Source organism: Danio aesculapii, chromosome 1, assembly GCF_903798145.1.
Source record: "Danio aesculapii chromosome 1, fDanAes4.1, whole genome shotgun sequence".
In the NCBI taxonomy this organism is placed as follows: domain Eukaryota; kingdom Metazoa; phylum Chordata; class Actinopteri; order Cypriniformes; family Danionidae; genus Danio; species Danio aesculapii.
Window position 1 is genome coordinate 6,507,537 of NC_079435.1, and position 72,089 is coordinate 6,579,625.

General features: G+C 35.4%; 3 protein-coding genes across 3 annotated transcripts in view; 1 reads left to right on the plus strand and 2 right to left on the minus strand.

The window, feature by feature from the left end:
- LOC130223988 (NK-tumor recognition protein-like) overlaps positions 1-7,271 on the minus strand; it is a 7,791-nt gene extending 520 nt beyond the window's left edge. Inside the window, exons 1-3 of the mRNA XM_056456442.1 lie at positions 7,130-7,271; positions 2,923-4,264; positions 959-1,124 (exon numbers count right to left, since the gene is read on the minus strand). Of these exons, the coding sequence (XP_056312417.1) occupies positions 959-1,124; positions 2,923-4,264; positions 7,130-7,271 (1,650 nt within the window). The remainder of the gene's footprint in view (positions 1-958; positions 1,125-2,922; positions 4,265-7,129) is intronic.
- An 8,992-nt stretch (positions 7,272-16,263) lies between these two features.
- On the minus strand, positions 16,264-27,388 carry dla (deltaA). Its single transcript, XM_056456437.1, has 11 exons — positions 26,817-27,388; positions 26,432-26,731; positions 26,284-26,344; positions 25,944-26,201; positions 22,645-22,705; positions 22,423-22,553; positions 21,527-21,696; positions 20,571-20,787; positions 19,495-20,329; positions 18,119-18,341; positions 16,264-17,474 (listed from the first exon to the last, which is right to left on the minus strand). Exons 1-11 carry the CDS (start codon positions 26,871-26,873, stop codon positions 17,469-17,471), a joined length of 2,319 nt encoding a protein of 772 aa, XP_056312412.1. The 5' UTR covers positions 26,874-27,388; the 3' UTR covers positions 16,264-17,468.
- Positions 27,389-55,689: 28,301 nt separating this feature from the next.
- Positions 55,690-60,551, plus strand: si:ch211-133l11.10 (rho-related GTP-binding protein RhoU). Its single transcript, XM_056462271.1, has 3 exons — positions 55,690-55,912; positions 57,267-57,325; positions 59,880-60,551. The coding sequence occupies exons 1-3, from the start codon at positions 55,690-55,692 to the stop codon at positions 60,354-60,356; spliced, it is 759 nt and encodes a 252-aa protein (XP_056318246.1). The 3' UTR covers positions 60,357-60,551.
- Positions 60,552-72,089: the final 11,538 nt, after the last annotated feature.

The following is a 72,089-nucleotide window of genomic DNA, read 5'->3' on the forward strand; positions in this document are numbered from 1 at the left end:
TATTTAGAAATATATAATAAGTTAAAACAATTTAAACTGAATAACAATACAGTAGTCAACATTTTTAAGTGGACCATCACCTTTCGTCAAAGTATTGATCTACATCCATATTTGTTTTAGGACAGTTTGGTGAGAGTTTTTCGATTCACTTCAAACGTTTACTTCTGTATATCTATATATAAGTGGTATGTGTACAATGGTTAGATGTTGCTTTCTGGTTTTTGCGGGTTGTTAAGTGGTTACATGGGAAGAATTTTTAAATAATCAGATAATATTGCACTAGGACGTTTTAAGTTTTTCGTTTTAGGCTACTGTAGGAAAGGTTTAGTAACCATGTTAACCACAGTTTAATTACAAATACCATGGTTTTGCAAAACACATGGTTTAGCCTTGTCGTAAAACTGGTTATTCCAATTTTCATCCAGCTTGCTAGATCATTAAAATGTGTTTTAGCATCTAGCTAGCATGGGACATGATTTTAGTGTGTTTCAGAATTTTGTTAGTGAGCTTTAAAACATTGTTGTTGTCATAAAGTTTGGCTCATTTTATCATTTGTCTCCATATATAGCTGTTTTCGCCTTTTATTTTGACAGGTTTTAGGTCTAACACAGCATATTCAACAGATTGAAGACCTCTATTGAGCTTATTCATCACATATGAATGTGTGTAGCCATTGGAATCTTTTTTTATCTTAAGACCTCCAATCTCATTCACTTCTGTTGATGTTTAGATGTTAAAAACAGCTCGTTTAATGCAAACTGATATTTTCTTATTATATTATTCTACTTTAACTGTATAGTCATGAACACACTTGTTTGTAGAGCAAGTAGTTTAATCGTTTATTATTCCTAGTCATTTCTCCCATAGGAAACTGTATCGGAAGTTCTGAAGCAATCACAAAAACAAGCACGCTTCCTCATTGCAGAATAAGGTCAATATAATGTATAAACTCTGGCACCTGTGAATGGCCTGACGTGGTGCTGTTGGCTTTTGATGACCCTCCCATCTCTTTGTCTAGACGTCTCCGCTCTTTTTCTCTGCGATCTCTTCCTCGCTCTCTTTCTCTTCCTCTGCCACGCTCTTCAGAAACCTCATGCTCATAGCCGTATCTCCCATCCTCATAACTTTAACCATAGAAAGGAGAAGCATGACTGAATGGCAGAAGTTGTGCTCTCTGTCTCTTTCTCTCACGCATTATCACGTTTACCAATGAAATAGTATTGGTGCTTCGATGGGAACATGTGAACCTCTGTCTGTATTTGGCTTGAGAGTAAAAAAGTATGTCATGCAGGGATTTTTTTACTTAAACAGATTTTTTAAACCATATATGAATTTTTTTTAAGCATGAAAACACTAAAGGTGCAATGGGGGATCGTCTTCAGAAACAATTTTTGTTATGCTGGTTGTTGAAAGTCTCTTCGCATCCTGATAGCAAACATTAATTGAAGTGGTCTAAATCTATTTATGTATTCTGCGGAAGGTGTAGGACCAACAAAAGTTTGTCCAATCAAAATATTAGGTCCGAATGCTACAATAGGTCGCCCTAACTGCCTGTCAAAAAATGTAGGTTGAATTCAGGTCAATCGGCACGCTTTGTGAAGTTTATTTATAAACTAATTTTGAGAGGATCATGTGCTTATGATCGCTTGCGGCTGGTCCCGCATTATCCAATTTATGATTCACCAATCAGACGATTCCTACGCCATTTTAAATACCCTAAGTTCCATATCACAGCCATCTTCCACACTCCTCCTCCTTTCCTAGATGGTGGCCCAGTGGTTAGCACTGTTGCCTCACAGCAAGAACATCACTGGTTCTAGTCCTTACCAAGCCAGTCAACGTTTCTGTGCGAAGTTTACACGTTCTCTTAGTCTAATTGACTAATCCAAATTGGCACCATAGACGTGCTCCTAGTAAGTAGTTATCTCTTAAGAGCAATCACTATCTGTTCAGTAGCTAGTACAGTAGGGGAGCTCTCGAGATCTACCTGAGCTCAAACTCCCCTCTCGCCCTGCAAACGGGAGGGAGCCCCGGGCTCGAGGATCTTATGAGCTCAGGGCTCTCTCCAGAGACAGCATGCCAAACAAGCTTTATAATCAATCATCAGCTATGTGTAAACTCTTGAATTATTAATTGAGATGACCAAATGACCTGAGTCCACAATAATTGCATACCCGTGCACACCTTGTTTGCATTTTAGACAGACAATTGCTGGCAAACATCAAGATGAATTATGATCATATTGTAATTAATAACCAGGCTTTTAGTTAGCTATAGCTTCTCTCTGGTGAATGTAAGATAATGTAATGTAGTGATGCTGTCTAGTGTGTGTTCTAGAGGCATGACTTAGGATAGAGATTTGCAGGGTGGGATGTAGGCTTTCAGTGCTATCTGGCTAAGGTTAGCATTTCCAAAATCCCCTATTACACCTTTCGCCAACTTGATTTCACCAAGAAGGACATGTGGCTGGATTAACATCTATGTTGATCCTGGAACAACATTCCAATCAGCTAATCATAATTAAGGCATACGTCTACCTATGTTTAGGCTAATGGTTGGGTTTATGCACTTCTACATGATTGTCATCCAACTATTATTCCGCTCCGATTTTGGGAATAATTTATAGTTATGATTGGGTTTAGGGGTAGGGGTAGGTATGGTTACATTTTCAAGCAAAAATGATGTTCCTGGATCAACATCGATGTTAGATTGCATCTTTCTTGGCAAAACTGTGACGTGCTACACCTTTAACTGCGTTTTATTTTGAGAAAGGGATCTATCAATAGTAAATCATCACTTTTTTTCCAAGTGAAAATGCTAGAAGTCATACAAAGCATTTACTCCTACATCAGCACCAGAACTATGTCGGCGGAAAAATGCTATTACAACATTTCGCTAATTGTTTTATATCTAGTCTCTGACCTGTGCTGGTTGTCTCTGCGTGGGCTCCGGCTCTGTGGCCTCCTCCTCACTATTATTGCTTCTTCTTCTTCAGGGTACAGCTTTGATCTGGGAATATCTGCTATGATCACATAGTCCTCGATGGTCATTTCTGGCACTGCTGGTTGGCTGGAAGACCTGGGGTTTTCTGAAAGGATTAGCGCCTCTAAGCCACGCCTGATGTTGCTTCTGCTCCGATCAACGACTGGCTTGTCCATCTCTGGAGTTAAGGTTTGTGATTTTGTCAAATCAGGCGTCCGTGCCTGATTTCGACTTTGCCTTGATTGAGCGATGCTTGGTGTTGATGCTGGAGAGGTGGGGCTTAGATGGGAGTGGGTGGGGCTTAGCGATTGACGTGAATCAGATTTGGATTGTTTGTCCGAGATATCCGAGTAAACGTCATTCCTGCGACTCTTATTTTTTGATGTGCTTTTCTTTAGAGTATCACGTTCATCATAATTTCGATGAGGTGTCGAGGCACCACTAGTTCTGCTGTTGCGACCTGTATTTCGACTTCTAATTGTGTCACAATTGCTTCCGGGTGGTGAGAAATCTCGGCTGTTGTAGCCAGATCTGTGGCTACCACTTTTGCGGCTACTGCGGCCGCTATGGCTGCGTTCGTTATAACCACCGTCATCAGACTGTATTCTTTTCGACCAGCCGTTCCTTCCATCAGATCCGTCTGATTCTGCCGAACTTGCAATTGATTTGAGATTCTTATACAGCTTTTCTGAATCCAAGCTGTGCCCGTAGGAGCTCTGGGAGGGGCTTCTTTTGTGGGCGGGGCTATAGGAATCTGCATATTTATTTGTACCTGAGCTTCGTGAAGGTGATGAGGTGCGCGTGGCTATCGAATCCCGTCTTCGTGATGGCGTGCATTTACCTGAAGCCTGCTGAGAGGACGTACGATGACCGTGTGTAGAAGAGCCTCTCCGATAGGACGAACTTCGCGATTCTCCTCGCCTCTGTGGAGAGACGTTTGTAGATCTCGGGCTGCCAGAGCGAGGGCTTGCGCGTGATTGGCTGTCTCCGCGTCTGAAATTTGAATAACTCATGTGTCGCTGCGGGGAGAGGCCACTCATTGCTTGCTCACTGAGATTGTCATAGCGTCTCCTATAGGATGGGAGGCCCAGATCGGGGTTTCGGAAGGGAATGGCGGCTTTGCGCTCAGGACTGTGGTTGGCTGGAAGTGCGTGCCCTCTTTCATAATAGCGCACTGGAGAGGAGGAACTGCCGTCGTCCTGTTCACGGTCTTGTGAGAGGAAGCGATTGGCTCGCTTAAAAATGCCACGACTGTTGCTTTGTTCTGTTTCTCTTCTTGTCTCTGTTTTAAGGAAGACACAGTATGGACACATATAATGTAAAGTATAATTGAATTTGAATGATTATTTATTCAATTCAAGTTTATTTGTATCGCACTTTTCACAATATTTTTATTATATTTATTTGTTTCAAAGCAGCATTATTGCATCACAATCAAATTCGGAAAAGCTAAGGTTATTAGTTACCATAACTATTAGTTACTAATAACTTTAACTAATTATTTAGTAATTAAACGCTTTCAACAGTTAAAGTTATTAAATCTAAACATAGTTAAACTGTAGTCATATAAAATGTAGGTGATGCCTATGTGTATGTGTTCAATGTAGTGTATTTATGTATCAAGTTTGGATGTCCCGATCAAGTTTTTTTTCCCGCGGTTCCGAGTCATCTGATTTTGAGTATCTACCGTGAACGAAACCTGACCTGATACTTCTATAATACCTAAAAAAAGAATAAAGAAGAGCAAAGAAACAGATCCAGGATGTTCATTTTTTATTTAATTCACCTTATTTTAACATTCAATTAAAAATGTTACCAAACAGAGCACTCCTGTGAGGTAGTGTGAACAATCAAGCTATAAATAACATATAAATTCTTCAATTTAGGACTTTAGTGCAACAGTAAATATAACGAAAATCTAATATAAAAATAAATAACACCTCAACTTAAAATACCCAGCAGGCAGTCTCAAGTTTGAATATCTCACAGTTTGCTATGGCAATGTTGTCGTCATCAACTTTATAATACCTCCAGACCGCAGACATACTCATGCTTTCCGCTTCAAGCTGCTCGCGTGTTCTACTTTGTCGGCATTTAACCAATAACATCTCAACAAAATGATGTTATGCCACACACGTTGCTGTTTCTGTGTGAAGTCAAGAAAGAGGTCTAACTCTGTGCCACAGCATTAAGTATATATATAATTATAGTATATATATTCTGCACAAGCTATGATGACTTTCAGCTTGATGTTTTAGCGTGGATGTATACCTGATCTTCTGAATCAAATCAGTAGGATGCAATTCTGGATCTTTCACTTACTTTGAAGACACTATTGATTACGCTTACATGGACATCTGTAATCTAGTTATTTGCCTTAATAGACAATAATAGAATTAAGGTGTTTACATGAAGTGCTTTTATTTCCTGTAATTTTGGATGACTTTAACTGCAGTTTGGCAGTTTCACATTCACTCATTAACATTTCATTCATGCCCCCGTGATGAGACCCTGGTCTAATGCGCCACCTGGCTTGAGAAACCCGCTCTCAAAGACTTACTTTTAGTCATTATTTGGGTAGCACACATATTCTGAATGTCTTCGGCAGAATTCTAATGAGCCATTTTAATCTAGATTAATTCCAAGATTACAGTGAGATTGAGCTAGATTAAAAAAATAATCTATGCCCACCTATAATATATATATATATATATATATATATATATATATATATATATATATATATATATATATATATATATATATATATATATAGTTATAGGTGTCCTGATCGGGAGGTAACATCCAATCCCGATCAAGTCTGAAACCGCATGATCGGGCCTGATTTCCAATCATGTGATCAGATCTGGACATCCTTAGTATTAAGTTTATATTTGGCATTTAGAATTGCATAAACACAACAAAACGCTATAGTCTTAGAGCCATTCACATCAAGAATGATGCATTTTGCTGACTTACGTACTTTCGTAATCCCAAAGGTTTCAAAGAAATTTCAAAGTCTGAAAAATAAACAATTGTAACTAGTGTGATGGAGATTGTGCTGTGTGTTCATGCTAATAATGTCACACACACCCTCAATTTGGTTTTCTAGAAAGCAGGGAAACAGCAAAAACGCGTTAATAAGTTTTGTGTTTAATTAGACTGTAAAGAGCAGCATTATAACAGAACCAAAAAATGTATTTAGTATAATAAAACGGCCCTGCTTCTTCTCCACATCATCATGCGTTGAAGAACTGGATGCTAATGAGCAGCTGCTTTTCTACCCCTCACGGAGGCTCGATCAAATCTCGAGCTTCTGCTAACATTTGTCTGTACATGACTGAAGGAGTGAAGGATTATTTGAAGCTGTTTCCACATTATAATGACAACATGTGCATATAATCATTGCATGTAATTTATAATTGCTTGACATTGCAGCCCGCCATTATCAATGTAATAATGTATTCAAACAAACATCTATACATACAGTGGTAAATAATTATTGAATATGCCATGATTTTTTCTGCGAATGATATTTCTAAAGGAGCTGTTGACATGCAACTGTTCTGTGGGTCTCATCTATCAAATCTGATGTTTGTTTTGTATTTTCTATTGGATTGCAGTTAGCTGAGTGGCTTAGCCATTCCACAGCTTTATTTTCTTTCTCTGAAAGCATTTGAGAGTCTTATTGGCTGTGTTTTGGATCATTGTCTTGCTGAAATATCCACCCTGGTTTCATCTTCATCATCTGCTAATGTAGATGTTTAACTGAAGAAGCTGATATTCAGTAAAACTGAGGAAGGGCAAAGGGTTGCTGAAGAACCACTGAGAGATTTCAGCTGCTGTCTGGGCTTTCACTGCCTTTCGACACCTCCCTTTCTTCATGTGTTCAATACTTTTTCCCTGTGTCATTTCATTTTATTACACACAGCTTATTTTGTAAACTAATTAGTCTTGTTTTCTTTGCATATATGGATTTCTTTGGTTGTTACCAACATCAAATTACAATTTTAACTCAACAGCACCTTCAGAAATATGTTTTCTGAGAAAAAGGTGACAAGTTCACTACTTAAATCCCCCTACTGTATGAAAAGCGACCCTGCTGTATTTAACAAATACTCTGGTTAGTGTGATTAGTAAAGCTCACCTGTGTGTTGTTGGCTGACACTTTCTCTTCTGCTCATGCTAACGCTTCCTCGTCTGCTAGCATTGGCGCTTTCTCGTCTGCTCTGCATTTCTATCACAGAGCGGCTTTCTGAGCGCTGGAGAGACGCTTCCAGTCGAGTCATGCTTTAGATCTGACACAGAGAAACGTACAGGTTCAGTAAGGATTGCTTCTAGATCACAGGTCTGATCTCCAGGACCACTTTCAAAGGAAACGCTTTGCTTGTTGTTGGGGTCTGCACATAAAAATTATTCTTCGTTGGTCGACTAGTAATATTCATCTTGATTCAGTTTAAGACAAAATTATTAGTCCTTTAATTAATTTCCTATTAAAATTGTTCCTCTGACCTGAAAGTCTTTTAGTTTGGCTGGATTAAAAAAAGTTTTAAATAACATAAAATCTGCTGAGGTCAATATTATTAGTCAATATTATATATATTTAAAATGTAAGTATATTGTTAATATTGGAATTTAATATTTAAATCATGCTCCTGTTTTGAAACTAAACAATTACCTGTTTGCCCAAATTGCTCTCAACTTGTCAGCAATTACATAAATTCTTGTTCAGTCGACATGTTTACTACTGCAGAGAGGTTAATCAGTAGTAGATTAAAGCAGATGGTGCAACACTCTCTAATGAGTGTCTGTCTTTGTCCATTATCTGAATTAGACACGCTCAAATAACATATTGACGTATTTCCAATAGTGTTCAGCTCCACTGCAGCTCCAGGACAATGATACTAATCTGAAGAAACGCATGTGTTCCAGTGTGTGAGCACGTCAATGTACTTCTTTAACCTTTCAAACCATTGATATTTATTTGTTATATATAATTTAACATTCAAGTTCAGGACACAACCTTCAATAAAGTTGGACTTTTGGCCTGATAATTACTGTGGTGATGAAACCGTATTAGTTTTAGACGTTGAAATTGAAGATTTTAAAGCATCAGAACAATAACAAAATTTAATGTAGCTTACATATACAGTTGAAATCAGAGTTATTAGCCCCCCTTTGAATTTATTTTATTTTTAAAATATTTCCAAAATGATGTTTAACAGAGCAAGGAAATTTTCACAGTATGTCTGATAATATTTTTTCTTCTGGAGATAGTCCTATTTGTTTTATTTCAGCTAGAATAAAAGTAGTTTTAAATTTTTTATCACCATTTTAAGGTCATTATTATTATTAGCCCCTTTAAGCAATTTTTTTTCGATAGTCTACAGAACCATCATTATACAATAACTTGCCTAATTACCCTAACCTGCCTAGTTAACCTAATTAACCTAGTTAAGTCACTTTAAGCTGTATAGAAGCGTCTTGAACAATATCTAGTCAAATATTGTTTACTGTCATAATGACAACGATAAAATAAATCAGTTATTAGACATGAGTTATTAAAACTATTATGTTTATAAATGTGTTGAAGAAATCTTCTCTCCTGTAAACAGAAATTAGGGAAAAAATAAACCAGGGGAGGGGGGTGGGGGGTAATAATTATTATATAACTGTATATATACTTGTACATTGCAACAATAAAACATGAATAATACTTTTATGTGTAGAAAAAGACCTGCTTTTTTACGTACAGAAAACACGCTCTAAAAATGTAATTCAGTGTGATAAAAGTTTATATTTAGAGCAAGAATTGTTTCAAGACTTATTACAAAATTACAGTTAAGCCCCAAAATACTCATTAATTACCTTTTTTTTAATTAATTTGCTACTTTTCTATAAACCATTAGGTTTTTATTGTTTTAAACTATATAATGAAATGAACTGCAATCACATTTTTACTAAACATTTGGAAAGCATTTTCTGATAAATACATTTTCATATTGATATCCGCACCAAAGTGTTCATGCAGCCATTTTAGTATTGTAAAACTGATCAAACATTGTGCATATCTCATTACAATACTTTTGAAGAATTCTATTTCTATTTTAAAGTTAAGTAAATCTAAAGAACTTTTAAGTGATTACAAAGGTATTGTGTGAAAACTTGAGAATAAAAAGTTTTATATTGTAGATGGGAGAATGTGTTTCTGTAACAGTTTTGTGAAAGGTGTAAAATGTTTAGCAAAAAATAGATCTTTTGATTTATGTTGAAGTATTTTTTTTATTCTTTATCATAATTAGAAAAGGTACATTTACACAAAAAGAAACTTTTTTCAAAAGCATTGTTTATAAATGTGTTTGAGGTTTTATATATATTGAAAATAAATTGACGTATTTTGTATAAAGCAAAATGCCTTTGAATAGTTTTTGAAGGAACGTATTTGACACTGTTAAGGTACAAAGTGTCTCGTCACTGTAGTGGCACCTTCATGGATCAGATTGTACCTTTGATGAAGGTACAATATTGTATCTGCAGGTTTTAAAACCCAAAGGTACATGGTACAAATCATGTCCTTAAAGGTACAAACTGCAGTGGTACAAATTGGTTTCTTTGTCTTAAGGTACAATTCTGTTCCATAGAAAGGTCCTGCCCCAGTGACAAGGGTTTGTACCTTCTTTGGTACAACATTGTACCATTTTTTATGAGAGTGTATAGGTAAATTTAAGAAACTAAATTGGCCGTAGTGTACAGTATGTGTGTGGATGCAAGAGTGTATGGATGTTTCCCAGTGTTGGGTTGAGGCTGGAAGGGCATCTGTTGTGTAAAGCAAATGCTGTATAAGTTAATAAAGGGTCTAAGCTGAAAAAAGAAAATGAAAGAATGAACTAAGTGTTTAATAATAAAAATAAGTCTCTTTTTTTAGCAATTTAACACACTTTTTAAAGTAATAAACTGACTTTATACAATGTGCGTGTGTGTGTGTATATATATATATATATACACACACAGTATATATATATATATATATATATATATATATATATATATATATATATATATATATATATATATATATATATATATATATATATATATATATACAGTATATATACAGTATATATACAGTATATATATATATATACTGTATGAAGTGAGTTTAATTACTTGTTTATTTTATCTTACGTTTTTTATTAGTAATTTTTAAAGTATTTTTATTTCAGCTGCACTATATCCTTAATTTATAGTAAAAAATTGTACTGACACAAACAGATTCTATCTAAATCGATTTGATTTGCATGTGAAGCAATAAATGCACTTTAAATTCTATATAATAATAATCAAATTTTGTTTTGTTGTAGATCTGCTCTTCAAACCCACAGCGCATCCTCCAGACTGACGCACACGTGCTCCCGGATGTCAAGCAGAAACAAATTGGCATCTCATCGACTATACATGTTCAGGACACGTCGCCTTAATTTCCCTGATTGGCAGATTGTGACAGAATCCAAGCACCCCTGAATAATTTACACCCCCGAGGTGAAGGTAGAGACTTTTAACTCCTAAATACAGCGATAAGTGCAATCTTAGCAGGATCTGTACCAGAAACAGGATATTTTAATGTAGCTTGTGGGTTAAACAAGTTCCTCGAGGCTTAAAGGTTAGATGGATGTTATGCCATCAGAGCTCAAGCAACTAATCAAGCCATGTTATGTAGTAAATTATTTCAGATGGAAGTTAGAAACCATACAATTGCATGCGTGGTTAGCAAGACAACGTTGGTATAAACGAAAAGCAATCAATATAGAATATAACACAGCATAAATCAAGCTGGAAGTCATCAAATAAAGCTCAAACCTTCTCCCAAGACTTTCCTAATGGCTTTGCAGGCGTCTTGTATCTCTCCGTCTTCTGTCCATGTCTGTGGCGTTCCTGCTCTCGCTCTTTCCTTCATTACTTTAGCGCCGGCTACTGTAACTCAAGCTAGACTCTGCCTCTCCTCATGACTATTTGATCACACCTGGACTGTTGCACCTGAGTCCTGTTCCTTGCTCTCCTGTTCCCAGATCACATGTTCTTCTCCTTCAGCACATAGTGGCGTTCGTTTATTTCCCGCTCTTTCTGTACAATCCTCTCATCAGTTTTCTAGCAAGCTGGTATAGCCTGGTACAATGCACATAAATGGCTAGCATCCGTGCTAAGTTGGACGTGACTGATGTTTTTTTGTGTGTGTTTTGAGTTGTATTTTAGCATCTACGCTGTGCTTGAATATAGTGTTACCGTGTGTGTTCCCTGAGGACTCTACGTGATCGGCTCATTAAAATGCAAAGGGATCACAGAGCAAACCTCTTATTCCCTTCTTTGTTTTCCATGAAGTCACATCGATGCCAGCTCAAGATCTGGTGCTAATTGAAGTGCAGAACACTTAGCCAGTTTGATCTTGGGTTGCTTGCGCGAAACTACGTCTCTGAGTTTGGCAGAGGCCTTCCTATGAAAGAGATCCTAAGACTGCTTATTTGAGTCGTCTTCGCATTCTAAAAAAATGCTGGATTGCTGTAACCCGAGGTTGGGTCAAATATGGACAAACCCAACCGTTGGGTTAACAAATGCCATTTAAAATTAAATGGAAAAAATGGTAACACTTAATTTCTACAGCAGCAGTTCGCCAGTAACTTACTGTAAATCAATTACAGCAAAAATACTGTATTTACATTTACAGCATCATTAACTTACTGTAAATCAGTTACAGCAAAAATACCGTATTTACATTTACAGCACTATTTATCTTGCTGTAATGTATTTACAGTACTGATTATATGTAAAATATGTAAAAAATACAGTAATTTTTACAATATAGCTTTAAAATTACAGCAGAAATACCGTATTTACATTTACAGCACCATTTACATCACTGTATATGTATTTACAGTATTGTATATCTTTACTGTAAAATATACAGCCATTTTCACAATGCAACTTTAAAATACGGTAACACGCTGTATAACTGTCCTACAGTAAAATTCAGTTTATATTGCAGTTCAGTTTGCCAGTAACTTACTGTAAATCAGTTACAGCAAAAATACTGTATTTACATTTACAGCACTATTTATCTTGCTGTAAAGTATTTACTGTACTGATTATGTATTTACATTTACAGCATCATTTACCTTGCTGTATATGTATTTATGGTATTGTATATCTTTACTGTAAAATATACAGTAATTTTCACAATGCAACTTTATAATGCAGTAACACGCTGTATAACTGTCCTACAGTAAAATTCAGTTCGTATTGCAGTTCAGTTTGCCAGTAACTTACTGTAAATCAGTTACAGCAAAAATACCGTATTTACATTTACAGCACTATTTATCTTGCTGTAATGTATTTACAGTACTGATTATATGTAAAATATGTAAAAAAATACAGTAATTTTTACAATATAGCTTTAAAATACAGTAACATACTGCATAACTGTCCTACAGTAAAATACAGTTCATCTTACAGTTCAGTTCGCCAGTAACTTACTGTAAATCAATTACAGCAGAAATACCGTATTTACATTTACAGCACCATTTACATCACTGTATATGTATTTACAGTATTGTATATCTTTACTGTAAAATATACAGCCATTTTCACAATGCAACTTTAAAATACGGTAACACGCTGTATAACTGTCCTACAGTAAAATTCAGTTTATATTGCAGTTCAGTTTGCCAGTAACTTACTGTAAATCAGTTACAGCAAAAATACTGTATTTACATTTACAGCACTATTTATCTTGCTGTAAAGTATTTACTGTACTGATTATATGTAAAATATGTAAAAAATACAGTAATTTTTACAATGTAGCTTTAAAATACAGTAATATACTGCAGAACTGTCCTACAGTAAAATACAGTTCATCTTACAGTTCAGTTCGCCAGTAACTTACTGTAAATCAATTACAGCAGAAATGCCGTATTTACATTTACAGCATCATTTACCTTGCTGTATATGTATTTATGGTATTGTATATCTTTACTGTAAAATACACAGCAATTTTCACAATGCAACTTTAAAATACGGTAACATACTGTTTAACTGTCCTACAGTAAAATTCAGTTTATATTGCAGTTCAGTTTGCCAGTAACTTACTGTAAAACAGTTACAGCAAAAATACAGTATTTACGTTTACAGCACTATTTATCTTGCTGTAATGTATTTACTGTACTGATTATATGTAAAATATGTAAAAATACAGAATTTTCACAATGCAGCTTTAAAATACAGTAACATACTGCATAACTGTCCTACAGTAAAATACAGTTCATCTACGGTTCAGTTCGCCAGTAACTTACTGTAAATCAATTACAGCAGAAATACCGTATTTACATTTACTGCATCATTTACATCACTGTATATGTATTTACAGTATTGTATATCTTTACTCTAATATTTACAGTAATTTTCACAATGCAGCTTTAAAATATGGTAACATACTGCATAACTGTCTTACGGTAAAATTCAATTTATGCTACAGTTCAGTTCACCAGTAACTTACTGTAAATTAATTACAGCAAAAATACCGTATTTACGTTTACAGCATCATTTACCTTGCTGTATATGTATTTATGGTATTTTATATCTTTACTGTAAAATATACAGCAATTTTCACAATGCAACTTTAAAATGCAGTAACACACTGCATAACTGTCCCACAGTAAAATTCAGTTCGTATTGCAGTTCAGTTTGCCAGTAACTTACTGTAAATCAATTCCAGCAGAAATACCGTATTTACATTTACAGCACCATTCACCTTGCTGTGTGTTTATTTGCAGTACTGTATATATGTACTGTAAAAATACAGTAATATTCGCAATGTAGTTTTAAAATACAGTAACACACTGCATAGATGTCTTACATTAAATGTCATCTGGTGGTCATGTTTGGTACTGCGGCCAAACAAAACTACTGAAAGCTCTTTTTTTGAGATTTTAACTTCATATTTGCAATAAAGTTTGTTCAGATATTAAGTTTAAATTTTCTGTTGATTTTAGGCTAAAATGGGTTTTGTAAAATACTTGTTTTACTATGTAATACATTAAAGTATACATTTATTGTTTTATTATTTTCACAAAAGTTTTTTTATTACGTTTTAAACTTTAGTTAAGCTACAATCTGATAAGTGTTTTTTTAAAACGACACCAAGCTTAAATCTATGCACCAACGCATTGAATCATGTCGTTTTTATGTCTATGTTCACAAAGTAGGACCGACAATTAGGGGGGCTAAAAATGAATTACGTTAAATTTGAACTGTAATAATGTGAAGGTTATAATCTTGGTATATACAGTGCAAAACTCTTCAAACTAAAGTATTTCGTCATTGATCTCAGGATGAGTATTCTGATTACATACATCAAGTGCAAAACGAAGTAGTTTAAAGTTACGTTCAGATGCGTAAGCTGAAGGGTGTCCATTGTGCGTCTCATCCATGGCCATGTGGGGTCTAGCTGGTGTTTTCTGCCCGCAGGACGCTTTGACTCAGGAGGACAGACAACATCTGTCGTTCCTTGCCCCCTCCCTTTCCTCCATTCATAGGCACACACTGCCTCTCCCAAATGGTGCCCTTTTGTATTGGCTATTGTCCACCGCTACATTGTGTGACTCTGCCTGTTCCCCAGAGCTCCATTGATGAGTGTTGTAAGAGACCTCAGCCAGAACTCCTCTGAACTTCTCCTCCAGCTTAATGTTTAGCCATAAAAGCTCAACAAAAGACGTTTTGTTCTCAAGAGCACATTAATGTTAGGATACGAAATCCCTTGCAAATTGTGTTTCCTGAATGAAACTTTTATCAGACGAGAAAAGCACTGAAATAAAAAAAACTTGCTGTTGTTTTGATGATGTCTCTAATCATGGACGACTTTCCCGCCAAAAACACTTGCCAAATAGTTTCGTCTAGTTTTGGAAATCTGCCAACTATTTCACGTTTTGTTTTTGTTTTTTCACCCCCAAAGCCTTAAATTTCCCCCTCTAGTCTGGTTGGAAAAGTTGTAAACATCCTGACGGCGTTTCTCAAAGGCGTTTCTTCTCTTGAGCGATGCACCCGCGGCAGGCACAGAATGAGGGGTAAAGCCATGAATAGCCCAGTATGGGGTGAGCAAGAGGCCAGAGCAGATGTTAATGATTAGCTGCGTTCTCATCCCTATAAAGAACCAGCATCCCAATCTATTCCCCATTTTCTAAACCCTTACATAGAAGTCATAAATCCAGCAGCTAGAAAAGAAAATGGGAATCGCCACAAAGAGGCTTAACAGAAAAAGAGGCACCAATTTAGTGGCGTCTAGTAGGTTTCGCAGTTTGTTTTTAGTAGTTTGGGTGAGTTTATCGTAATGATGTCACTGTGTTCGTATTTAAATTTGTATATGCTATTAAGCTTTGTTTTTAAAATTCGAAATTTGAATTTTTTTTGTTATATTTGAATGTATAGGATTGGAATTTGAATATTCAAAGTTTTGTTTTTGAAATTCGAAATTTGAAAATTGTCCGTTATATTTGAATGTATAGTATTGGATTATGAATATTCTAAGTTTTGTGTTAAAAAATTAGAAATTTTTAAATTGTTTGTTATATTTGAATGTATAGTATTGGAATTTCAATATTCAAAGTTTTGTTTTTGAAATTCAAAATTTGAAAATTGTACATTCTATTTGAATGTTTAGTATCGGAATTTGAATATTCTAAGTATTGAAATTTCAAAATTGTCCGTTATACGTGAATGTATATTATTGGAATTTGAATATTCCAAGTTTAGTTTTGAAATTCAAAAATTGTCCGTTATATATGAATGTATAGTATTGCAATATGAATATTCTAAGTTTTGTTTTTGAAATTCAAAATTTGAAAATTGTCCGTTATATTTGAATGTTTAGTATCGGAATTTGAATAGTCTAAGTCTTGAAATTTGAAAACTGTCCGTTACACTTGAATGTATAGTATCGGAATTCGAATATTCTAAGTCTTGAAATTTGAAAATTGTCTGTTACACTTGAATGTATAGTATCGAGAATTTGAAAATTTCAAGTTTAGTTTTGAAATTCTAAATTTGAAAATTGTCCGTTATTTTTGAATGTATATTATTGGAATTTGAATATTCCAAGTTTAGTTTTGAAATTCGAAATTTGAAAATTGTCCGTTATTTTTGAATTATAGTAGTTTGTAGTGCAGGGTTGATAAAACAACAACAAGTTTTCAATAGTTCATAATCTTTATTTGGAAAAATAATTTAAGCTAAACTTCATTCAGAGAAAGAAAACAATCAAACGAAAAGCCTGTTAATGACATCATTAATAACATTTTTTTTTACAATCCTTCTTTAAATAACATTTTCTCAAAACAATCCCAGCAACCCGAAGTGCCTTTGCAAGTAACAGGAGCAACTTAGGAACAAAAGAAAACTTAAATAATCTTAAAAACATTACAAATATTTAGAAATACAACTTAAATAAAAATAAATTAACTTAAATCATACAACTCTTGTTATAAAAAAAGGAAAACAAGAAACATAGAGACAAAGGATATTATTTAGCATCAACACAAACTCAACAAATCATTACGTACATTTTCTAAACCATAATGCAAAAAAAAGCGGAGGCTTGGAAGACTTTGAGATTTTTTTTCTTGTTTTTGAGCACTTATTTTCCCATTTACACAGTGATCAAGTAACACACATAGTTTTCACTGGTCATGTGACAGGATATGACATCATGTGACATTTTAACCCAGTGCAAGTTAGGCCAGTATGGCTGAATATCCACCGTTTTGATGTAGTCCCTTGTACACTGACTTGTGGGGCCAGCAAATGTTGCCAAAATATTGCTAAAATGACATCACAAATTGGTCCGTCGACGGCAATTTGTGACACATTTTTATTTATTTATTTATTTATTTTTAACTACGTCCTTAACATCATTCATGTTTGGTGCAGTCTCTGGGCACAGTTAAAAGCCTGTGGGAATTATTATTGGCGGAAAAAAACAGCAAATGTTGCCAAAATATTGCTAAAACATTGCCACAATGCTGACACAGTATTGGACATCACATGGCGTAAAACTTTTAGGTTCCTTGTGTTCCCTCTTCTTTCGTTTGCCATTGCCAAATGCCATTGTCGTGTGATGAGAACGTTTTTTTTTTTTTAAATGGACACACACTGTCCAACACCCTTTAAAATGGCTTTACAGGTAAATTTTACAACTACATTTGAAATTTTAATGACACTCATTATCATTTCCACAAGTTTCCAAGCCTACAGGCCACCACTGCCTGCGCCTCTTTCAGTACAGAGAACCAGCTCATCCTGAATATCAGTTAATCAGTCTTAGTTTCTCAGCAGCAGTATTCACGAGGTGGGACGTTTCCACCTAAGGTTTCGAGCAGCAGCATTTTCTCAGGGAGTTCAAAATGTCTCCCATAGGACACAATGAGCATCGGCATCCTGCAGGCCCATTACACCTGAGATTGGGAAGAGGAAAAAACACTCTGTTAGTTCTCAGATTCAATGTAAGGATGCATTTTATACATACAGTGGCCAACATAAACGAGTACACCCCTCACAGATCTCTCTTTTAAATGTATATTTTCTCTCAGAGAGACATTTGAAAGAAAATGTCAACTATTTTTTTTCCCCGCAAAACAATTGATGTCTTACTGATTCTTTATGTATCTCTCTGGCTAATAAGCATCGATACGTTAAACTTAAAGTCTTCACTAGGATGCGTAATGATAATATATGTGTGCATGTATATTAGATTAGTCACTACCAAAGTCAAAACTGGAACTAATTTAATAAAGTAACACAAAAAATAGTGCAACCGCATTAATATGTATTAAAATATCAATAAAAATTTTATTAAATAGGAAAAATCAAGAGAAACAAAAAAATTATAAAATATATTTGAAATTTTTTATACCTAACTTGAATTTAAATGTATTATCCTTCTATTCCTAATTTAAACGAATATAACTGTTTAATACAACCGTTTACATACACCAAAATTTATTGTCTATATTCATTGAGAAATGGATAAAGAGTACTCTCATTCATGTTGTGCACTGTATATGAGCATTTTGAGCTGACGCGTGTGACTACTACTCACCTCAGTTGCAATTACACATTCATCTTTTTCCTCCGACATCACCATGACGGATTTGTATTTGGTGTCGACACAAGCCGACGTGGATGCCGATGCACATGCCGACGCACATGCTGACTCGGTATACAGCGATACATCGGAGTACTTTGATTCCGAATACTTTGATTCTGAGTACTTTGATTCGGAATATCTTGACTCTGAATATTTTGACTTTTCTGACGCGTCACTGTAAAGAAAGGGGAAAAAATCAACATGTTAGCAGTGAGAACATTTCAGAGAAAACAGTTGAAGAAATTGATACTGTTAAATAATTGAAAAAATCATAATTTTTAACTGATCGAAGAATTAGTAACTCATAAATAATCGAAGAAATCATCATTGATAATCAGATAATTGAAGAAATTGTTATTTTTAAATAATTGAATAAATCGCTATTCTTAGATAATTTAAGAAATTGATATTCATAAATAATTTTTTTAAATCGATATTCGTAGATAATGGAAAAAATCGCTATTCTCAAATAATTTAAGAAATAACTATTTATAAATAATTGAAGAAATCGCTGTTCTCCAAATAATTGAGGAAATTGATATTCGTAAATAATTGAAGAAATTGCTATACTCAGTTAATTTAAGAAATTGCTATTCATAAATAATTGAAGAAATCGTCATTCTCATGTAATTGAAGAAATCGTTATTCGTAAACAATTGAAGAAATCACTATTCTCCAAATAACTGAAGAAATCAATATTCGTAAATAATTGAAGAAATCACTATTCTTAAATGATTAAAGAAATCACTATTCTCAGTTAATTTGAGAAATTGCTATTCGTAAATAATTGAAGAAATCGCCATTCTTATATAATTGAAGAAATCGTTATTCGTAAATAATTGCATCACTGCTCTCAGATAATTAAAGAAATCAATATTCGTAAATAATTGAAGAAATCGCTATTCTCAAATAATTAAAGAAATCAATATTCATAAATAAATGAAGAAAACGCTACTCTCAGATAATTGAAGAAATCGATATTTGAAGAAATTGAAATTCTCAAATAATTGAAGAAATTGCTATTCGTAAATAATTGATAAAATCGCTAATTGTAAATAAGTGAAGAAATAATTTGTCTCAGATAATTGACGAAATTACTATTCCCTAGTAATTGAAGAAATCGCTATTTGTAAATAATCAAAGAAATCGCTATTTGTAAATAATTGAATAATTAATTTGTCTCAGAAAATTGAAGAAATCGCTGTTCCCAAGTAATTGAAGAAATCGCTATTCATAAATAATTGAAGAAATAATTTCAGATAATTGAAGAAATCGCTGTTCTCAAGTAATTGAGGAAATCATTATTCTTAGACTTTTTGTTTGTTTACCTTTTCAGACGTTTCCTGCGCTTCTCCTCAGTACACTCAGAAGAGTCCTGCAGGGATTGGCACTTTATATCCTCGCAGCTATCGGACAGCTCATTTGCTGTCGTCGTCTCCTTCCCAGCATGCTCCAGTTTCACCTCGTGCTTGACTTCGAATTTAACCTCATGCACCAGGTTGTAGTCTGCAGGCGCTTGTCGCGTCTTATAGCTCCGCTTCTCCGTCGTCAAACTCAAATCGTCGTGATCGCTGCTGAAGTCGATCTTCTTGTTGATATTCTTAACCGGTGCCGCTCCCACAACACTAACAGCCAGATCTTTATCCCGGTGGCAGTTGTTTGTGAGATTATTAATGGTTTCGTTTTCTCCATTGGCGACTTCATCCTCTCTATCCCGTCGTCGCTGCTGAACTTTCGAGCGAACACAAACTACGACTACTGCGCATGCCACGACCAACAATAACACCAGCAACACTCCCGATCCCACAGCAGTCCAGGGAACGTCGCTGCCAATTTGGGAAGCTCTGTCCGGAAGCAAGAATTGACAATTGCGTCCTCCGTATCCCGAAACGCAGGCGCACACGTAACGGTTGTTCCTTTCGTGGCAAGTGGCGCCATTGTGGCACGGGTTGTGTTGGCAGCGGCTCACAGGAGAACTGCAGTTGCGTCCGGTGTAACCTGGCGGACATGTGCACATATAACCACTGGCGCCTTCCTGGCAGGTCCCGCCGTTTTGGCAAGGGTACATCGAACACTCATCTCCGGCGCGATCACAGTTCATGCCTGTAAACCCTTCCGGACACTGGCACAGGTAAGAGTTGACCAAGTCGACACAGCGTGCACCTGTGGATCAAACATTGCACATGCATGAGGTTCTGGATCACAGAGATTCGATTAAAGTGACTTGTTTTGATGTAAGTATCAGTATGTTAAAAACTAACTGCTATTGGCTGTTATTTTAAAGAGGAGGAGCTACTCTAGGTCCCGCCCTGTCTTCGTGTTTCAGTTGAAATTATATCACATTGAATAAAAATGCACATCTCAAAGAACTTCAGGTGAAGTTCTCACAGCTAACAGTGCATACCGTTTGAGCATGGGCTGGAAGAGCAGTGGTCGATCTTCTTTTCACAGTTGAACCCGGCGTATCCAGTGGGACACTGGCAGAAGTAACCACCATCTGGGTTGTCAGCACAGCGTCCACCGTTAAAGCATGGCCCATCCGCACATGTCATGGCACTAAGTTCACAATTCTTCCCATAGAAGCCAGGTGGACAGGTACAGCTGTAGGTGTTCTCCATGTCCTGTGAAAGCATAAGGTATAGCATGCTTAGAAACAGATCGATATTGAAGGTGCGTCCCAAGTGGCATACTTTGCATCCCAAATGGCATACAATTCAATTCAAGTTTATTTGTATAGCGCTTTTCATAAGAATTATCGTTTCAAAGCAGCTTTACAATAGGTCCACATTATTGCATTACAATCCAACTCAGAAATGTTAAGGTTATTATTACCATTGCTTTATTAGTTATTATCCATTACGTTACTATTCAATACGTATGCACTATTTGTACTGTAGTATAAGTAGTGCATTCACATTGAAAATTCAAATAAGAATAAGTGTACTTGATATTGCACTTTTGTAATTTATTAGGACAAAAGAAGCTGCAGTGCTGAACACTTCATGCAATCAATGGTTGCTGCTTTGAATATGTAGCGAAAGGGGAGGAGTTATGAGTTGATTAGGTTGAATTACTTCATTTGTTTTGGATTGTGGAAGCAAAATTATCCTATATAAGTGATTATGTCGCATCCAAATGGTTATTGAGGTGTACTCATAACAGGTACTTTTGATAGTTTGGTCATTTATTTCACTAATTTGGCAACTGTTAAACATTGACTAGGAAATTATTTGAAAACACAAAGCATTAGTGCTCTATTTAGGACGTCAGCAAACTCATACATTACGTGGTTAAGTGTATAAGTGCATAGTGTGTTATTTACTAATCGTCTTACATATCATTGTAAACATTTACACTTACAGTGCAGCTTCCTCCGTTGCGGCAGGGGTTTCCTGTGCATTCGTTGACCTCAATCTCACAGCTGGCTCCTGAGAATCCTGGCCGACAGGAACAGGTGTAGCTGCCCTGGCCCGTGTTACTACAAGTGGCTCCATTCAGACAGGGCTTATGATGTGTGCAGTAGTTCAGATCTGTAACAGAGGCGGACATATGTTGAGCACATGTGGATTAATCCAACAGAAAGCAGAGACACATGGCTGGGCTGCAGCTGGACAGCTGTTGCTCGCTCTTTCTTTGTTGCAATTGTGTATTTGAACATCTAACATCCTTCTGTTCCTTAGGCTTTTAAAGGGAAGACTTCACCCAAAAATGAAAATGAGCTTTCATGTGGTTTTAAACCTTTCTCCTGATACACATTCAATTCCATAGTTGGAAAAACAAATACTATGGAAGTCGATGGATTCCGGCACTTTTCAGCATATCTTCTTTTGTGTTTAACAGAAGAAAGAAACTCTGAAGAATGAGTAAATGTAGACAGAATTTTCATTTTTGGTTGAACTGAGCCTTTAAAGGGATAGTTTGCCCAAATCGTACAATTCTGTCATCATTTACTCACCCAAACCTGACTGATTTTCTTCCTTCTGGTGAACACAAAAGAAGATATTTTGAAAAATGTTGGAAACCTGCAACCATTGACATCCATAGTTTTTGTTTTTCATACTATGGGAGTCAATGGTTTCATGTTTTACGCTTTCTTCACAATATCTTCTCTTGTTTTCAACAGAATAAAGGTTTGGAACAACTTGAAGGAGAGTAAATTGTCAAAAAATTGTAATTTTTGGGGTGAACTATCCCTGTAAACCCATTATAAATGCTTTCATTTGATCTTCTCTGTGTATTTCTGATCTCTTTCTTACCTTGGTTGCAGAAGAGGCCACCCCAGCCTTCCTGGCAGTTGCATTGCCATGGCTGTTGGCAGGTTCCATGAAGGCATCCTGGGTAACGTATGCACTCATCACAGTAGCGTCCTTTAAAGCCCACTCTGCACCTGATGCACAGGTAAACAAATCAGCTGATGAGAAAATCAATCCTGAACGTGATTTCGACAGCTAATGAGGAAAATATTGTGATCAACCTACTTGCACTCGCCAGGTTTCTCACAGAATCCGTGTTCCTCGTCGCACCCTGGCAGGCAAATTGCTGTAAAGGACGACAATAAGGAGAAGCATTAAAACAACAGAAGAGGACCGCTGTGTGTAAGTGTTTCATTTGTGTTTGTTATGATCTATGTGTTTCAAGAGTTCACACATAGCTGATGATTGATTATAAAGCTTGTTTGGCATGCTGTCCCTGGAGAGAGCCCTGAGCTCATAAGATCCTCGAGCCCTGGGCTCCCTCCCGTTTGCAAGGCAAGGGGGGAGTTCGAGCTCAGGTAGATCTCTAGAAATCCCCTGCTGTAGTAGCTAATAAACAGATAGTGATTGCTCTTAAGAGATAACTACGTACTAGGAGCATGTCTATGGTGCCAATCTGGATTAGTCAATTAACTTAAGTTGCATGTTTTTGTACGGTAGAAGGAAACCAGGGACCCCGGGGGAAACCCTTGTGAGCACGGAAAGAACGTGTAAACTCCGCACAGAAACGTAGACTGGCTTGCAAAGGACTAGAACCAGTGACGTTCTTGCTGTGAGGCAACAGTGCTAACCACTGGGCCACTGTGTCACCCATCTTTTTCTTTGGAGGAGGATTGGGGTGGAAGGGGGGATTCTTCAAAACGAAGATGGCTGTGATATGGAACTTAGGGTATTTATAGTGGCTTAGGAATCGTCTGATTGGTGAATCATAAATTGGATAATGCAGGACCAGCCGCGAGCAATCATAGGCACGTGATCCTCTCGAAATTAGTTTATAAATAAACTTCATTTAGTATCAGCGTGTTTCGATCATGTTGACCACTTGAGCTAGTGCTAAAAAGGGTGATTTAGCTGAATTTACAAGATGGTTATCATTTTATTAGTGTAACATGTTGCAAAATCATTAGCTGACAGATCTGAAGAAGACAGAGGATGTTGGAAAATGCTTTGAAGAGCAGGTAAGAGTTCATTTTTTTATGATAGAAAGATGTTTTAGTATTAGTTACATTTTTTTAGTGGTCAATTTATACCACGCTCTCTCCGCAGCCTCAAGTTTCGACTTGTAGATATCAGACTTGTAGATTTAGCAACTAAGACTCATCCAAGCAAACAATTTTATGTTTAATAGACGTCTAATAGACATCTAAAGGTAGGCAGCTCAGCTAAAACAAGGCTAAACTTGGGCTGTCAGTGAAAATCTAATAGACATCTAAGAATTGCCCCAAACTAGACTAGTCGTCAAATAGACAGATTAGAGAGACTTTATATGTGTAGTCATTCATTCCTGTTTATTTTGTTTTGGCCTATTTTTAGACGTCTATTAGATTTTCCCAAATTCAGTCTTGTTTAAGCCACGATGACTATGTTTAGATATCTATTAGACATCTATTAGACATCTATTAGACTTCTATTAGACATCTATTAGTCATCTATTTGACATCTATTAGACATCTATTATTCATCTATTAGACATTTATTTGTCATCTATTAGACATCTATTAGACATCTATTAGTCATCTATTAGACATCTATTAGTCATCTATTAGACATCTATTATTCATCTATTAGACATTTATTTGTCATCTATTAGACATCTATTAGACATCTATTAGACATCTATTAGTCATCTATTAGACATCTATTAGACATCTATTAGACATCTATTAGACATCTATTAGACAACTTATAGTCATCTATTAATCAACTATTAGACATCTAATTGTCATCTATTTGACATCTATTAGACATCAATTAGTCATCTATTAGACATCTATAAGTTATCTATTAGACATCTATTAGTCATCTATTAGACATCTATTAGACATCTATTAGTCATCTATTAGACATCTATTAATCAACTATTAGACATCTAATAGTCATCTATTTGACATCTATTAGACAACTATTAGTCATCTATTAGACATCTATAAGTTATCTATTAGTCATCTATTAGTCATCTAATAGTCATGTATTAGACATATATTAGACATCTATTAGACATCTTTTAAAAACAAAAAATGCTTGATGGGATGATTGCGGATGGCACGGTGGCTCAGTGGTTAGCACTGTTGCCTCACAGCAAGAAGGTTGCTGGTTTGAGTCTCGGCTGGACCAGTTGGAATTTCTGTGTGGAGTTAACATGTTCTCCCTGTGTTGGTGTGGTTTCCTCCAGGTTTCCTCCAGTCATCCTCTAGTCCAGACACGTGCGCTAGAGGGTGAATTTGATAAGCTAAATTGGCCGTAGTGTATAAGTGTGTGTTTGAATAAGTGTGTGTGGGTGTTTCCCAATACTGGGTTGCAGCTGGAATGTCATCCGCTGTGTAAAAACACCTGCATTAGGGTACACATTTTTACGTAAATCCTAACTAACACGTGAAGAAGGACATGGGGGTCACTTAAACCCATTAGCGCTCTCCCTCTTTCTGGAAAACGCTCCTAATCACCACTGGAGAATTTCTGCTTAACACATGACAACAATAGGGCGCTCACAAACAAGGGGACCCTTCTTTCCTCTCCCTCTCTTCACTGCGGGTCAAAACTTTTTTTCTCTCTCCCTCTCTCTCTCTCCTCCCCTGTGCTCTCAATGTCTCCGGGTAGGGAAGATAAGAGTGGACAGCTGGTGTATGCGCGGCCAGCGGGCGACAGCTGCTCCATTGTCTGCGCACTCCCGGCAGCTGCCCACTTCAAACAATACCTCCCCTCCGCCAGCCAATAGGCAGCCGGTCCACTCCAGGAGCAGCCAATCGGACGGCAGCATGTAAATTTATGGCACGCGTGAGATTATTCCTAAAAACTTTCCTCCTCCCGACTGGAATAAATCAAGTGGTGTGTTGTGAGAGTGGGCTGGAGGGGGGGAGTGTGAGTGTGGGGGGCGGGGGTATTAGTTACAAGTTGTTCGTAACCGTTAACTTTGTTTTTTTGTTTGTTTGTTTGTTTGTTTGTTTTTTCTCTCCCTTACTTTTCCAAGTAAGTCTAAATAAGTAGATCCAACAAGCGAAATACTGAAATTGTAATAATGATAAGATTTAAAGGGATAGTTCACTCAATAATTCAAATTAACCACTATTTACTCAGTGTTATTTGGTTATAAATGAGTCCTCTGTTAAACATGAAAGAAGATATTTTGAAGAATGCTGAAAACCTTTGACATCCTTAGTAGAAAATACAAATACTATGGAAGTCAATGCTTATTGGAGAATATTTTCTTTTGTGTAAATGAGTGTGAATGATGGCAGAATATTGATATTTTGGGTGAACTATCCCTTTAATATACAATGTTTATTATATAATATAGTTGTACTCACGTTCTGTGCAGTACTGGCCTTTCCACCCAGCATCGCAGATGATTTCTCCTCGTTCTCCACAGGTGAAGTGACCGAATGCATCGTCTCTGGGCCGGCAGAACACTGAGCATCCTTCACCATAGTAGTGTTCGTCGCACACAAAACGGTAGGAGTACTTGAGCTCGGTTCGACCCACACTGTGCAGGTCCTGAGACCAATCCTCACCCACAGTCAAGTGCCTCTGTGTGGTCATGGTACTGATGATGCGCTCTGGGTTTTCTGTTCAGAATATACATGCATTCAGTCAACTATAATTGATTTAATTTAAACTAATGCATCATTCTGTTATCAGACCACATACCTGTTGTCAGATCCTCTTTGGAGTCAGCATGCAATGCTTCGATGATAAGAGAAAAAGTTCCCTAAAATAGCAAAAACAGCAATCAGGAATTGTGCAAAACTTCGCTTTAGGATTACTTTCCCCAAGAGAATGCATCAGCATTACTCACCGGCCACGTGAAACCGAAATTCATCCTGATGGGATTGGTGAAAGAGCCATCCGGTAAGGTATCTGGCACTTGGAAAGAGTTGGAGCCCAGCACAGGGGTGACGGTGCCTCCATAAGTGCAGGGCGGCTCTGGAGATGCGTTGGGCTGATAATGCTTTAAGCAGATGCGGAAAAAAGTCTTGCACTCGCACTGCTGGTAAGGGGGGGTCAGTCCACCTTTACAGCAGTTCTTGTTCCCTTGCACACCCTTCTTGTTTAAAAACTCCTGCAACTTGAGCTCGAAGACGCCTGAGGAAGACGCCTGGAGAATAACCAATGTGTGAATATTATATCTAATAATAATAATAATAATAATACAGTTACTTTAATTTGACTTGAGTGCTTACCTGGCAGAGCAGCATGTAGAGGATGGAGAAGAGGAGCAACAGTAAGTGGCGTCCCATGATGAATAAATAATAAATAAATAGGGTTTTTTGAAAGTCTCTGAGCAACTTGGCTGATCTCAGATCAGTCAGGGGATCCCTTGTATTAAAAGCCTTCTCTTTTCGCCGACTGATTCATTGGTGGAGACTTGCATTCAGTACAGACTGAGCGTGAACGCAGTTCCCATTCATGTCAAGTGCGCACAATGCAACAGTTCTTCCCCGGGAGAAAAAAAGAGTGTCCAGAAAGTCCTGAAGTAAAACGGACTTGTTGAATTCCTTGATATATAATCCTCAAAAGTCGGAGAAGAAAAGTAGGACAGATGCTCGTTGTGTATAGTTCCTTCTTCGTTTGATCTTAAACCAGGGTTCGTCACTGGTCCAACATCCCTCCTCACGTCCTTCTCCCGCCGACACTGTGCGTTTGTATCTGGAGCGAGGCCGCCTGCCGCCAGTTTTATACGGGGTGCCACATGCCGGGGTAATAATATGCTAATGAACCACTACCCCCAATCTGTCCCACGCTTTACAATGCAACCAGCCCCTACCAACAACCAACCAACCTCAACGCATCAGCGCTACTGTGTGTGCGTAAAAGTGACGGTAATTTACAACTTCGCGTTTTAGATGATGTATAATGCATAACTCTATTAATAAGTCAAAAAGTTTTAGTTTTACTTTGTTTACATTTTACACGCTCAGACTTTTCAGTAGCTGAACGCGTGTTTATTTTGTGTGTGTGTCCAGAAGAAAAATGCGTATTTAAAACTAAAGTTTACAAAGCAAACAATCTCAGTTTTCAACAAATGCCCACGTCTCCCTTGGCGCTTCCTGCTTCTGGGAGTCTCCTGATTTGTGTGTTAAAAAAGCATTCCTCAGGCAAACGCTGCGTGTGTGTGTGTGTGTATGTGTGTGTGTGTGTGTGTGTGTGTGCGTCAGGCAAACTCACAAAAGAATACGCATCATTTGTATGGAGGCCAAATTCTCCACTTGCTTTCCCCTTTTCCGCTGTGTGTGTGTGTGTGTGTGTGTGCGTGTACGCGTGCACTGAAAGAGTCCGGAGCGCGCGCGCGTGTGTGTGTGTGTATGTGTGTAGCTTGTATGTGTGTGTGTGTTGCTCGCGTGGCCATCCCCGGGGCGCTCTGCTATTGTGTGCAGGCGGAATAAGTTTGCTCTCAGCTGTATGGTAATTCGGGGAGCACCTGCGCTACCGTTCTCATAATCGGCCGATCCGAGGAGCCCCACAAAAACAAGCAAATCGCCTCCTTATCGTCTCTTTCTCAGGAGCCCATTCAAACAAATATATGTTTGTTTTTCTCGTCTTTTGAAACTCTTCGATGCCCGACTGTTGTCTTACATTACAACCAGCTACGCTTTTTTTGTCCAATCCAGTATGCGCTGTGTGGAAAAAAAAGTGTGTGTGTAAGATTTTTGCGCGTGTGTAATGGGGGTGGTGGTGAGGAGGGGGTCTTAATTTGGTCGTTCATTTAAGTGCGATTTTCTTAAGCACAAAAGCTTTTCGCCTGCGGTCCATAGTAACCAAACACAAGTGAGACAAATTACATCACTGTGTTAAGATATGCTTTGAGCTCTTTCTGGGATATTCAGTCCAATTCACCAACCTTTAAATGAGCCAAATTTTCTGACATCATAGTGTGGGCGAAAAGATGGATTCGGGGGGCTGGTGTACTTGGGACATTACTGGGCATGAGTTGGAAAAAAGATGGCATTCCTGTTTTTTTCTGTCTTGTGATTTAGTAAAGCAGATTCACTTATTTAGACTGTTTTCTTTACTGTCTCCTGTTTAGGATTTGTGAAGTTGGCATTTTAGATTTTAAACTTCATATCTTATCAAATGCAGACGCCATTAAACACAATAATGTTAAAATTTCAATTTATTTTGACTGTAAATCACTCTTAAAATATGCGTTGGTCCAGTAGTCAATATATTTACTAATATGAACAGTGTAATACACAGTGTAATATGTATTCACTAATATAAACCGGTGGCTCAGTGGTTAGCACTGTCACCTCACAGCAAGAAGGTCACTGGTTCAAGTCCAGGCTGGGCCAGTTGGCATTTTTGTGTGGAGTTTGCATGTTTTCCCTGTGTTGGTGTGGGTTTTCTCCGGGTGCTCTGGTTTCCCTCACAGTCCAAACACATGCGCTATAGGTGAATTGAATAAGCTAAATTCAATTTAAAAGTGTAAATGAGTGTGTAGGTGTTGCAGCTGTAAGTGCATCCGCTGCACTTTCAGAATACTTTTTTCTTTACTCAAAAATAATTTAAATGTATTTTAAAAGTGGGTCAAGATAGGCCAAACTCACATGGCCCACATACATTTTTAACATCTGGACCAAATGCTACATTTGATATCTGACCCAAGTCTTGTGTGCCGATTTAAAGACATTGCCATCTCTGCCAAACCCAGCCCATGTTTGACCCACATGCTGTATGCCAGTGCTGAACGAATACCTGCTGTGCCAGCTTTATGCCAAATCTGGGCCAGAATTCTTTGCTACCTGAGTGGTGGTGAATTGAATAAACTAAATTGGCCGTAGTGTTTGAGTGTGAATGAGTGTGTGGGTGTTGCAGCTGGAAGGGCATCCACTGTGTAAAAACATGCTGGAATAGTTGCCAACATAGCAAAATTTCTCTGGTCCAAATCTGGCCCACATAATCAGCTTTTGCTTGGCCCACATGCTGCAGTGAATTACAGTACATGATTGGACTAAATCTGGCTTCCATACAAGAGCCAAACTTGGAACATATCGGGGCCAAGTCTCAGCCAAGTTAATAACCCATAAATTGGTCAGAACTGGGCCAGATATGTTGGTGTGTCATGACTGCAATGAATTTTGATAAACTCATGAAGCATTTCTCTTTATGGCTGCACTTTTAGAATACTTTTTTCTTTACTTAAAAATAATTTAAATGTGTTTTAAAAGTGGGTGAAGATAGGCCAAACTTACACGGCCCACATATATATTTCTAACATCTGGACCAAATGCTACATTTGATATCTGACGCAAGTCTTGTGTGCTGATTTAAAGACATTGCCATCTCTGCCAAACCCAGCCTATGTTTGACCCACATGCTGTATGCCAGTGCTGAACCTGCTGTTCCAGCTTTATTCCAAATCTGGGCCAGAACTCTTTGCCAACTGGGTGGTGGTGAATTGAACGGAATGAACCACCAACTTATCCAGCGCATGTTTTACACAGCGGATGCCCTTCCAGCTGCAACCCAGTACTGGGAAACACCAATACACTCTGATTGAAACTCAATCAGGTTTGGAACCAATTTTGGGTGAAGATAAAAAAAAGATATTTTGAAGAATGCTGGGAACATCATCGATTTTCATAATAGAATAAACACATATGGAAGTCAATGGTTAAAGGTTTCCAACGTTCTTCAGAATTTTGTGCTTAAACATAAGAAGCTCAAACCGTTTTAGAACAAGTAAAGAGTGAGTAAATGATGGCACACTGTTCATTTTTGGCTGAACTATGTAGTTTATGCAGCTTCATTCACTCTCCCAAAGGACTGCTGTAACAGTGCTGAAGCCTGTATAACTCAAGCCCCTCAGCTATATCACATCAGTGGGACTCACTGAAGTGTTTTCAAACCTTTATGGGTGTCTTTCTTCTGTTAAACAAAAAGAAGATATTTTGAAGAATGCTGAAAACTGACTTCCATATTGTTCTTTCCTACTATGGAGGTCAATGGTTACAGGTTTTCATATGTTGTTATTAATTGCGTTTTTTTTTTTAAGAAAGGAACTGAAACAAGTAAAGAGTGAGTAAATGCATTTTTGGGTTAACTACCCCTTAGTTCAGTAGCTATCCTGCTGTTTTTATACATGTTTACAGTGCGTATAACACGAGGGCCAAAATGAGTCTCCAGTAGTTTTTGCAGCTTCATTCATCCTCCCAGTGGACTTCAGTAACAGTGCTGCAGCCTGTAGTAACTCAAGCCCCTCAGCTATATCACTTCGGTTAAACACAAAAAAAGATATTTTGAAGAATGCTGAAAACCTGTAACCATTGACTTCTATAGTAGGGAAAACAAATATAAAAGGCAATGGTTACAGGTTTTCAATGTTCTTCATAATTGTGTTTTTAAAAAGAAGAAATGAACTCAAACAGGTTTGGAACAAGTAAAGAGTGAGTAAATGATGACCATGTTCATTTTTGGATGAACTACCCCTTTAACCAATTCTCAGGTTGCCGTTTTCACAACACAAGGGCCAAAATGAGTCTAGTCAAGTAGTTTTTGTACCTTCATTCATTCTCCCAGTGGACTGCAGTAATGATGCTGGAGCCTGTAGTACCTCAAGCCCCCCAGCTATATCATGTCAGTGGGACTTGCTCAAGGATTTCCAAACCTTTATGAGTTTCTTTTTTCCGTTAAACACAAAAGAAGATATTTTGAAGAATGCTGAAAATCATTGACTTCCATAGTTACAGGTTTCTACACATCTGTCATAATAGTGTTTTTTTTTTTAAAGAAAGGGACTCAAACAGGTTTGGAGCAAGTAAAGAGTAAGTGCATTTTGGGTAAACGATCCCTTAATTCCCAGGTTGCAGTAGCTATCCCGCCCTTTTTAAACATGTTCACGGTGCATATACAGTAACACAAGGGCCAAAATAAGTCTAGTCCAGTAGTTTTTTGCAGCTTCATTCACTCTCCCAGTGGACAGCAGTATAACTCAAGCCATATTATTACGTCTTTATCACAACTTGATCAGTTTCTTTCTTCTGTTAAACACAAAAGATATTTTGAAGAATGTTGAAAACCTGTAACCACTAACTTCCATAGTCGGAAAAACAAACACAGAAGTCAATGGTTACAGATTTCCATTGTTATTTATAATTCTGTTTTTTAAAAGATGAAAGGAACTCAAACAGTTTTGGAACAAGAGTAAATGCATTTTTGGTGAGGATAAAAAGAAGATATTTTGAAGAATGTTGGAAACACCATTGACTTACATAGTAGGAGAAACAAGTATGGAAGTCAATGGTTAAAGGTTTCCAACATTCTTCAGAGTTTTGTGCTTAAAAATAAGACACTCAAACGGCTTTAATACAAGTAAAGAGTGAGTAAATGATGGCACAATTTTCATTGTTGGCTGAACCTCATTGGGCTGAACTATGTAGTTTTTGCAGCTTCATTCATTCTCCCAGTGGACTCCAGTAACAGCGCTGAAGCCTGTATAACTCAAGCCCTTCAGCTAAATCACATATGAGGGACTCACTGAAGGGTTTGCAAACCTTTATCAATTCCTTTCTTCTGTTAAACACAAAAGAAGATATTTTAAAGAATGCTGAAAACCTGTAACCATTGACTTCCATGGTAGGAAAAAACAAATACGAAAGGCAATGGTTACAGGTTTCCATACATTCTTCGTAATTGTGTTTATAAAAAGAGGAAAGGAACTCATACAGGTTTGGAACAAGTAAGGAGTGAGTAAATGCATTTTTGATCTACCCCTTTAAACAATTCACAGGTTGTAGCATCCCAACCTTTTTAAACACGTTTACAGTGGATATAATACAAGGGCAGGCATCAGAAGGTCACTGGTTCGAGCTTGGCTGGGTCAGTTGGCGTTTCTGTGTGGAGTTTGCATGTTCTCCCTGTGTTGGTGTGGGTTTCCTCCGAGTGCTCTGGTTTCCCCTACAGTCCAAACACATGCGCTATAGGAGAATTGGGTGAGCTAAACTTCTCCGTAGTGTATGTGTGTGAACAGGGACGGATTTAGCGATTTGGGGGGCCTAGGCAGCTCCAGCCATGGGGCCTGATGCACCCTTTCTGCTTTTATTTAACTATTATTTATTTTGGTGGGTTTATATTATTCAATCTTCTTTTCTATATTTTATTTTAATGCAGTCTTTACATTTTGAATGAGTAGTTTTCTTAAAATTAATTTACAATTTAAAAAGTAGTGTATATATATATTCTTTTATAAATTTGACTGCTGGACTACTCCATGATGGGGGTGGTGGATGTTTTATTTTATAATATTAATATCACATAAAAATTACATTATTATAATAATATTATAATTTAGTGTATATTAAATAATATTTAATTATGTAAAAAAATGTCTCACAATACAAAATATGGTAGAAAATTATGTTATATATAGTTTATAGGTATAATTTATGCTTCTATATATTTATTGGGGGATTTCCTGGGGCCCTAAGAGGCTGCTTACCTTGCTTTTAGGGTAAATCCGCCCCTGTGTGTGAATGAGTGTGTATTGGATGTGTATAAGGGCATCCGCTGCATAAAACATATGCTGGATAAGTTGGCGGTTCATTCCGCTGTGGCGACCCCAGATTAATAAAGGGACTAAGCCGAAAAGAATTTGAATGAATAAATAACACAAGGGCCAAAATGAGTCGTCAGGTAGTTTTTGCAGCCTCGTTCATCCTCCCGGTGGACTGAGGTTAACAGTGCTAAGTGTTTCCAACCTCTATGAGTTTCTTTCTTCTGTTAAACACAAAAGAAGATATTTTGAAGAATGCTGAAAACCTGTAACCACTAACTTCCATCGTAAGAAAAACAAATATGGAAGTCAATGCTTACCGGTTATAACGTTATTCATAATTGTGTTTTTTAAAAGAAGAAAGGGGTTTGGAACAAGGAAAGAGTGAGTAAATGCATTTTTGTGTGAACTATCCCTTAGTTCAGTAGCTATCCCGCCCTTTTAAAACAAGATTACAGTGCATAGAGCCAAAATGAGTCTAGTCCAGTAGTTTTTGCAGCTTCATTCACTCTCCCAGTGGACTATAGCAGTAGTAAACTCCTGTAGTAACTCAAGCCCCTCAGCTATATCACGTCAGTGGGACTCGCTTGCTTCTTGTTCTGGCCTTTCTTTGCGCTTTCGTTTTTCATTGATTGTGAAGCCCCTCGGGGGACACTCACTGAAGGGGGTCTACGGTACGCCTTCAGACGCGACCAGACCCTTACACACCATCTGCCACTGACTAAACGCCTGTCTCCTCCCTCCCTCTGCCCGAGTGTGTGTGTGCTCACTGCCCTGCGTCTAAATTGAACTAGAAGCATGTTAAAGAACCTGTAACGGTATGGGCCGGCAGGGGCCAGATGGCGCAGGCGAAGCCAGAAGTGTTGCAGTCCCAGCGGAGTTAGACAGCACATGGGCGGCCGTGGGAACCTAAGCTGGGCTCGCATCACACGGGATCGATCATATGAAGTCGTGTGGGGATCACAATTAGGGGCTATAATGTTGTTTGCGACCTATCGATCGGCGAATGGGCTGGGGAATCTGATTTGATACGCCACGGTGTGTCTTACCAAAACCGTGGCACTAGATTGGAGAAGGTGATTGAGCAAGGAGAGAGAGAGAGAGAGAAAGATGAGGCTGCGCGCGCATACTGAGTTTGTTTATACCCTCACTTTTTTAAGGCGATTTTAAACATCTGCTTAAAGGGATAGTTCGCCCAAAACTGACACATTTGTCATCATTTAGCCTTGCTCATTTTTTCAAACCTGTTTGACGATGATCTTTCTTATGTTGAACGCATATTTTGAAGAAAGCTGGAAACCTGTAACCATTGACCTCCATAGCTTTTCATACTACTGTAGAAATGCTGGGTTCTACAGTTTCTTAATGCTGTCCCAACACAAATGGATCAAGTTAACTTAATTGTTTTAACAAATTTAAGTGGATTTAAGAACAAATAATTAAGTTGTCCCCCCCAAAAAAGCTAATTTTAAAAAAGTAGTTTTAACATTTCAATACTTCAAACACACTTAAAACGACAGCATTAGATCATGTCAAACAGAGTAGAGTTTTTTTAAAGGACAGTTCATCTTAAATTTCTGTCATCATTTACTCACTCTTCACTAGTCACAAACCAGTTTGAGTTTTTGTAGTTGTTGTTGAACACAAAAGTTATTTTAATGTTAACATGGCCTACTTAATTACTCATTTCAAAACTTAAAAATTGTTTTGTAGTTATATTCAACTTCCAGTGAATATTCCAGAGTATTTGGTTCATATTGATAATTTGATGATTTTAAAATGAAGACAGTAATAATAAAAAACAAATACATATTTTTCAAAAAAGAAGTTCTGAAAGGGAAGTTTGATTCCACATGAAATAATAATTTTGAGCTCCTCAAAATCGAACATTTCAGTGAACGCTTCTTAAAAGATATTAAAGAAATCAAAAGGACATTGTAGAATATTTTCTACTATAAAATATTTTCCGTCACCTGTTGCGGAATGTAATGTTTCAACACAATTCATCAGTTTTTTTGGGGGGCAACTTAATTGTTTTATGTTCAGTAAAAAAAAAAGTGAACTTAATCGACTTGTATTGGGACAACATGAAGGAATTGTGTGGAACAATGTGGAAAACATTCTAACTTTCTAAAAATCATTCTAAAACATTTTAACATTCTAAAAGACATTCTAAAACATTTTAACATTCTAAAAGACATTACAAATACATTCTAAAAGACATTCTAAAACAGGGGTCGGCAAACTCGGCCCTGGAGGGCCAGTGTCCTGCACAGTTTAGCTCCAACTCTAGTCAAACACACCTGCTTATAGATTTCTAGTGCTCTTGAAAACACTGATTAGCATATTCAGGTGTGTTTGATTAGTGTTAGAGCTAATCTGTGCAGGACACCGGCCCTCCAGGACCGAGTTTGCCCACCCCTGTTCTAAAACATTTTAAAAGACATTCTAAAACATTTTAACATTCTAAAAGACTTTAAACCATTCTAACATCCTAAAAGACATTCTAAAACATTCTAAAACATTTAAACATTTTAAAAGACTTTAAACCATTCTAACATCCTAAAACATTCTAAAACATTTAAACATTTTAAAAGACTTTAAACCATTCTAACATCCTAAAAGACACTCTAAAACATTTAAACATTTTCAAAGACTTTAAACCATTCTAACATCCTAAAAGACATTCTAAAACATTCTAAAACATTTTAACATTCTAAAAGACTTTAAACCATTCTAACATCCTAAAAGACATTCTAAAACATTTTAACATTTTAAAAGACTTTAAACCATTCTAACATCCTAAAAGACATTCTAAAACATTCTAAGATTCTACTGTAGAAATGCTGGGTTCTACACAGTTTCTTAACGCTGAAATGCAAGTCAGTGGTTACAGGTTTTCAGCATTCTTCAAAATATCTCCCCATGTGTTCAACGGAGAAAGGAAATGCATATAGGTTTGCAAACAGGATAAGCAATGGTGAGTTAATTTTAATGTGAATGACATATTGCTTTTAAAAGTTGGGTAAATTAGATACGAATTATGTAAAAGACTGAACGAAACATGTTATGTCTGTTTAATAATTTACTGCATGTGTAAATGTATAATGAAGTGATAAACAATGACTTGTCAAATGTTATTTATTAACATACAGCAAAAATGGTAATGGTAAAACATAGCTTCGTCTGCTAGCATCAAACTTTTATCATTAGCATCTAAAACTAGGTGAAAACGTATAATAAATAAATAATAATATCTCCTTAGACACCCGCAACCTATTGTTTTGACTTCCTTTATGGGGGTTCAAGTCGTAATTTGGGGGTAGCCATGTTTAAATGAGAATTTAGAGTATTAGTCGCATGTTTAATTATTCTAAAATACAAAACAAGCAGTCGCAGAAGCGTCGAGACTGCTACCTGTGGTCCACGCATTGTTTCAGATCATATTACTTTGAGCAGCTGCCCGCGGGCACGCACAACAATCCACGCGCGCCCCCTGCGCTGACCACGAGGCTCATTATCATGCGCCGTTGCCATGGACATGGTGGTCGTGGCTTCATTGGGCTTCTCCTGGGGCCTCCCGAGGGGATACAATCATTCAATAATTACGCCGGGATCCTCTTATTTGCGCCCGTGTGCGTCTGTTTGTGGGTGTGTGTGAGCGTAAGGAAACAGGCGTGGACGTTTGGGAGCTGACGCTTGTCGCGTGCCTTCGCGTATCAAAACACATCTGCTTCTAGGGCTCCTGGGACTGATGCACCACAACATATCGACCTCGACACATTGATTTGACATGTCATAGGCATTTTTTGACACCACGATCGCTTCGCTAAACATATCAATGCAGTGATGGTTTGAGAAAATAATTTCTGTTGTTCAAAATCAGCATGTTTTAACCAAAACTGATCATTTACTCAGCCTCAAGTGGTTCCAAGCATTAGTTTTCTCTTCTGTTGAACACTAAAGAAAATATTTTAAAGATAGCTGAAAACCTGGAAACAATTTACTTCAATAAAAACAAAATACTGTATGTCAATGGTAATATGTTTTCAACATTCTTTAAAATATCTTCTTTTGTGTTATACAAAGAAAAGAAACTATGATAGCAGTTAAATGCTTCAAATGCTACATATTTCAATACTTCAAACACACTTAAAATGACAGCATGCCTCTGCATACAGTATGTCTAAGTGAGTGGAGTTTTTTAAAGGGATACAGTAGTTCACCCAAAATTTCTGTCATAATTTACTCACCCTTCACTGGTCACAAACCTGTTTGAGTTTCGTTGTTGTTGAACACAAAAGTTATTTCAATGTTAACCTTGCCTACTTCTAATTACTGGTTTTAAAACTTAAAAATTATTTTGTATTTATATTCCTCTTCCAGTGTATTTCAGTATATTTGGTTGATATTGATAATTTAATTAAATTTAAAATGAAGACGGTAATAATAAAGAACACTCATTTTTCAAATAACGTTCCAAAGGGAAGTTTGATTCCACATGAAAGAATCATTTTTGGTTTCTCAAAAACATTTCAGTGAACGCTTCAAAAAAAAATATTGAAGAAAAAAATATTGAAGAAATCAAAAGGACATTGTAGTAAATGATTTTCTACTATAAAATATTTCCTGTCACCTGTCGTGGAATGTAACGTTTTAGCACAAAAAAACTTTCTAACATTCTAAAAGACATTCTAAAACATTTTAACATTCTAAAAGACATTCTAAAACATTCTAAAATATTCTAAAAGACATTATAAAACACTCTAAAAGACATTCTTAAACATTCCAAAAGACATTCTAAAACATTTTAACATTCTAAAAGACATTCTAAAACATTCTAAAATACATTTTAAAACATTCTAAAAGACATTCTGAAACATTCTAAAAGACATTCTAAAAGACATTTTAAAACATTCTAAAAGACATTCTAAAACATTCTAAAAGACATTCTAAAAGACATTTTAAAACATTCTAAAAGACATTCTAAAAGACATTCTAAAAGACATTTTAAAACATTCTAAAAGACATTCTGAAACATTCTAAAAGACATTCTAAAACATTCTAAAAGACATTTTAAAACATTCTAAAAGACATTCTAAAGACATTCTAGAAGACATTCACTTAGAATGTGTTTCTAACATTCTAAAACATTCTAACATTATAAAAGACATTCTAAAACATTCTAAAAGACATTTTAAAAGACATTCTAACATTCTAAAAACATTCTAACGTTATGAAAGACATTATAAAACATTCTAAGATTCTAAAAGACATTCTAAAATATTCTAAAAGACATTTTAACATTGTAAAAGAACTTTGTTCACTATAAAGAATCTTTCATGGAATGGAAAGATTACTTTGATCTTAAAAAAATTGATTTCTTATTCGTTTGTATTGTAGTCCAGAACCATATGTTTTCCCCCACAGTCCTGCTGACTTCACCATAACTCTAAAGCGTAAAGCCCTGAGTAGGTGTGTCCGAACATCTGACTTGTATAGTGTACTTCAGGCCTTTGTTTTGAAAATGAAGCCCATAAAAGTTAGTCCTCTCTGTCTCTCTCTCTCTCTCTCTCTCTCTCTCTCTCTCTGTGTGTGTCTCCAGCAGCATCTGCCCTGAGGATGAACAGATGTAGGCACCTGTGTTTAGGGCTCACACATCCCCCATCATCCTTTTCTTCTGCTCTCCTCCCTTTTAACCTACTCAATCCTCCTCAGAAGGGCCCACAAAGGGCTAAAAGAGGAGGAGGGGGCAGAAACTATACCTCCATCACCCCCTCACACACACACTCACACACTCCCTGAGGACACACGCTCTCTCTATGAGCCTTTGTCATGAGCACTGTCCTCCAGACTGGCCCAAACAATCTGTTGCAAGAGATGATTGCTCATTTCCAAATGACGCCACCAACACAGGTGTGTGTTTATGTGTGTTGCAGGATATTTAAAAACCTGACGTTGCGATATTTGGGTTTTCTGCTACATACTGTGTATTGTGAATATGAATACAGTTTCAGCAGATGAATACCTCTATATTGGAAAGAAATAATTCGTTTTAGATTGATTGTAGGGCAGGGAATCATGTAGAACAAACATAATGAACAAATTGAAAGCAAACCTAAATCAAATAGAGTCTATAATAGTCTAATAAACAGAGCTTCATGGTTTTCCGAAGAGTCAAGCAGCATTCAGTTACAGAAATTCAATATTCAAATGTAACGTAAAATATTTAATAACACTGTTGTATAGTCATCATTGCATTATTAATATACAATAAGGTTGTATTAGATAATGTATTTACTAGCATGGACAAACAATCAACAATACATTTATTACAGAATTTACTAAATTAAAGTTAGTATAAATAATACTAATAATAGTAATAAATAATACTATAACAATAGTAAAGTCATTCATTGTTAGTTCGAGTTAACTCATGGTGCATTAACCAATGTTAACAAGCATGAATTTGGATTTTAATGCATTAGTAAATGTTGAATTATGATTAAAATGGGTGGCACGGTGGCTCAGTGGTTAGCAATATCGCCTCACAGCGTGAATGTCGCTGGTTTAAGTCCCAGTTGGCATTTCTGTGTTCTCCCCGTGTTGGCATGGGTTTCCCTCGAGTGGTCTGGTTTTCCCCTACAGTCCAAACACATGCGCTATAGGTGAATTGAATTAACTAAATTGGCTGTAGTGTATGAGTGTGTGTTTGTATGAGTGTGTATGGGTGTTTCCCAGTAATGAATTGTCTGGAAGGGCATCCGCTGCCTAAAACGTATGCTGGAATAGTTGGCAGTTCATTCCGCTGTGGTGACCCCTAATAAATAAGGGACTAAGCCGAAGAAAAATGAATGAATGATTAACAAATTCTGTACACTATTGTTCATTATTAGGCTATAAGTATGGCCAGACAGAATCTGCAGACATGTTTTGCTATTTCTATGGAGAATTTTGTAAAAAAAAATCTGCGGATTTATGTGGAATGATTTTAAGAGTATCAGAACTAAAGACTATTTAGTTACTAATAAAAATAATAACTTTTTAACTTTTATTTAATGTTTACAATGGAAATCCATTTAGATCCAATTATTTGTTAAACAAAGCAAGTCTCTCATATAATAAGACAGAAAATATTACTTTACAAACTGTATTGTAAATAAATCATATCAACATTGTGATATTACTATTATTAAATCACAATAATATTAGTGAAATTAATTTAAAAGCAGAATAAATATAAAACTGCAAACATTGACACAAGTAAATACAAAGACTCATTGATGAGCTAAAAATCTACAGAAATCTGCAGATTTCTGTGTACGCAGATTCCGTGTGAGCCTAGCTGTAAGTCACTTTCCAACACCTTTTCGTTCACTGTTCCTCACTGGTGGAATTATCTTCCCCTTCCCACACGGACTGCAGATTGACCAGAATCATTCAAATAACAACTAAAAACCTGAACCCCTGTGGACAAAACCAGGACCCTCTATTCTCTCCCCACCCCACCCCACAACACGACAACCTCGAAACCTTATGCAATTCTGAGTGTGCCTCACACAAGTGAGTGGGCTTGACAAACCACCTGTAGGAAACACACTTTCATCTCACTGACACTTTAACTGACACTTGCACCACCTTTGCACATTTGCATCAGACACTTTCTTACAATCTATCCATATCTCTAAAAAAACATTTATGAAGTGTGCCTCACACAGGTGAGTGGGCTTGACAAACCACCCGTAGAAACACTCCTCTCTCTATAAAAAACTCTTCTCCTCTTTACTCTCGCACTTAATTGTCTAAGCACGAACAGTTCCTTTGTATAATTAGCATTTCTTGCATATATTCTTGTTGAATCACTGAATGCCTCCTCAATTTGGACAAAAGTGTCTGCTAAATGACTAAATGTAAATTAGTTCGTGTTAACTCACAGTGCATTAACTGATGTTAGCAAGCGTGAATTTGGATATTAATGACGCATTAGTAAGTGGTGAACTATGATTAATAAATGCTGTACAAGTTTCATCATATTCTTTTCACCTTAGTCCCTTTATTAATCAGGGGTCGCCACAGCGGAATGAACCGCCAACTTATCCAGCATGTTTTTTATGCAGCGGATGCCCTTCCAGGTGCAACCCATCACTGGGAAACACCCATACACTCTCATTCACACACATACACCACGACCAATTTTGTTTAACCAATTCACTTATAGCGCATGTGTTTGGACTGTGGGGGAAACCAGAGCACCCGGAGGAAACCCACACAGAAATGTCAACTAATCCAGCCGAGGCTCGAACCAGCGACCTTCCTGCTGTGAGGCGACAGAGCTACCCACTGCGCCACCATGCCGCCCCTAACATTATTCATGTTAATAAATATGAAACCCTGTTTTAAAGTTTGACCTATTAATCTTAATAAACTTAAATATGTTGTCATTTTATATTCCTGCTTGCTTTAAACTCTCTCGAAATGTCTGTAAAACACATGCTAATTATAAACTTAGTCACACCAAAAATCTCATGTGTTCAGAACTGTTGTCCTGATCAGCTTTAATACAGACTCAACATCACAGATCCTGACTTTTGCAAATGAACACATTGATTTCGATGGTGAGATGATATATTTTTTGTGAAACTCAGATTGGTTCATATGGGTTGTTGCTAAAAGGGATACAGCTGCGGCCAGAAGTTGATGAGAACTATTTATTAAATTACCCATTAATTGTAAATTTATTTTTACATTTTATTAACATCTACCCCGACCTCAACCCTAAACCCAACTATCCCTGTAATGTAAAAACAGTAGTTATACAGAGTATTATTCATATTATTTATTAAATGGCATTTTATTAACATCTACCATTACCCCAACCCCCACAGTAATTTAAAATGTTATTTATACCAAGTTTTATTCATATTATTTATCAAATTATCCATCAAAATTGTATTCTATTAACGTCTACCCTTACTCCAACCCTCACAGTAATGTATAAACAGTCATTATACTGCGTTTTATTCATATTATTTATTAAATTATCCATTAAATAGTCATTTATTACCCTTTACCCCTACCCCAACCCTCACAGTAATCTGAAAACAGTATTTATACTGTGTTTTATTCATATTATTTATTAAATCACCCATTAAATTGTATTTTATTAACATCTACCCCTACCCTAACCCTTATGGTAGTGTAAAAAAAGTAATTATACTGCGTTTTATTCATATTATTTATTTAATTATCCATTAAATAGTATTTTATTAACCTTTACTCCTACCCCAACTCTTACAGTAATGTAAAAACAGTAATTATACCATGTATTATTCATATTATTTATTAAATTACCCAATTAAAATGGTATTTTATTAACGTCTACCTCTACCCTAACCCTCACAATAATCTAAAAACAGTAATTATACAGAGTATTATTCATATTATTTATAAAAATGGCATTTTATTAACATCCCCCATTACCCCAACCCCCACAGTAATTTGAAATGTATTTATACCAAGTTTTATTCATATTATTTATCAAATTATCCATTAAAATTGTATTCTATTAACGTCAGCCCTTACTCCAACCCTCACAGTAATGTATAAACAGTCATTATACTGCGTTTTATTCATATTATTTATTAAATTATCCATTAAATAGTCATTTATTAACCTTTACCCCTACCCCAACTCTTACAGTAATGTAAAAACAGTAATTATACCATGTATTATTCATATTATTTATTAAATTACCCATTAGATTGGTACTTTATTAACGTCTACCTCTACCCTATCCCTTATGGTAATGTATAAAAGTAATTATACTGCGTTTTATTCATATTATTTATTTAATTACCCATTAAATAGTATTTTATTAACATCTACCCCTACTCCAACTCTCACAGAAATGTAAAAACAGTCATTAAACGGCGTTTTATTCATATTATTTATTAAATTACCCATTAAATAGTATTTTATTAACCTTTACCCCTACCCCAACTCTTACAGTAATGTAAAAACAGTAATTATACCATGTATTATTCAGATTATTTATTAAATTACCTATTAAAATGGTATTTTATTAACATCTACCATTACCTCAACCCTCACAGTAATCTGAAAACAGTAATTATACTGTGTTTTATTCATATTATTTATTGAATCACCCATTAAATTGTATTTTATTAACATCTACCCCTACTCCAACCCTCACAGTAATGTAAAAACAGTAATTATACCATGTATTATTCAAATTATTTCTTAAATTACCCATTAGATTGGTACTTTATTAACTTCTACCCCTACCCTAACCCTTATGGTAGTGTAAAAAAGTAATTATACTGCGTTTTATTCATATTATTTATTAAATTATCCATTAAATAGTATTTTATTAACCTTTACCCCTACCCCAACTCTTACAGTAATGTAAAAACAGTCATTATACCATGTATTATTCATATTATTTATTAAATTACCCATTAAATTGGTATTTTATTAACGTCTACTCCTACCCTAACCCTTACAGTAATGTAAAAACAGTAATTATACAGAATATTATTCATATTATTGATCAAATTATCCATCAAAATTGTATTCTATTAGCAACCCTTACTCCAACCCTCACAGTAATGTATAAACAGTCATTATACTGCGTTTTATTCATATTATTTATTAAATTATCCATTAAATAGTATTTTATTAACCTTTACTCCTACCCCAGCCCTCACAAACGCTATATTGATGTGAGCATCCACGGCTGTATCCCTTTTAGACTTCACCATTGATTTATATGGGACGCTGCTGCAGTGTAGAGTGCTAAGTAGGTTGTGTGTGATTGTAGGTGTTTGGTACAGTAATCGTGCCCTCCACGCGCTTTTGTAACAAAATGTTGAGTGTTGAATGTCGGAGTCACACCCTGCAGAGGTTGACCTGCCGCAGACAAAGCCTGGAAAGTGCAGAATAACCAAGATGAGCTTTTAAGACAAAGCATGTGGCAGGTGTTGAGTGTGGCGCCGGTAAGATGAAGCTCGTGGGAAGAGCTTCAGCACAATAGGGTTGTTTTCTGGGCTTCATCTGATCTGGAGTCAGTGGTCGGACCGTGTGTTCTGACGTCTCATCCGTCAGGGTTTACCATCAGATATGATTCGGGATCAGTGCCGCTGCTCATGTTTGTTATGATCACCTCGAAACGAAGAGTGACTGTTGAAAACCAGCCGTCGAGATTCTGTCGGGTGTTTAGAGAGGATTAGTGATTATATATGCTGACAGGGCTGATTAATTGGAGACTCGTGTGCTTTTTTTAATTCAAACGTTTCTAATTGTAGTACATTTTATATACTCTAAAATAAGTGTGTGTGTTTGTGAGTGTGTGTATTTGTGCGCGCATTGTTGTAACTCAACTTTGGGTCAAATACCCAACTGTTGGATTAAATGGTGTAGGAAGAAAAAAAAAGTATATATCTCTACACATAAAATTATTTATTACACCATTTAATGTTGACTTACATCAACCAAATATTTATTTCATATTTGTGTGTGTGTGTGTGTTTGTGTGTGTATGTCTGTGTGTGTCTGTGTTATAGTTTATTGATTTATTTTCTAATTTGATTGATAAAATAACTGCACTTTTAATCATTTTAGATTAAATTATATCCTTTATTATAATTATAAATATTATTTGCTAAATGACATACATTTTTAATATTTATTTTTAACGTTTTATATATCAAATCTAGTTTATTGTGATAGAAATAAGTATAAAATATATTACTAATTTTTAATATATATTAAACAATACATGTATTATCATTTATTTCATATAATATAATTCATAAAATAAATAAATGTAATATATTATTTAAATATTAGAATTTACATTTTTCATTTTCATACTATTACTATTTTCATTTCATATATTTATTTAACGTTTTATGTATCAAATCTTGTTTATTTTGTTAGAAATAAATATTAGATATATTTACATTATACTTAAATATTAATGTATGCATTATATATATTCAATAATACATGTTTTATCATTTATTTCATAAAATATAATTAATACATTTAAAATATAAATATTAGAATTTACATTTCACTAATGTTTTATTTAATATATTTATTTATTTAACGTTATATATACAAATCTTGTTTATTTTGTAAGAAATAAGAAATATTTTTACATAATATCTAAACTTTTAATATATATTAATGCATAAATTGCAATTTATTTCATATAATATTATTCAGAAAGTAAATAAATGTAATACATTATTCAAATATTAGAATTTACATTTTATATTTTTCATTTAATATATTTATTTAACGTTTTATATGTCAAATCTTGTTTATTTTGTTAGAAATAAATATTAAATATATCTACATTATACTTAAATATTAATGTATACATTATATATATTTAATAATACATGTTTCATCATATATATAAATCTTGTTTATTTGTTAGAAATAAGAATGAATTATATTTACATAATATATAAATTTTTAATATATAATTTAAAATTTATTTAATTAAATAGAGTTCGTAAAATAAATAAATGTAATATTTACATTTTAGAATTTTTAATTTAATATATTTAACATTTAATATATCAAAACTTGTTTATTTAGTTAGAAATAAGTATTAAATATATTGACGTAATAATTAAAATATATATACATATATAAATAATAAATTAAATATATAAAGAATTAAATAATACATGTATTATTTTTTCAGAAAATATAATTAATTAAATAAATAAATCTAATATATAGTTTAAGTATTACAATACACATTTTACTTTAATTTTATTAACAATACAATTATTTATTTTATTATCAAAAATATATATATAGCCTATGTATAATTCAAGAAGTATCACGTTTGACTTCATTAAGCCTCAAAAACAGGTCTGAATTCAGTTTTAAGTCACTCCCTGCAGTGTTTTTCCACCTCTCTCTCTCTCTCTCTCTCTCTCTCTCTCTCTCTCTCTCTCTCTCTCTCTCTCCCTCTCTCTCTCTCTCTCTCTCCCCACCTCTCTGTCCTCTGGGTTTGTTCTCCAGTGCTGCTCCATTGTGCACCTGTTGTGAGCTGTTCAGGAATCCTGTCGGTCAAAAACATTAAACGGTCTAAAAGGGATACAGCTGCGGATACTCCCATCAATATAGCATCATTATTGTGACACTGAACAACAATAATTCATATTTTGACATTACTGTGAGTGTTGGGTTTAGGGCTGGGGTGGGAGTAATCGATGAGTGGGTAATTTAATAAATAATATTAATAACATTAGCTATAGCCTATAACTACTCTTTTGAGTTACTGTAATGGTTAAGGGTAGACGTAAATAAAATACAACGAGTAATTTAATAAATAATAAAAATATTTATCGTTAACTTCCTGCCGCGGCTGTATCCCTTCTAGCAACAACAGACAAAACAGGGGTCCTGGAGGTGAAGCTTTCTTCCTCCGCGTTTTTTTCTCGACCTTTCCTGCATTCTGTCGCTCTTGTGGTCTTTTTAGAGGTCCCAGACCCCTGCCCCGAGAGTCCTCCCCCGGGGGACAGCGGCTTTTGTGTGCCGATGCCGCTGCAAGCTGGACAGACAGCTGCTGCGGAGTGGACATCATCTCCCCATGCACGCGCACAGTTCGTGGGCCTCATCCGTATGTTTTCTGCGCATGTGCAGAAAAGCCAAGGCATGTTTTCTGCGAACTTTAATGAAGACAAAGTCCAGCGCGGGTCTGAAGTGACCTGTACTCACACACTTTACACTTCACGAGCGTTTATGAGGTAATAAGCGAATCTACAGAGCTGCGGTGTCATTTATTTCAGTTTATATAGAGGAAAGACGTGTTTAATGCGCGAGGGAGGGGATTTAAGGGGATAGTTCACCCAAAAATTACAATTCTGTCATCATTTAGTCATCCTTCACTTGTTCCAGACCAGTTTCCGTTTCTTTCTTCGGTTGAACACAAATTAAGATATTTTGAAGAATGTTGCAAACAGGTAACCATTGACTCCTATAGTGTGTTGTTTTCCTGAAGTTAGCAGCTGGTTTGCTACTTAAACATTTTGAAGAATTTTTTTTAAAAGCATATTTTTTTTATTACAGTTAGCTAATCTATATGTAAACGTTAAAGGGATAGTTCACCCCAAAATCAAAATTTACTCATTATTTACTCACCCTTAATTTTTTTATTCTGTTTAACATAAAATAAAGATATCATACAGAAAGCTGAAGTGTAACCATCGAATTCCATAGTAGCAAAAACCAACACAATGGAAGTCAATGGTAACAGGTTTCCAGCTTCCAATATATTTAAATTAATTAATTAATTTATTTATTTAAAAGTTTGATGTTTATATATCATTACCATAATGTGATAACTTCATTAATTCGTTAATTTTCCATCAGTTTAGTCCTTTATCAGGGGTCACCACAGTGGAATGAACCGCCAACTACTCCAGCATCGGTTTTACAAAGCAGATGCCCTTTCAGACGCAACCCAGTATTGGGAAAGTAATAAGTTCATCGGTTATTAAATAAATCAACAAACAGTCATTACCTTAATTTAATAATTACATACAATAATTGATATTAGCATATGCAAAATAAATAAAATAGCTAAAAAAAAAAAACAAGAATCACCATAATTCAGTATAAAGAAATAAACAGAACGGCAAAAACATGAGTATCATTGCAATAAGTAAATAAACTAATTTATTATTAATTTATTAATCATTACTATCATTAATGGTATTACTTTTACTTTTGTTATCATTATTATTATTATTACTGTTTTGACTTGCCCTCCTATTATCTCCTCATTATCATTATTATAAGTGTTTATACCATTGTCATTATTAAGGTTGCTGTAGTTGTTGTAGTAGTAGTCATTGTAGTAGTATCGATTGTAGTTGTGATTATTGAAGTAGTAGTTGTAATAGTTCCTGTAGTAGTAGATGTCGTTGGTATAGTGGTATCAGAAGTAGTAAAGGTGTTGTTGTTGATGTTGTTGTAGTAGTAGTAGATGTTGTCGATGTAGATGTTGTAGTAGCAGTGATTGCTGTAGTAGTATCAGTAGTAGTAGTAGTAGTAGTAGTAGTAGTAGTAGTAGTAGAAGACGTTGTTGTAGTAGTATTAGTTGTAGCAGACGCTGTAGTGGTATCAGTAGTAGTAGTAGTAGTAGACGTTGCTGTAGTAGTATTAGTTGTTGCAGACGCTGTAGTGGTATCAGTAGTAGTAGTAGTAGTAGTAGACGTTGTTGTAGTAGTATTAGTTGTAGCAGACGCTGTAGTGGTATCAGTAGTAGTAGTAGTAGTAGACGTTGTTGTAGTAGTATTAGTTGTAGCAGACGCTGTAGTGGTATCAGTAGTAGTAGTAGTAGTAGTAGACGTTGCTGTAGTAGTATTAGTTGTAGCAGACGCTGTAGTGGTATCAGTAGTAGTAGTAGTAGTAGTAGTAGTAGACGTTGTTGTAGTAGTATTAGTTGTAGCAGACGCTGTAGTGGTATCAGTAGTAGTAGTAGTAGTAGACGTTGTTGTAGTAGTATTAGTTGTAGCAGACGCTGTAGTGGTATCAGTAGTAGTAGAAGACGTTGTTGTAATAGTATTAGTTGTAGCAGACGCTGTAGTGGTATCAGTAGTAGTAGTAGTAGTAGTAGTAGACATTGTTGTAGTAGTATTAGTTGTAGCAGACGCTGTAGTGGTATCAGTAGTAGTAGTAGTAGTAGTAGACGTTGTTGTAGTAGTATTAGTTTAATTGAACACCTCATTACTTAAACTTAAATGGAGTAAGTTCACAGTACTCATATAGATTAGTTTTTTTAACTCAAATGGTTTGAGTTGTCTTAACTTATCGGGTTTTACAGTACTCCGTTGGTTTGAGTTCTCTTCATTTATCTGGTTTTACTGTGCTCAAATTGCTTCGTTTACTTAAATGAAGTAAGTTCACAGTACTCATATAGATTAGTTTAACTCAAATGGTTTAAGTTGCCTTAACTTATCGGGTTTTACAGTACTCAGTTGGTTTGAGTTCTCTTCATTTATTGGGTTTTACTGTGCTCAAATTGCTTCGTTTACTCAAAAGGAGTAAGTTCACAGTACTCATTTGGATTAGTTTTTGAACTTAAATGGTTTGTCGCAATCGGTTTCCTCAAATGATTTGAGTAAGCTTAACTTTTGGGTTTTATAGTGTGTATATATATCGTCACCTTGGAATTATAAGGCTCTTTCTGCGTTCTGAATGATTTTGAGATATTGAGCTTCAAAGCAAGCAGTAACATTTGTTTTTTAAATAAAAAGTCTTAAAATGTAAACAACTTATTAAAAAACATCCCATAATGTAAATAACAAGAATATGTCAATAACTCAATTTTGACAAAAATGTCAGATAGACCTTATAATTCTTAGGTGACGATATGTCTATATGTATTTCTACAAAGGCAGAATTTTACAAAACCAAAATGAAAACACTGTCCCACTGCTGTAATACAAAAATCAAACAATTCTCATGACCAAAATGCATATTTGATCAATTTAACTCTATAATATTTGCAATTAACTATTCATGGAAAGCTAAAACGACAACATTTTGCATGTGTATTAACCCACATAAGCCTCCACACACATATATATATATACACATGTGTGCATGTGTGTGTCGTCCTGTTGCAAAAGCTGATCTGTGCGATAATGCCATTGTGTGGACGAATCTAATGACGCCTGTTGGTGTGTTATTAAGGCAGCACAGGGGTCATTAGGAGTGTGTGTACGTGTGTGTGTGTGTGACTGAGATAATAAAAGCAGCACACGGGTCATTAGGAGTGTGTGTTCAGTCGGTTCCCATGCTCTCAACTAAAGCTGGACAGCAGGCTTGTGCTTTCACACACACACACACTCATGACGGCACACGCCTGTTGACTGAGGCACAAAAAAAGTGTGTGACATGGTCGTGGCCTCGCACCCCTCTGCATCCCCAGTGTCTTTTCTCATCCCTCCCACCCTCGTCCTTTCTTTCATTCTTTCTTTCTTTTGAGAATCTCTCTATCCGTGCGTCCATCCCTCCCCGGCTTAGAGCCCTGTGTTCCTCTTCTAATCATTTTTACCCATCAGATGATCCGGCCCCTTATTTCACACTCACACTATTAAGATAGAGTCCTCCCACAGCACACACACACACAGACACACTCCTGCAGGTCCTCAGGGAAAGCACTGGAAGCATTGTGTGTGTGTAAAGACACATCTGCGTCCACACACACACACATATACTTTCACACACTGCAAGTCTGAGGGCTCATATTTCAGCACAAAATCTGAAAACATCGCAATGATGTAATTCTCATCACCACACCGCAATAAAAAATTAAGTAAAAATGTTTAGCATAATTCAAAACAATAAATAAAAGGTTTGTAATTAGTATAATGAAATCAATTATTCGTCATTACTATGGTGCAATTAATAAAATAAGTATGATTCAAAACTAAAATACACATCATTACCAAAATGCAACAAATAAAATAACGATCATTACCATAATGCAGTAATAAAATGAGTATTATTACTATAATGCAATTATAAAGACAACAAGCATCATTGCTGCCTTGAATTAATAATAAAATTCTTTATTAAATAAGTATATATTTATATATATATATATATATATATATATATATATATATATATATATATATATATATATATTTGAGATATTGAGCTTCAAAGCAAGCAGTAACATTTGTTTTTTAAATAAAAAGTCTTAAAATGTAAACAACTTATAAAAAAACATCCCATAATGTAAATAACAAGAATATGTCAAAAACTCAATTTTGACAAAAATGTCAGATAGACCTTATAATTCTTAGGTGACGATATGTCTATATGTATTTCTACAAAGGCAGAATTTTACAAAACCAAAATGAAAACACTGTCCCACTGCTGTAATACAAAAATCAAACAATTCTCATGACCAAAATGCATATTTGATCAATTTAACTCTATATTATATATATATATATACTCTATATAACTCTATATATATATATATATATATATATATATATATATATATATATATATATCTCATTACCCATAATGCAATACATAAGTAAATGAAGAAGGTTTCTCATTACCATAATGCGATCAATCATTAGTAGGGCCAGACAGAATCTGCGGACATTTTTTTTGCTATTTGAGGAACTTTGCTAAAAATCTGCGGATTTCTGCGGAATTATTTTGGCAGTATCATAACTTAATATGTGAAATAAAAAATTATATCTTTTTAACTCGTGTTTAATGTTTAAAATGCAAATCCAATTAGATTCACTTTATTTGGTAAACAAAGCAAGTCTCTCATATAATATATCTCTACTAAAAGACAGAAAATATTACTGTACAAACTGCATTGTACATAAATCAGATGAACATTTTCATATTAGTCAATAATATCACTGTAGTTAATTTAAAAACTGAAGAAATATAGATTTACACACATTTACTCAAGTAAATAAACAGAATTAAAGATGGGCTGAAAATCTGCAGAAATCTGCGGAAAATCTGTGGAATTCTGCGTGCGCAGATTCTCTGTGGGCCTAATCATTAATCATTACTATGGTGCAATTAATAAAATAAGTATTATTTTAAAAATGAAATACATATATACAAACATACATGTCATTATCAAAATGCACTAAATTAAATAATAATGATCATTACCATAATGCACAATAATAAAACGATTATTATTACTGTAATGCAATTAATGAAGACAACAAGCATCATTACTGCAGTTAATTAAAATAAAATAAATAAACAATATATAAATCAATCAAGGTTTATCATTACCATAATGCAATCAATTGTCATTTCTATGATGCAATTAAAATAAATAAAATAAGTACAATTTAAAAACATTTATTAAATACATACAGACATATCATTACTAAAATGCAATAATTGAAATAAAGATCATTAGCATAATGCATAAAAATTAAAAGAGTATTATTACTAAATTCATATAATTAATAAAAACAAGCATCATTGCTGCAGTGAATTAATAATAAAAAAATTAAATATCAGTTTTATCATTACCATAATGCAATCAATCATTCATCATTTCTATGGTGCAATTAATAAAATAAGTATAATAAAAAAATACATATATAAACATACATACATACAAACAAATCATTACCAAAACGCAAGAAATGAATTAACGATCTTTACCATAATGCAGAATAATAAAACTAGTATTATTACTCAATTAATATAATTAATATAAACAAGCATCATTACTGAAGGGAATTAATAATAAAGAAATTAAATAATAAAATAAATAATATATATCATTACCATAATGCAATACATAAATTAATCAAAAAGGTTTTATCATTACCATAATGCAATCAATCATTCATCATTACCCTGGTACAATTAATAAAATAAGTATAATTTAATAAATAATAATAATTTATAATAATAAACAATCATAAAAAATACATACATATTACCAAAATGCAATAAATGAAATAATGTCTATTACCATAATGCAGAATAAAGTAAAATTAAAATTAAATTAAATGTATTATTACTCAATTAATATAATTAATAAAAACAAGCATCATTGCTGCAGTGAATTAAAAATAAAACATGAAATAAATAAATAACATATATCATTACCATAAAGCTATAAATATATAAATCCAGAATCATCAGCATAATGCAATGAATACCATAATATAAAAGATTACCAGAATACAAAATCATTCTTATTACATTACCATAATCAGTTTCTTTCATTAGAAAAATGCTATAACTTGTTCAAAAATTTATAATTTTCTGTATATTAACAATGTGAATATATAAATTATGTAAAATAATGCTCTAATTTGTAATTTATATTGTTTTAAATGATCATTTAAGCTAGTTTCCATGCCAAACAGTCTTATAATAGTACTAAAATCAGGGCTTTCTTTCACCAAGATGCATATTTCATTTTCTATAATGAAAATATTACCTGGATTTTCCTGAGTTTCACATTAATTGGCCTGCTTTATTGATTCGTTAATATATATATATATATATTAATTAATTTTATATATATGTAGGCGACACAGTGGCGCAGTAGGTAGTGCTGTTGCCTCACAGCAAGAAGGTCGCTGGTTCGAGCCTCGGCAGGGTCAGTTGACGTTTCTGTATGGAGATGGCATGTTCTCCCTTCGTTCGCGAGGGTTTCTTCCGAGTTCTCCAGTTTCCCCTGCAGTCCGATAACATGCGGTACATGCTATTTTTAATAAAGGGACTAAGCCGAAAAGAAAATGAATAAATATATATATATATATATATATATATATATATATAATTCTATAATTGTGCATTATTAATAACTATGTTTAATTGTCATGAAAATGTCAATGTTGTCGCAATATAACACGACTGTACTGTCTTAAGCTTTAAGTTCATTTTCTTTTGGCAGAAGGATTCATTAATTTTAATCTATTTTCCTATGATTTTTATGGTGAAATAGGACCTATCCTGACAGGTTGGATGAGATTGAACCTCGCAGAAGTGTAAATACACACATACACGTCTAAAAACATGAACATTCCAGAGGCAACACAACTGTGTGTGTGTGTGTGTGCTTTGTATTTCTCACGTTGTAAGGACCAAATGTCCCCACAAGTATAGCAATGCCAGAACATTTTGACCTTGTTGAAACTTTTTTGGTCTCCATGAGGAAGACAGCTCATAAATCACACAGAGTATACAGTATAAACATCATTACATGTATATGGGAAGTCCCCATAAAGATAGCTGTAAAAGTGTGTGTGTGTGTGTGGGAGTGTGTGTGCTGCTATCAGCTCTTATCAGGCACAATCTGACGGCTGTTTGATGGACTAGTACTGAGCGATTGTGTTTTCAGCTGATCTGTGTGTGTGTGTGTCTGTGTGTGTGAGTGTGTGGATCAGGGGCGTGAGGTGCTTTGATGGTGTGATATACGCGTGTGTGTGCGTGTGTGTGTGTGTGTTTGAGGGCGGCTGCCAGGGTCAGCTCTGTCCTGGGAAAGTTGAGCTCTCCATTTACATCAGCACATGTTGAGGCCTTCTGGTGGCTGCAGGAGCACACGGGTGGACAGATGGCAGAAGCTGCAGATTCACTGCAAACACACACACACACACACACACACACACACACACACACACACACACACACTCAGAGATGCGGAGGAGAGCTGGACTTTTCAGTCAGCGTCATACATAGCTGAGGCACTAGTTTAAAGGGATAGTTCACCCAAAAATGAGAAGTTATCATTCACTCAATCTTCACTTGTTCCAAACCAGTTTGAGTGTCTTTCTTCGGTTGAACACAAAAGAAGATATTTTGAAGAATGATAAATACCATAGCAACGGCCTGTCACATCACATCACCACATCCTTGACCTTTCACATCGTTTATCACTTGACCTCATATTTTATTCAGGAGATTTTTGTCTTTTTCTTTCTATCTATCTATCTATCTATCTATCTATCTATCTATCTATCTATCTATCTATCTATCTATCTATCTATCTATCTATCTATCTATCTATCTATCTATCTATCTATCTATCTATCTATCTATCTATCTATCTATCTGTCTGTCTGTCTGTCTGTCTGTCTGTCCGTCCAATCATCCATCCATCCATCCATCCATCCATCTATCTATCTATCTATCTATCTATCTATCTATCTATCTATCTATCTATCTATCTATCTATCTATCTATCTATCTATCTATCTGTCTGTCAATCTATTTATCTATCCATCCATCCATCTATCTGTCGATCAATCAATCAATCAATCTATCTATCTGTCAATCTATCTGTCCGTCTGTCCATCCATCCATCCATCCATCCATCTATCTATCTATCTATCTATCTATCTATCTATCTATCTATCTATCTATCTATCTATCTATCTATCTATCTATCTATCTATCTATCTATCTATCTATCTATCTATCTATCTGTCTGTCTGTCTGTCTGTCTGTCTGTCTGTATGTCTGTCTGTCTGACAATCTATTTATCTATCCATTCATCCATCTATCTGTCAATCAATCAATCAATCAATCAATCAATCTATCAATCTATCTATCTATCTATCTATCTATCTATCTATCTATCTATCTATCTATCTATCTATCTATCTATCTATCTATCTATCTATCTATCTATCTATCTATCTATCTATCTATAATTGTTTTACTAAGGATTGCTTACAGAGCAGAGCATACTTTGCTACGGTTTTCTCTAAGTTCTCAGTATAACTCCTGCTCTGGGAGGAGATGTGAGACTCGAAACGCAACACTGAGCGCGCGCGCGTGTGTGTAATAATCCTCTTTACTGCAGCAGATGCTCGTCTGTCAATCAACCGGACCGAACTTGACTTGAGAGCGCGAGGGAAACAGCCCAGCAGGCGTCATTTAGCGATGCAGGAATGGTAAATAAACCCGTTTTTTGCACACACCATGCCTTGATAGCGGCCACAGTCGTGTTTAAAAGTTGCATTTGTTGACCGGATAACGCAATGCCGTCGCAGGATGACGCCGAGTCGGTAAATAAAGACGATTTTCCGCCTCCGGTTCCACCGCGAGTGCCTCCTCCGCGTGACCCGCCGGCAGCACCTGAACGCCGGCTAAAGTGTGTGCTGGTCGGCGATGGAGCGGTGGGTAAAACCAGTCTGATTATCAGCTACACCACCAACGGATATCCGGCAGAACACATTCCCACTGCCTTTGACAACTTCACAGGTAAACTCCAATCACAATTGAGGTAAAGTTAATTTTATATTCGCACATTGGGACTTTCTTCCTAATAATATCATTTCAGACAAGTATTATTAGCATATTAGCAACCAGTGACTATCAAAGTACAACATTGTTCACAGTCAGTTAAATATTGCTAATGTCTAATTGTGCTAATGACGTTTCGAGGTTATAAATACATGCAATTTCAGACATAATATTAATTATATAATATAAATTAGCATGGTAAACAATATATGGACCGTGAAATGAACGAATGTGCGAATATAAAACCAATTTTACCTCAATAACTGTACTGATTCTGTAACTTAAGTGCACAGATCACTTTTATATAGAGTTACATTATAGATTTTGCATGTAAACATACAGAACATCGTCACACACTGTAAAAATCTTACCTTTACTCACATTATTTATGAATAAGCTATATACATTACCTCTTTGAAAGTACACTTAAATATATGACTGCAGGTTAACTATGTACAGTTATTTTAAAAGGCTGGGATGATTTTTCAATGGGGACTGTATATGGGGCGGCTGAAAAGTAATGTAGTACACTGACTGGAGTCATGATGAAAACATCCTCAAAATAGACAAGTAAAAATTATTTCCAAATTTACATATCGTAAATCTATAGGACAAGCCCACATGAACAAAAATACCATAGTAATTTATATTTAGTAAGCCATAGAGTGTTTTTGAACCATTTGCTTTTGAATTTCATTCAGCAGACTGTAGTATTAATGTGTAATAAAGTGTCATAAATACTGTAGCATGCTTTAGTTTTTAACTACAGTAATCATTTGGTGTGTGGTGTAGTATAATATACCATATATTTGTAGAACACTATAATATTGGGTCATTTGTTTATATTACTATAGTTGTTGTGTTACCATAACAACTACAGAATGAGTTTGCTCTCTGTTCAAACTACTTATTTAAAATGAGCTGAAACAACACAATTCTCCAGTTTTTTGAGACAACTTAATTGCTTTATGTTCAATCCACTTAAATTTGTAAAGCTAATAACTTAACTTAATTCCTTCACATTGACCCAACACAAACCGATTGTGCTGAACCCAGCATTTTTTACTGTGGACTTAACTATAGCATGGTTGAAAAATAAATGACTATATTATTTTTTTCATGTGAGGCATCGGCTATGCAAGACAGTATTAGAAATATGGACTTTATTATCTATTTTTAATTCCAGTAGTTACTTTTTCTCCACCTTATAGAAGAGTTGTGGGATGTATTGACGTCTCAGCTTAGCGTTAGTATTGATTGCATAGTAATAATTAGCATACATTTTCTAACTAATAAGTGTTTACTATCTCAGCCAGGGTAGTGGTGGATGGGAGACCAGTTCAACTGCAGCTGTGTGACATGGCAGGACAGGTGATCTATCTATCTATCTATCTATCTATCTATCTATCTATCTATCTATCTATCTATCTATCTATCTATCTATCTATCTATCTATCTATCTATCTATCTATCTATCTATCTATCTATCTATCCATCCATCCATCCATCCATCCATCCATCCATCCATCCATCCATCCATCCATCCATCCATCCATCCATCCATCCATCCATCCATCCATCCATCCATCCATCCATCCATCCATCCATCCATCCATCCATCCATCTTTCATTCTATCGTTCCATCCATCCATCCATCCATCCATCCATCCATACATACATCTTTCGTTCCATCGTTCCATCCATCCATCATCTGTTGTTCTATCTATCTATCTATCTATCTATCTATCTATCTATCTATCTATCTATCTATCTATCTATCTATCTATCTATCTATCTATCTATCTATCTATCTATCTATCTATCTATCTATCTATCTATCTATCTATCTGTCTGTCTGTCTGTCTGTCTGTCTGTCTGTCCTATCTATCTATCTATCTATCCATCCATCCATCCATCCATCCATCCATCCATACATCTTTCATTCTATCGTTCTATCATTCCATCCATCCATCCATCCATCCATCCATCCGTCCGTCCGTCCGTCCGTCCGTCCGTCCGTCCGTCCGTCCGTCCGTCCGTCCGTCCGTCCGTCCGTCCGTCCGTCCGTCCGTCCGTCCGTCCGTCCGTCCGTCCGTCCGTCCGTCCGTCCGTCTATCTATCTATCTATCTATCTATCTATCTATCTATCTATCTATCTATCTATCTATCTATCTATCTATCTATCTATCTATCTATCTATCTATCTATCTATCCATCCATCTGTCTTGATTGATGAACTCTTTCTCTCTCTCTCTGTGTGTGTTTGAATGGCAGAGATGGGGGGCAGTGGATCATTCTCTAAATGTAAGCAACATGATATGACGGATTAGCGCCACCTAGTGTCAGACGTAGATCCCTGTATTCTTTTAGCACAGAGTCCTGTAGGTTTCTGTATGAGTATCACATAGGTTGACCAGTAATGATGTGTTCAGTTTATTAATGAGCACAATGGATTATAATGTTTTTTTCTTCACCATTCTGTTTTTAAAGGGATAGTTCACCTAAAAAATAAATGTACTCACTGTTATGCTTATTCATCCTCAAGTGGTTCCAAATGTTTATGAGTTTCTTTCTTCAGTTGAACACAAAAGAGGATATTTTAAAGAAAGCTGAAAACCCCATTGACTTCTATAGTAGGGGAAAACAAATATTCTATGCCAATATTAAAGTCGGTGGTTACAGGTTTTCTACATTTTTCAAAATATCTTCTTTTGTGTTCAACAGTAGAAAGAGACTCATAACAGTTTTGAACCACCTATGGATGAATAAATAGTCAATTTTGGGTGAACTGTCCCTTTTAATACAACAAATTGTCCATTTAATGTACATTAAACATCGAGATTGCTTAACGTTTTATATTATATAATTATTTAAGTGGTTACCAGTTTCCAACATTTTTAGAAATATCTCCTTTTGTGTTCAACAGTAGAAAGACACTCATAACAGTTTGGAACCACTTGTGGATGAATAAACAGAGTAAATTTTCAATTTTGGACTTTTAATACATTAAATTGTCTGTTCACTGTACACTAAAACATCAAGATTGGTTAATGTATTGTATTATATTATTATTTTTAGTCAATGGTTACCAGTTTCCAACATTTTTCAAATAATCTCCTTTTGTGTTCAACCGTAGAAGTAAACTCATTGCATTTTTGAATTAAGCTTGGTTTACTTGAAACTTGAACTTTCCCTTTTAATAGAACAAATTGTCCATTTAATGTACACTAAAAAATCCAGATTGATTTACACATTATATTATATTATTATTTTAAGTTGGCGGTTCATTCCGCTGTGGCGACCCCAAATAAATAAGGGACTAAGCCGAAGGAAAATTAATGAATGAATTATTTTGTCAGTGGTTCTCAGTTTCCAACATTTTTCAAAATATCTGCTTTTGTTTTCAACAGTAGAAAGAGACTCATAACAGTTTTGAACCACTTGTGGATAAATAAATTGTCAGTTTTGGGTGAACTGTGCCTTTTAATACAACAAATTGTCCCTTTAATGAATATTAAAACATTAAGATTACTTTACGTATTATATTATTATTTTATGTCAGTGGTTACCGGTTTCTGACATTTTTCTAAATATCTGCTTTTGTTTTCAACAGTAGAAGGAAACTCGTAACAGTTTGGAATCACTTGTGGATGAATAAATAGAGTAAATGTTCAATTTTGGGTAAACTGTCCTTTTTAATACAATAAATTGTCCATTTAATGTACACTAAAGCATCAAGATTGGTTTACACATTATATTATATAATTATTTTAAGTCAATGTTTACCGGTTTTCAACATTTTTCAAAATATCTCCTTTTGTGTTCTACAATAGAAGAAAACTCGTAACAGCTTTGAACCACTTGTAGTCGATTTTCAATTTTGTGTATATCAAGATTGGTTTATAGGTTATATTTCTGTTTCCAGGATGACTTTGACCGACTCCGCCCACTCTGTTACCGGGATGCTGATGTGTTCCTGCTCTGCTACAGTGTGGTCCTCCCATCCTCCTTCAAAAGTGTGACGGACCGCTGGGCTCCTGAAATTAATCGAATCTGTCCTGGTGTTCCTATCATCCTCGTGGGCACTCAGTGTGATTTACTTGAAGACGTTCAGGTGCTTATACGACTCGCAGAAGGCCAGGAGAAACCGGTGAGCCAAGAAGATGCCCGATTGTGTGCCCGTAGCATCGGTGCTGTGACATCTGCTGAATGTTCAGCTCTGACACAGAAGAACCTGAAGGAAGTGTTTGACGCCGCCATCTTAGCTAGCATGAAGCATGCGGAGGAGTCGATGTGGCCGAGGATCCAGACGCTGAGAGAAAAAACCCCGGATAAAATCAGACAGCTTTCTGAAACCTGGTGGAAGAAACTGAGCTGCGTCCAGAGCTTTGATTTTCAGTGACGGAGGATCCACTGGTGGGTTTGAGTTGCCTTTTTTGTTAAATCAGAAGCTCACAATGTAAACGAATGTTCTTAAAGGTACAGTTTACACTCAAAAATGTACAAAATCTGGCATTGTTTACTTTTTTCCACTTGTTTTAAGCCTAAATGAGTATCTATCTTCTGTTGAACACAAAAGAAGATGGTTTAAAGAATGTTCTGCCCTCTAAACAAAAATATCTGTTCATTAACAGGTTGCGTATTTTGTAATTTACAGGTTTAGGAATTGCATTATGGGATGCTTACCTCCGCTCTATTGACTTTTGGTGTTGGAAATTCAACTCTACAGTTTAATAAAGTAACTTTTGCTAAACGTATAGCAGTTTGAAACAATATATTGTATACTATATAGTAGGGTTGTCACGATACTGGAATTCAGTACCAATATATAGGACAATTTAAAAAATGTCCATTTCCCGCTAACATTTGAGCGCTGTTGAGCACATTATTAGACAGAAATGATTGGTCGTGAAGGTCATCAGTTCACCAAACGCACCGCTGTTTATTGAGTAACCACAGATACAGGGACACGGGAGTGTTTTAAAGCCACGAAGATCAGCTGGTTTGTTCATAAGCTGACATACGTGTGATCCGCGGATGAATCGACTGATCTTCATGACTTTTAAACGCTCTAGTGTCCCTGTATCTGTGGTTACACTCAGTGGGTTTGAGTTGCCTTTTTTGATAAATCAGAAACTCACAATGTAAACAAATGTACTTTAAGGTACAGTTTACACTCAAACATTTACAAAATCTGGCATTGTTTACTTGCTTTCCACTTGTTTAAAGCCTAAATGATTTTGGATCCTCTTGTTGAACACAACGAATGTTCTGCACTGTAAAATATCCATTAATTAACAGGTTTATGAATTGCATTATGGGATGCTTATCTCTGCTCTGTTGACTTTTACAGTTGAAAATTCAACTCTACAGTTTTATAAAGTGACTATTGCTAAACTTTTAGCAGTTTGAAACAATATATTGTATACTATATAGTAGGGTTGTCATGATACTGGAATTCGGTATCAACCGGTACTGAAATTTAAAAAAACTTCCATTTCCTGCTAACATTTAAGCATGCTGACATTTGAGCGTGCTCACGTGCTCAACAGAAATGACTGTGATTGGCCATGAAGATCATTAGTTCACCGAACTCACCGCTGTTTACTGACAGTGTACACTGGACACTGGAGTGTTTTAAAGCTGTGACCATCAGCTGGTCTGTTTATGGTTGTGTCACGGACGAAAGTGAAGGGGGGGGGGGGGGAGTCACGGACAAGCACCCCTAATAAATCTTTGGGGGCCCTCAAAATGCTTTCATGGAAGGGGTGGAGGTGTCAAGAGTGGGGTGGGGTGGGGGGTGTCAAAGGAGGTTGTGTGGTGCGGATGAAAGTGAAGGGGGTTGGGGGGTCATTGTAGGAGAAAGTTGTGTCATGGACGAAAGTGAAGGGGGGGGGGTCGCATATGAAAGTGAAGAGCGGGGGTGGGGGTGTCAGTATAGGAGGAGGTTGTGTTGTGGATGAAAGTGAAGGAGGGAGGTTCGCAGACGAAAGTGAAGAGCGGGGGGAGGCGGAGACACAGACAAGGGCCCTAAATATTATCTCTGGAAGCCCCCAAAATATTTTTACAGAAGAGGGGGGTGTCGAGGAGGTTGTACGAAAGTGAAGAGGGGGGGGGGGGGGTGTAGAAGGAGATTGTGTTGCGGATGAAAGTGAAGTGCGGGAGGAGGCTGAGTCACGGACGAGGGCCCCTAATAATGTCTCTGGGGGCCCCAAAATGCATGGGCCTTTATAATCGTCCTAACTCCCCCCCTTCTCCCCCAGCGGTATCGAATTCCAATATCGTGACAACCCTACTATATAGAGAAATAAGTCTAAAAAGTACTTTTAGTTTATTACCAGGTTTTTGATTGTAATTTACAACACCAAGCCAGACAATACATCACTTTAAACTATTAAAATTGTAAATAAAAGTAACTATTTTTTTACTTTTTAACATCAAAAGTTGTTGGAGAAAAGCTGAATGTCCCACAATGCAGTTAAAAATCATGAATAAATTAATAATAATACTAAAAACAAATCACAAAATACTAAAAGTTATCAAATTACAGATATTTTTACAGTGTGCTGTTGACTTCCATAGTATTTTTTTCTACTACAAATGTTAATGCCGACATGTTCTTCAAAACATTCTTTAAAAAATCTTCTGAGTTAAAAAAAAACAGGAGATAGATGCTCATAAATGTTTGAAATTACATGAAGGGAAGCAATTGGTGGATAAAGTAAAATTCTGTGGTGATTTAATTTTAATTATGCAAAAAAAACAGGATATGTGGTGAGAAGCACTGTAGGAAGGGATGGTGGTAAATGAATAATAATAATAATAATGCATTTTATTTGTTATGTGTTTTTCCTAAAATCCAAAGCACTACAAAAGAAGATATTAAACACATAAATTAATTTTATAAAAGTACTAAATACTAAAACAGTACAAAATAAGCAAAACAAAAGCAAGCTTAAATAAACTAAAAATAAAAAAGCAACTCTGAAGTGATCCAAAGTTGGTTCATTTTGGATATTAAGAGATAAAATATTGTACAATATGGATGATTTTGAGGATGAAGCTATATTTTTATATATAGCATTTTATATACCCACAGTTGAAGTCAGAATTATGAGCCCTCCTGTGAATTTATTTTCTTTTTCAAATATTTCCCAAATGATGTTTAACAGAGCAAGGAAATTTTCACAGTATTTCCTATAATATTTTTCTTCTGGAGAAAGTCTTATTTGTTTTATTTCGGCTAGAATAAAAGCAGTTGAAATTTAAAAAAAAAAAACATTTTAAGGTCAAAATTATTAGCCCCCTTTAAGCTATATTTGTTTTCGACTGTCTACAGAACAAACCATCAATATAAAATTGACTTGGCTAATTACTCTAGCTTGCCAAATTAACCTAGCTTTTAAACGTCACTTTAAGCTGTATTGAAGTGTCTTGAATAATATGTAGTATAATATTATGTACTGTCATCATAGCAAAGATAAAATAAATCAGTTATTAGAAATAAGTTAATAAAACTATTATGTTTAGAAATGTGTTGAAGAAATCTTCTCTCTGTTAAACAGAAATTGGGGAAACAAATAAACAGGGGGGGCTAATAATTCTGATTCATCTGTATTTAAAAATACCATCAACAATAATTTTCTTTAAAATAATGTGCAGCAAATTGTAAAAAGTCTATATTTTTGAAACATTTTGATTATTTGGTTGCATTTTTGACTCAAGCCACTGTTCATTTCTGACTGAAACATTTAACACAGCATTCATCTATCTGTCTCATTGTAAGGTTATATATCTGGAACGATAGAGAGACCTACGGAAAAGCTCATTTAGCGTCACCTGTTGTGTGTTGACCCAGAAATCTGGGTGTGATTTGGCTCAGCATTGCTATCGCTGGATTAGCTGATCCCGTGAACAGACTGAAGATCAGGACTAAAGGAGAGGGATTTGAGCTCTGCGTTACACCTGTTGTACTCCTGTGTAATCTGATGTCTCTTAACAACGTCATTTCCACTGTTTACTTCATTTTTGCTGCTTGTTCAGATGACTTATTTAAAATGAGGGGACAACTTAATTGTTGTATGTTCAGTTCACTTAAATTTGTAAAAAAAAAAACAATTAAGTTAACTTAATTGATTTGTGTTTGGAAAACATGAAGGAATTGTGTGGAACCCAGCATTTTTTACTGCAAAATAAGTGTAATATGAGAACTGTTCCACCATGCACAGGATGTCAGCATGATGTCAGATTGACGTTGTTGACGTTGTACCCTAACGTCGGGGGACATTGCATTTTGGGTGAAAATTAAAATCGGGTTGACGCCAGAACCCAACGTCAGACCGAAGTCAGTGTCTAACGTCAGACAGACGTTGGATTTTGGTCAATCTCCAAGGCAACTTAAAATCAACCAAATATCAACGTCTGATGATGTAACAGCTTGACATTGTGTGAACGTTACTATTATGACAGCTTTCAGACGTTGGATTTTGGTTCCCATACCTTGACGAATAAATGTCAGTATTTAACATCAATTTGACGTTGGTTTAAGATGTCGACTCAATATTGGATTTTGGTCACTTTCCAACACAACCTAAAATCAACCAAATATCAACAACTAATGATGTTGCAGCTTGATGTTGTGTGGACGTTACCATTATGACGTCTATCAGACATTGGAGTTTGGTTGCTATACATTGATGAATAAATGTCAGTATTTAACATCAATTTGACGTTGGTTTCAGATGTCGACTCAACATTGGATTTTGGTCACTTTCCAATGCAACCTAAAATCAACCAAATATCAACATCTATTGATGTTAAAGCTTGACGGTGTGTGGACGTTACCATTATGACAGCTATCAGACGTTGGATTTTGGTTGCCATACCTTGATGAATAAATGTCAGTATTTAACATCAATTTGACATTGGTTTAAGATGTCGACTCAACATTGGATTTTGGTCACTTTCCAACGCAACCTAAAATCAACCAAATATCAACATCTATTGATGTTAAAGCTTGACGTTGTGTGGACGTTACTATTATGACATCTATCAGACGTTGGAGTTTGGTTGCCATACCTGACAAATAGATGTCAATATTAGATGTCAGTATGGCAATGGTTTAAGAGATTGGCTTGACATTGGATTTTGGTCACTTTCCAACGCAACCTAAAATCAACCAAATATCAACAACTAATGATATTGCAGCTTGACGTTGTGTGAACGTTACCATTATGACGTCTATCAGACGTTGGATTTTGGTTGCCATACCTTGATGAATAAATGTCAGTATTTAACATCAATTTGACGTTGGTTTAAGATGTCGACTCAATGTTGGATTTTGGTCACTTTCCAACGCAACCTAAAATCAACCAAATATGAACATCTATTGATGTTAAAGCTTGACGGTGTGTAGACGTTACCATTATGACATCTGTCAGACGTTGGAGTTTGGTTGCCATACCTGACAAATAGATGTCAATATTAAATGTCAGAATGACAATGGTTTAAGAGATTGGCTTGACATTGGATTTTGGTCACTTTCCAACACAACCTAAAATCAACCAAATATCAACGTTATTGAACATCATTATTGGACGTCAAAATAATGCTGTCCTTATGCGCTGGCTAGATATTGAATTTTGATCACCTGACATCCCGACCTAAATCTAAATATTATCATCTTATGACATTGTCTGCTGAGTGTGTTTAGTAGGTTGTGAAGTGAAAGCGTTAAAGGATCAAATCATGTGGGTTTTTAAATCTCTTTTTTCAAAAACATCTTTTTTGCCGTTTGTAATGTAGCTGTTCTTCAATGTAAACGATCTGCAAATTGTTAACCAAAAAAGTTGAAGAATAAAGATATTGTCTGTCAAAAGAAAGAGTCAACTATGAATCGTTTTAATTAGTCGTTATACTTTTCGAATCTTGTGCCTGCTAACGATTTACATCAAAGTAACATGCTTTTTGCATTATATCAATATGTTTCTGATGTGGAACAAATATGGAAAGTCCAATCAAAACAGACTTAGCCAATCAGAAGAGAGGAGGGGAGGGGCTTACAGAACTTAATGTCCGCCTAAACATTTTTTGTCCATATTGTGACGCAGTTCCCAGAGAAGCAGAATTTTAAGCAAACAGTGGGCGTGGCTTGTTTTTTCATACTGCGAGCTGATTGGATATTTTAAAGTAGGCATTTTATTTAGAAAGATTGGGAAAAGGGTTTGGGGAGAGTTATTACAACCTAACAGACTCCTCCTCCTCACCATTTCTGTGTGTTGTCAAAGCAGTTGGAGGGTATTTAATATACCATACTACCTGCTTTTTAACGTCTTGTACATCTATAGGCGTTGATTTGCGTCAGCCAAAATGAACTTCTGCTGTTCAGACGTCACTGTCAAAGGTCTGTATGGCCTTAAAGCCTTTAATCAGATCTGATTCAATTACATCATTGTGTTGGGTTTTTCCCATCGGCAGCCTGAGACTCTCACAGCAGATGCAATTACCACCATCACGGAATAACAATTACCTGCACAATGACACTTAATGCAGGCTTCAGCTCCAAGTGCATCTGAATGGACTCAATCTGACAACTGAAATCACACAAAACGCTTTAATAGCAGCGATTATGGCCACTCATATCTCTGACTCACAGGTGGTGCTGACGCTTGGATATAGTCGTATGTAGAAATATACTTCGATTTGATGCTTTTAGCCATTTATGTTTAGGAATATTCAAGATTTAGAAGTAGGAACAAATTTGAAAAATAAAGTGGAACGTGTATTCAGAATATGTACTCTTGTTTTTAGCGCCATCGGTGGCCATTTGTTGAACTGCAGCAGTTACATATTGCGTGTGTTCGCACTTGTAATATACAAGAGACTAAATGTTATTCGATAAAAAAATACTATTGAGGGTTAATAAAATAAGCAAGTTAAACAAATTAGTAGAAAACCTCTAATTTAATAGCGATGTGTTTGCACAGACTCCTTAATTTACTGGCATTATTTTGTCGGATGACATAATAAAAATAGCACCATTATGATGGGGAGTTTATATATTTTTGGGATTATAAAGTCTATAAATCTTTCTCTGTGTCACTACAGATTGAAGAAATCATTTTCTTTGAATAATTCTCATGTAAAATTCAAAAACTCTTGTTATTAGCGCAATAAATAACATAAAACAGACATTAAATAGACATTAAATGACATGAAATAACAAAACAGACATTAAATGACATTAAATATTATAAAACAGACATTAAATGACATTAAATAACAAAACAGACATTAAATAGACATTAAATAAATAACATAAAACAGACTTTAAATAGATATTAAATTACATTAAATATCATAAAACAGACATTAAATAGACATTAAATAACATAAAACAGTTATCAAATGACATTAAATAACATAAAACCGACATTAAATAGACATTAAATGACATTAAATAACAAAACCGACATTAAATGACATTAAATATCATAAAACAAACATTAAATAGACATTAAATTACATTAAATAACAAAACAGACATTAAATAGACATTAAATTACATTGAATAACAAAACAGGACATTAAATGACATTAAATATCATAAAACAAACATTAAATAGACATTAAATTACATTAAATAACAAAACAGACATTAAATAGATATTAAATTACATTAAATAACATAAAACAGACTTTAAATAGACATTAAATGACATTAAATAACATAAAACAGACTTTAAATAGACAATAAATGACATTAAATAGACATTAAATGACATTAAATAACAAAACCGACATTAAATGACATTAAATAACATAAAATAGACATTAAATAGATATTAAATGACATTAAATAACAAAACCGACATTAAATAGACATTAAATAACATTAAATGACATTAAATAACAAAACCGACATTAAATAGACATTAAATGACATTAAATTACATAAAACAGACATTAAATAGACATTAAATTACATTAAATAACATAAAACAGACATTAAATGACATTAAATAACATAAAATAGACATTAAATGACTTTAAATAACATTAAACAGATATTAAATGACATTAAATTACATAAAACAAACATTAAATAGACATTAAATGACATTAAATATCATAAAACAGACATTAAATGACATTAAATATCATAAAACAGACATTAAATGACATTAAATATCATAAAACAGACATTAAATGACATTAAATATCATAAAACAGACATTAAATGACATTAAATATCATAAAACAGATTAAATGACATTAAATATCATAAAACAGATTAAATTACATTAAATATCATAAAACAGATTAAATTACATTAAATGACATACAACAGACATTAAATAGACATAAAACAGACATTAAACAGACATTATATGACATTAAATAACAAATCAGTCTACAGGCTTTCATTGATAACCATAGGAAGTTGTAGGCGGTCTCATTTTTTTTTAAACGTTAAACACTGGTATTCATTGGTAATGAGTATGAACGTGTCTGACAACATGGCTTATTTTTTTGTTATTTTGTGCAAAAAATATATATTTGGAAGAAAAAAAATTACTCAAACATGAAACTTTTTTAAAAATCTGGAGAAACAGAATTTTCAAGTGACCTCGTCATTTTTTTTCCATAGCTGTTTCGCTCCTGGTTAATCAGTGTATATACATAGAACTCTGTATGGATACATTTGATAACATTTTATGCACTTGGCAGATGCTTTATGCAAAGTGATTCTGCAAAAAAAATGTCAAATACACATGACAGGAGTAAACCTTCAGCTAAAATGTCAAAAAAGTCAATTTCATCGGTGCTAAAATAACACAGAAGCCTAAAAAATGTTCATTTATGATTTCATTAACGATACTTTTGAGCATTTGAGGATTTTAATTCCACAGGAGGTGATTTGTATTTCTTTTAAAGGAGTGTAAAGTGAGTGTGGTGGAGCGAGCGGGTGGTCAGATGGGCTCCAGCTGATCCTGTAATGGGTCGAGACAGGAGCCACCTGTGGGAATTAGGCTGGCAGATGGCGACTGGTTTTCCCCTCACAGGATTTCTTGACCTCAACCTCCACCTGCTCCGGAAACCATGCAGGAATAACATCAGTACAGCAAGCCTGCATGGAGAAATGAGGAAAGCTCACTAGAAAACCACCACCAGGATATCTGTAATCTGTTTTTATTTATTTTTCCATCAATATTTAATCTTGAAAAGTTAAAAAAGTGACTTTTATGAACGTTTTTAATAGTTTAAAGTGATATATTGTCTGGGTTGGTGTTGTATATTACACTACAATGACCTTGTAATAAGCTGCCATTACATTTTCTGTCATTTTACAGACTTACTTCTCCATATATGATTACTTATACATCATTATTATTATTTTGAATGACTAAAATGTCAATAAAAGTTCAATTCACCTTTATTTGTATAATTATACAATGTAGATTGTGTCAAAGCAGCTTCACATAAAAGGTCATAGTAAATAGGAACAGTGTAGTTCAGTTTGTAGTGTTTAAGTTCAGTTCAGTTTAGCTCAGTTCAGTGTGGTTTAATCACTACTGAGAGTCCAAACACTGAAGAGCAAATCCAACGATGCACAGCTCTACAGATCTCGAACCATGCAAGCCAGTGGCGACAGCGGAGAGGGAAAAAAAACTTCACTAATGGCGGAAGTGAAGAAAAAAAACCTTGAGAGAAACCAGACTCAGTTGGGCACGACCATTTTAATTTCTCCGCTGGCCAAACGTCTTGTGCAGAGCTGCAGTCTCAGTGGCGGAGGCTGGAAGCTGGCCTCAGCGAAGACTCGTAAAAGTCACTTTGTTAAACTGTGAGTTGAATTTTTAGCATCAAAAGTGGACAGAGCTGTACTTCTTCCTTTGAGAGTTTGAAGTGTGAGTGGGAAAAAGATTTAGGTCGCGAAATTAAAGATACAGATCTGAAATATGTAACAATTTATATTCTAAATATACTTCAATGGGTGTTCATGAGCTCAATTATAAATTCATTAACAGGGTTTATCTTACACCCTTGTGTCTGAAAAAGATTTATAGAAACTCCTCTGATCTTTGTTTTAACTGCAAAAAAGGCAAAGGAACATTCCTGTTTCTGGTGTTGTGACAAAATCATCTCTTTTTGGAAGAAAATACATCATTTTCTACAAGGACTCTTTAAAGGGCACATAGTTTACCTCTTTTTTATGATTTAATATTAATATTATGGTTCTTCTGACTGTGCCAGTTTAGGTTCAGTTTAAAACACAATTCAGATTTTTTTATTATAATGTGTTAAAAAGTGTCATGTTGGGGGCGTGTCCACAGTTCGCTGATTTAGGGGTGTGTTGCTTCACATGGAGATTAGTTTCGGCTTCCCGCCCAACCTAACAAGGGGGCGGGGCCATGAGCTCACCCGCTCTGTGTTTGGGCAGACTGAGAGAAGGAGCAGGAGTGAGAGGATCAGCAATCAGTCGTACATGTACGACTCGGACACAGACCAAGCAGAGTACAAAATCATTTGTGTCTTTGTACAGTTTTACAGCCAACTGTGTGCTAGTTTCAAGTAGCGAGCTTGTACACAGAAACTAATAACCACGCACACTGAATTAACTTTGACTGAGGCACTGGATGCGCCGCTCGAAGCCGCGACACGGCACACCAGACACTCTCTGTAGCGCGTCAGGTGTAGCAGCACCTAGTTAAGATCACAGGGAGCTTCTGGGATCGCGAGAAATGCAAATGGCTGAAGTATAAGGTAGACTCAATGAGAAGTACACATGTTTGCAAACCTACCTAAAGATACAACCAATAATTCCGATTAGAGCGATAATGTGGAGAATATTGCTCTTGTGTTGAGCCCAATGAGCCTTGCATCTAAAAATAGAGCTAGCGTGTTCCTTTAGTGATATCGCTTCGACTCATGCTGAAAATGGCGGACGTGAATCAACAAACTGAGGATATGATGACGCGCCTGTCAATCAATATTGGTGGGCGGGGGGACCGCTCTCCTACCTAAAGTTGCGGTCAGTTTGAAAACCGCTCCAATTGGTCCACCGGTTTTTATGTTGTTAAATTGAAAAAAAAAAGCAATTTAAAAAAAGCCCCAATATGACAGTCTATACACCATACATGCACATATGGCTGTCCAAACAGCTTGAAAAGTAGATTTTTGACCATAGGTGCCCTTTAAGATAAAATTCAGTTTTTCTCTAGAATTGTATTTGTTGTATGGCGGAGTAGAGAATGTGTTGGACTCCCACACCAAACATTTGTTTTTAATATAGGACTATCTGGCAAAGAAATGTATACTTTTATTGTGGTCATCTCCTCAGGTACCCTCCTTTAAAATGTGGTTGTCTCAAGTAAGTGTGTTATTTCCACTTGAGAAACTCACCTATCATATACATCTAAAGTCAGATGACTTCTGGCAGCTATGGACACCTTTTTGGCATTACATCAATAATTTCTCCTGATTTCCTATTCTATGGTATATAAAAATATATTATCTTTTTTTAACTCGTATTTAATGTTTAAAATGCAAATCAATTAGATTCACTTTAAGCAAGGCTCTCATATAATATCTCTAGTAAAAGACAGAAAATATTACTGTACAAACTGCATTGTACATAAATCAGATGAATATTTTCATATTAGTCAATAATATTACTGTAATCAATTTAAAAAACTCAATAAATATAGATTTACACACATTTACTCAAGTAAATAAACAGAATTAAAGATGGGCTAAAATTCTGTGCTCGCAGATTCCGTGTGGGCCTACTTATATCTATTATTACTAAAGTTATTATGCCATAACTTTAGATAATCATTTCTTCTTAGGGGTTTAATGCATTATTATTGTCAGTAATGTTTAAACTAGAGCTTCATACAGTATGTAAAAAAGCAGTTTTGTGTCCTGCATTGATGGTTGTCCACCTGTAGAGGACACTGTTGAGTTGAATGTGCTCCAGCATCTTCTGCTAGAATGGCTTTTCTGCTCTGCGTTTTAAGTCATGTATAATGCCAGATAAATCTGCATCTGCATGTTTAAAATGCTGCAGGATATTTTTTTTTATCATTACCATCACATTTGGTTATTTTCTGTTATTCAGCTGGTGTTTTGCTGG

Coding starts and splice junctions, on each gene's coding strand:
- dla (XM_056456437.1), bottom strand. CDS start 26,873: ATGGGACGCCACTTACTGTTGCTCCTCTTCTCCATCCTCTACATGCTG. Junction 26,732..26,816: donor TCTACATGCTGCTCTGCCAG/GTAAGCACTCAA, acceptor GTTATTCTCCAG/GCGTCTTCCTCAGGCGTCTT. Junction 22,554..22,644: donor GAGAAACCTGGCGAGTGCAA/GTAGGTTGATCA, acceptor CCTGTGCATCAG/GTGCAGAGTGGGCTTTAAAG.
- si:ch211-133l11.10 (XM_056462271.1), top strand. CDS start 55,690: ATGCCGTCGCAGGATGACGCCGAGTCGGTAAATAAAGACGATTTTCCG. Junction 55,913..57,266: donor TGCCTTTGACAACTTCACAG/GTAAACTCCAAT, acceptor TTACTATCTCAG/CCAGGGTAGTGGTGGATGGG. Junction 57,326..59,879: donor TGTGTGACATGGCAGGACAG/GTGATCTATCTA, acceptor TTCTGTTTCCAG/GATGACTTTGACCGACTCCG.